This window comes from Nymphaea colorata, chromosome 10 (assembly GCF_008831285.2).
Source record: "Nymphaea colorata isolate Beijing-Zhang1983 chromosome 10, ASM883128v2, whole genome shotgun sequence".
NCBI lineage: Eukaryota > Viridiplantae > Streptophyta > Magnoliopsida > Nymphaeales > Nymphaeaceae > Nymphaea > Nymphaea colorata.
In genome coordinates, this window is record NC_045147.1 from 12,914,308 (window position 1) to 12,986,396 (window position 72,089).

Here is a 72,089-nt window from a genome sequence, read left to right on the forward strand (position 1 = left end):
TTCCGCTGGAACGCATCTACTCTACCCATCATTTTATGAATGAGAAATGATGATAACGAAATTATTGCACCAAATCGACGACGATGGCCGGTTTGCAGAGCGATGGGCTTACCGACAACATGAGGGACCTTCATTTTTTCACCATCATTGCCCAAGCACAGCCCCCAAATTTCCGTCCACCGTCACTTTTACCGGGAGAGTCTGGGCACTTGGTAGACGCCACCGGAACCGCCTGAGTTTTTAACGGGCATCAACATAAAAAAAATGTTCTTAAGCGACTATGATTTACATCAACTTCACAAACGTCAACCTGAAAAATGAAGGGACCGGTCGGTTGGAGATATAACTATTGCTAAATAACCTACGACGACTTGGTGCATAATGGGAAAGGAGTGAGTGTAACTAGTCTCCAACTAGAAGGGAGGATGGCCTGTGGGAACATTTTCATACTGTCTTGTCGTGTGTTTATTGTTGTTGGGCATTTAAAAATTAAAAAACTATGATTAAAAGCATTATGAATTGTTGAAAAAAATAATATAAACTATTGTTATATCATAAATTAATTTTTATTACTTATGTGACAATTATTTTTAACGGAAAAAATTTTAAACGAGCAACATTTGACATACAATAGCATAGAACTTCTTGTTCATCTGACATTCATGTGTGAGAGACCCAAATATACTAGAGAATTTGAGCTTCTCTCTCTCTTTCTCTCTCTCTCTCTCTCTCTCTCTCTCTCTCTCTCTATATATATATATATATATATAAAGAAATTTTTGACGTCTTACATCCTTGGCCATATAAACTATTATTATATGTGTATCTTTTTTCATCTTTCGCTTATCAAATCATAAAAGCAGATAATCTAAAAAACGGAGTTGTTGCAAAGGTGTAAAGTATATATGTTGAAAGTAACATTAAATCTTTAGGAACCGAAACAACTCCGTCTATCTTTCCCGACATTTGTTTGCAATGAAATTAGTAGTATCCCCTCTCCTTATCGAGTTCTTTATCCCTCAAGGCAATCGCCAGCAACTTTAAAGTAGTTTCTTGACTGCAACAAATACAATGATCAACGGTGGTGCAAAATCTTCACTTTGGGATTCTAATCTTGTTGTGTAACCCTAGAGCGTGTGCTCCTGCAAAATTTTCGAACTTTTATGACACAGTAACAAATCGAAGAGAAACTTACATGTTCTCCCGTAATGGTAGTTCTAGTCGGAAAACTTTTCGCCACCGACGCGAAACTAAAATATCTGCAAACTCTGTAACAAAACCGGACCCTCGAACTATATCTTTTCAAGAAGCTCGAAAAGAAAAGTAGTGGAAAAAAAGTAGAGAAGGAAGCATAACAAACAACACGTCTTTTATTCGGCAGTCTGTTTCCGTATTTTTCCTTGTGCTGCTTTTGGAGAGGGAGGGGCCACGTGACGGGAGAAAGAGAAAAGGGAGAATGAACGGAGAAGGTCGTTGTTCCCTGGACGGTGGTAGAATCCACGTCATCAGCCCGTAATTCCCCTGCCATCTGACACGGAGACACCACGTCACCGCAGCCTCGTGAAACCAAAGGCTCTCAAGAGAGGGGAGCCCGCCACGTGGACACAGGGGGCGGGGTGGGAAGGGGGAAGGGAGAGGGTGGCCGTTCTGGAGAACGGAGGAAGTAGGAGGGGTTCCCCTGGCCCCCACCCCTTTTCCGTAGGGCCAAAGCACCAGCTTGGTCTGGTGGGGCCCATCGCTTCCCTCCCACGAAAAAGAAGAAAAAGAAAAGGGAAAGTGAATAAAAAGGGGAATGGGGGTTAGGAAGGCTCGGCGCGAGGCGACCGAGGAGGATGTGGGCCCCGCCGAGGACGAGTATGACCGATGGCGGGGTCCACGCCAGCGCCTGTGGTCCCCGCAGGGGAATATTTATTTTCGTAGAGAGGCAGGCGAGGGTGGGCCCCGCTGGAACGCCCCCCCCCCACCCCACCTTGAAAGGTGGGCCCACACCCACTTTTGGGGTTTCGAGACGCATGAGGGGGCTGCCCTCCTGCCTTTTTTTTATATATATTTATATATCTCTCTGGTAAGGGAGGGTGGGGGGGTGAATGTGAAAGGAACGGGGGGAAAGTGACTTTGGATCTTTCTTTTCTTTTTTCATTTTTTAACCGTGTTAAATGGAGGTAAGAGAAGGAGTGAGAGAGATGAGTCTTTTAATTTTTTACTTTTATTTTTTATGTTTTTACTCTGACGGTCAACGTGATCTGTCTTAATTCCAATTGACACAGGTTTTTCTTTTCGCTTTCCTAACTGTTAATTATATATATATATATATATATATGAACACGAAGTTGTACTTTATATGGTATAAAGGTTGTTGGAACTTGGAGTCTCTTGGTAATATGAACGAGGTCCGACCCATTTACATCCTTATTGAACTTGACTTGGGAGGCGTTTGATAAAAGAGTTTGTCAAGACACGCTGTGCTCATGATATAATAATGCCGAAGACTTCAACTAGGCGTCCATGACATTCGCAGTCATTTGTTCACTTGCATGCCCCTACCATTTTAAGAGGTGTCTAGGATTCTGAGTTGAGGTGTTCAAGAATACTTTGCCTGCAACGCCCTTAATCAGAAAGATGACCATCATATCTCCCTTTTTTCTTTCTACCTCTCCCCGGGAGACGAGACAAGAAAGAGTGGGATACAAGTTAAGAAATTCTATGTCATAGAGGCAATACAAGGTACGTTTATAGCCTTAGACTAAGAAGATGCAGCATCCCAATCGAGGTTTTATTTTCGAACTCAGTGACTCGAGATTCAACTCTGAGTTAATTGAGTCGTGAGTTGCTGGGTCAACTTAGTCATGTGACCTAGTTTTGACGCTTTACATACATATATATATATATATCAAAGAAGTGTCTACCAATCCCTTATGTACAAAACTGATCATAATCATCTAAGCTTTTAATTTTAAAGAGTAATTTGCAAATATACAAATCAAACGGCTTTTTTAAGAATTTGAAATACCCATCATAAGGAAACTCATTTGTTATCTCATTTTCCATCTCTTTATCTTCTCCTACTTTGAGTCTTGGAAAAACAAAATGACATTTATGTTTATAACTTAATATTCACCACACGATATTCTTTAATTTTCTTATATATATATATGTGTGTGTGTGTGTGTGCATATAAGAAAATTAAATGAGAAAGAGAAACTTAAATCTTGTGGATCATCTGTCCGTTCAAATGTATTACACAGATATCCTGATGCCATACGTGGGTCACAATATGGGACATCTGAACGGATAGATGGTTAGAGGAATTCAATATATATATATATATATATAACTGAAAATTCGACATAACGTATGGTTTTGGTATCATTTACATTTATGTGTGTTAATACTATTACACACAAACCATAGATAACTCGTCCGAACATCTACAATTTCTGGTTTTTCCAATCCCGTCTCGAACGTTGGCAATTTCTGGTTTTTCCAATTCTTTTACCAGCCACTGAGTGAGGCGTCAACTCCGCTGACTTGGCTGGGTTTCAAAACTGTTGGTCCCAATAATGTTTTTAGATACTTGGTGATAACCAAATAAACACACTTCAGATTGCAAGGAAATTAGAAGATAGAATGTCCTGATAAGTTTGTCCTAGACAAAGCATCTTATACGAATTGTCTTTGTCACTGGATCCAAAACTGATCCTGACCACACTCTAATATGTATCTACATATAATGGGTGCATTTACATAACCGAGCGATACTTGTTAAATATTTGGACGCTTTCACCTGTTCGCTGCTAAATTAATCGAAACATATCAATAATCTTCTTCTTTTTAAACCAATTTTTGGAATTTCTAATGGTTGTAGTTCGATATTCTATAACTGAAAGAAAAATGCAGTTTGAAATATAAATTTATATCGAATTAGACACGTCATATGATTGATATGAAAAATCACCATGAAAAAGACAACAATCTTGGTAAGAAGTTTGGTTTTATCTTAATTACGTAACACATATATAACGCATAGGGATGTCATTATATATCAGATTTGGATATGGTATCATATGGAGCCATTCTAAAAAAACTATATGGGAAGAAAATTTTAATATTCGATTAAAAAATCAGATCAGATTCTGATTTGGAACAAATTTGTTTTTCAGTGAGTAAACTCTATATCCATTGGTCTTACATTTTGAAAATTTGGTTCAAATTTTATACACAGATTTAGATATGAATATATAAATTAGATTTGGATAAGACACAAATAAAAATCAGATTTTAGATCTGACTTTACTTCGTTGTATTCGAATACAAATTCAAATGCGAATACATGAATATCTGAAAAAGGGTATACAAATAAAGAGTATATGTGCCATTGACATCACTACTAACATGAATTGAAAGACTTTGAAAGCTTGGGAGTGCGTGAACTCAACTAGCTAGATTGAAAATGATCAAGACAAGCACAAGTTACCCACCAAGTTACTGCATTGTTCTCAATAAATGAACAATAAATCTGAAGGTGATACATGAAGCAGGGGCATCTTGCAATGCTGTCACTATCAATATATCATGTTTGTTTGGTTGTTGATTGATGCCGCATTTTAAAGCTCGCGCATCTGCCCGTTTAAGTTGTTTCTCTTTTATTAAAAATCATTAGTATTTGAAGACAATTGGAAAAACAGAAGTTCTTTTTAGGTGAGTATGGTGAATACGAATACAAACAAATAGAAGCATTATTCTCATTAATCCCAATCGTCCAATTGTAGTATGTTTTATGGTTACAAGAACTATGAAGTCGAAAAGCAGTTAACTAAAAATGTTATATTCTGGCTTGTGAGTTGATCTTTCGAAATGTTAGTCATTTGATTATATTGATTGTCCAATTACAAGTGCAGTTAAAGTACATATAGTTAAGCCTTTTATATCAACATCAGCAGAATTGGAAAGAATGTACATGCATACGACTTCTAAAACAATGCAGACTAATTGAATATTGGAAAGCTGCTATTACTTTGTTCGACAGATCAAACAGCTTTTATCTAAAAATAATTTTGTTAAAACGAAGAACCAGAAACTATTATCTTTTCGAAAAATTGATTTTGATGTGACAAGCAATAAATGGCCATCGCCATTCATATTCCTATTGCGGCAAATACAACTCTCTAATTGAATATGTAACGTCAAACTAAGTAAGATTAACGGAAAGAAAATCACGGGGAGCTGTGTCCTTCTCAATATGCATGGAAATCTTTGAAATCAGGCAGCGCAACTAGTTGGGTTGGGTGACTTGTCATGTCTTCAGTTTAAATATTGAAGGGTGCTATCTTGATGGTGTTAGGAAATACTAAACTTGAGATTAAAAATATCATTATGGTGGTTAAGTAAACCAGTTAAGAGAATACATCCACTCCGACCATTTGGTTGGTGGATCCTAATAAGCTTCTTAACAACTTTTGTTGTAGCTCTAAAAAAAGATACAAATCAATGTTATAATTCTCTTTATAAGTTATTTGAAGATATCTGGCAGCTATCTCCATTAAATATCTCCCACAAAATCTTTCTAAACTCTAAAGTAAGGCGTTATATCGACAATAGTTGTCTAAAATCATTTTTTTGCGTCCGCAGTTGGATAAGGTTGTCCCGTGGAAATAAAATTTTTTTAGAATTTCATTTTTGTTGACTCTATTTATATTTGTGTGGCACACGAAAATGCCATTTACAGCTTATTCATTTCATTTTAAAGCGTCATTTATTCGAAACACAATTGTTTAAAAATCAACGTTATGAGTTTGGGCGACACACCGAAACTGACTCTTTCAATGAAAAACTAGAGAAGAGTGATGTTATTCGCTACCACTTAAAGGCACACAAACCAAGTTTTGAGGGACACTGAAACATCATTTTGAAAGTAAAACATCATTTTGTAAACTTCTTCTTTTGCATTCGTTTTTCGTTCGTGGACGGCGTATTTAGAGGACGAACTGGATTGAAAAATCTGGACGACGACATTTTTTGTAACTATTATTAGGGTTTTTTAGAGGGCATTTTCAAATTTCAACATAAACATAATATTATATAAAAAAGGAGTAGGGGAAGTACGAGTCACGGTTGTGGAAAGCAGTTTTCAAGGTTTGATGGAGACTGCCCTTCCCAAGACAGCTGGCCGCCCGCCTGCCCACCGCCAGCTAATGAATACCACCACCAGCCCTACGACCCCACCTCATTTCCCTCCTCCCTCTACAAAAAAAATATTAACTCTACCGCCTTTTACTATTCCGGGCAGTCTCTCTGCTGCTGCCCCCGTTTTCACCACAGTTTTAACCTTTCCCTCTCAATCTCTTGTTTTTATATAACGTTATTGTTATTATTATGGCACTCAAAATTATAAATAGGAAGAGAACAAAGCTCGACGATCCAAATCCGGTTAATTGAATTCTCTAGTTGGGATGCAATGAATCGAGGACTTAAGTAGCTGATGATCAATTATGTGAGTTGAGTTTTGACGTCTGTCTTTGCTGGCCGTACCGGTACCGCCCCCACCCATCCTTTTTCTTCTCGTTTCCCTCCTTTTTACTTTACGTAGCGCGATAAGATATTGGGGAGATTTGGGGTTTGGTGCTTTTTCTTCTGTCGTCTCTCTCGCCCTTACTCTGAGTTGGGACGATTAGTTAGTGCATCACGTCAAGGGAGGCTTGGCCCCAACCCTGGTTGGGCTCGAAGGCCGATGCGAGTAAAGGGGGGAGGGGCCGGATAACGGCGGTGGACGGAAAGCGACGGCCAGTATGGATGGACATGGACAGGTCAAAGCTGCATTAGCGAAGACAGAGGGGCTGATTGTTTTTAGTGATAATGGAGGAGGATTTTAACGCATGAGGTTGTTGATGGGAGGGGAGACATCCGGAAATTATAACGGCTACTTTTGGTTCGAGGGGAGGGAGAAGTGGGTTGTTCTCTCTTTTTTTTTTTTTTTTTGGTTTCTTTATGTATTTTTAATTTGTTCAAGTGAGAGGAGGGGGGGGAGCTCTGCCTGTGCATGCAGAAAAATGATAGATACCGCAATAATGACAGTGGCGGTAGCTTTACTAATTTGTCCCGAGAGCCGAATGTTGGAAGCATGGGAAGCAGGGAAAGGATGCGAGGGATAGATTGGTTGCGCGTCGGAGACCGGGGGCAGTGGTGCAGTGCAGGAACAGCAGGGGGCCGCAGCAGCAGCAGCATCTGTAGCAGCCATGGCCTTGAATGATTCTCTCTAGGTTGAGGAGCGAGCTGGTTTTCCGTTTGGGGTCTGCTGACTTTTGGGGGAAAAAAGAAAGGAGGGTGTGGAGGAAAAAGCGGTGTTTTTATGCGTTTTATTTGTTTTGAGGAAGGAAAAAGAGGTCGTTTTCCTTTTTCTTTTTGTTTAATGGAGATGGGTGGTGGTGTTCGTGAGATGGTTGATAAGGGAAATGCCATCGTTGATGGTGGTGGTGGCGGCGGAGAGGGGAAGAGGGGAGGAGGAGGTGGCGGTGGTGGTGGTGGTGGGGAGGCCGAGAGGGAAGGTATCAGCCCGGCACCTCAAAAGCTGGCCCGGACCGACTCATTCCCCTTTAGGATGCCTCCCTTCTCCCGGTGTGACAACGGTCCCACTTTTTATAACAGCAGCAGCGAGGTCAGGTCGAGCGATTTATACGATGTCCCCGGTGGTGCAGTCGCGGCAGCAGCTGCTGCAACAAGGACTCTGCAGCCTTTTCCTGTTGCCTTCAAATCCCCAGGTATAAACTCAAATCCTTCGTCTCAAAACCATCTGCTCTTTTCTTTTCCGGCATCTCTGAAGAAAGAATCGTGGTCTATTTCCACACCCTCCCTCTTTCTCTCTCATGCTTTCCTGTGTAAGAACGTAGAGAATGAAAGGTTGGTATTTGTGTGTATAGGGATGGCATCTCTGCGGTGCCCTTTTACTGCGGCTCAGTGGCAGGAGTTGGAGCAGCAGGCCTTGATTTTCAAGCATATGGTGGCTGCTGTGCCGGTCCCTCCTGACCTCCTCGTACCCATCAGAAGAAGCCTTGCAGAGGCTTCTTCCATTTCTAACAGTGCTACAGCCGGCCACCGTAATCCTCTCCCTCTCTTTCAAACTTTTTTTTTTTTTTGCTTGTTGTCTTTCATGTTTTTGGTTGTAGAGGTGGATGGAGACTTCGGTGTTGGGGACTGTGATGACAAGGGAATAATGAAAATTTTCTCTTTGCCTTTTTCTTGTGGGGGTTGTGTTCAGTGGGTTGGGGTGGTTTCAACCTGAGGTTTTCTAACACCACCGACCCGGAGCCGGGGAGGTGCCGGAGGACCGACGGCAAGAAATGGCGGTGCTCCAGAGATGTTGCGCCGGACCAGAAGTATTGTGAGCGCCACATGCACAGAGGCCGCCCTCGTTCAAGAAAGCCTGTGGAAGTACAACTACAAAGACACAGCACCAACACCAACAACAGCAGCAACACCACCAGCAACAACAGCAATAGCAGCGGCAACGGCAACAGCAACGCCCCTCTTCCTTCCAATTCTCCTGCTTCCGTCTCTCGCTCGCTGCCTCTTGCACCGCCACTCTCTTCAACTACCTCATCCTGCGCCTCTTCATCTTCTTCCTTCTCCTCTCTCACTTCACCTACTTCCGATCCTTTCGCTAAGCCCTTTCAATCTTCTTGGTTCAAACTCCCCGTCCAAACGATGATGCCTTCTACTTTCTCCGATAAATCGTCAAGGTACGCCACAAGCTCTTTTCCTAAAAACAAAACCCTCATTCTAGTAGAGCTCTGTTAAGTGTTGCTTAATTAATATTCTTTTGTTTGGTTAGGTACATGAATTGGACTAGAGAAGAAATAGATGGTGTGGTCTCTACAGGCAGAGATTCTACGGCCGCTTCTCATCAATGGGAGTTGGTACAATCAAAACTCGGCGAGATTCAAGAGCAGCACCAGCTCAAATTGAGCACCATTGCAAGCACCACCCCCATTCTGGGTTACCATGAAAATATCGGCTTGATTCCAGAAACGGACAACCGATCTTCTCTCTTCATGGGCGACGATCTTACAGGGCTAGAATCTACCACCAACGACCAGCAGATGCAACCGAGATGTTTTATCGATGCATGGTCTAGAGAGGACAGATGGCTCCCCACCACTACGACCGCAGCCACCACCACCACCACCACCACCAAATCCACCGCTTCAAACCTCACTCTTTCTCCTCTCAGCCTGTCTATGTCCGCCTCTGGCGGCAGCGGCGGAGACGATATGCATCCGATTCAGATGGGTCTTGGCGTGAACGACGCGGAGGGAAATGGAGGACTGAAGCAGCAGCAGGCCCCAAATTGGATGTTGCCGGTCACTTGGCAGTCGTCTTCCCCACTAGGCGGGCCACTTGCAGAGGTGCTGCAGTCGAGCGGCAGTACCGCCGCTGCACCAAACTCCCCAAAGGGATGCAGCAGCAAGAGCTCTTCCAGTGGACTCAATCTGTTGACGGACGGGTGGGGGGAGGGGAATAGTCCTCGAGGTGGTAGCCCTAGAATGGCGTCTTCTCCCACAGGCGTTCTGCAGAAAACTCTAGCTTCTCTCTCTGACAGCAGCAGCGGCAGTAGCCCCACGTTTGGAGCCAAATCTGAGATTGCTCTTCAATGGCTAAACCAACAGCCACCGAAGTTGCCATCTTCATCAGGAGTGATATGATATAGTCTTTTTTTTGCATCTTTTGCTTAGATTTGCTTTTGTTTATTGTTTGTTCATTTTGTCTCCTATGTTGGTAGCTTGTTGGGGTTTTGCTAATCTCAAGGTACTAAACTAATCTATGGAAAAAAAGCATCTGTATGGAGCAAAATGTCTTGTCTGCGCGAAAGGTTGCAAAGGAATTTTATAATCGCGGTTGTTTTGGCTGTTGGGGATGGAGGGGGAAGTTCTAAAATTCCTCCCTTTCTGGGATCATCCAAAAGAAAATTCCTTCGTCTGCGGAGTAAAGAGGCACACTTGCTGATTCTGTTGATTAATTAATTCCTTGTAGCAGGAACCAACAGCCTCGAATTCCCATGAAAAGGTCATCGGATGTTTTACTGCCGCTCTTTTTGCATCTTAGTCTATATATGATTGACCATAACAAGAAGAGCTCGTCTCCCTGCTTAATCTCCTGTTCTCATGGTGCTTGGGTACCATGTATGTATACGCTCATATGTTGTACTTGGAGTAAGTATTTCAGTGCTTTGGCCATGCCATGGCCCTTATGTGAGCTCCCAAATTGGTCTTTGTGTCTACTAAGTTTATTATAGGAGACTTACTGGACCCAAACACAAACACATATTTCTCGTGGGGGGAATGATTTCCTTTGCATGAATTATCTACTGTTTTTACACTTTTTTGAGTATGTTCTGGTGTTGAATTGACAATCTTTAATCATTTGGACGGCCATAAAGTACGAGCATTAAGTTGTTGTTTGAAAACCATATATTATGGGGCTTTGATTTTTCATTCTCAAGAAGTTTATGTTTCATAACTATAACTGTGGCGTACTAAAGATGGACTGTTGAGATAATTAAACGGTTTAAGCAAATTTGGTCCAATCCCAGAGTTGGCAGTACACATTTGGGTTTTATATATATATATATATATATATATATATATATATATATATATATATAACATATAACCAAAAAAATAGAAATTTTGTCAAATCACGTTTTTTGAATGGGGATAAAGTTGCCCTAAAAATTTAATGGAGCAACTTTGTGCCTTCCAATTAGCCCATTAAATTCATCTTTTAAGTTGAAAGTTCGGTTCCATCTCGACCTTATCATTTCAAACGAGCGGCTGACATTCTTATTTTCGTGAAGAAGGGTCTCTCGAAAGCTTGTTTTTTATGTTGAAAAGCTTACGCTTTTGTGAGATTTCACAATCTTGATTACTTTAGTTATCTTATTATATCTTATTCTAGGAAAACTACATCCAAATTTTCTTTTATTTATTCGAAAAGTCGCTTATATATATCAGCACTTCTATTGCGTACGCATTCAAAAGATTTCTATATATACATATTATATTCAGCAAAGTTGGAGAAAGGGGAAAAAAAGAAAAGGGTCCTTTGGTAGGGACAGCTAAGAGAGTAGGGCTATGTTGGTATTTTCCCAGCATCGTCAGTGGCTTTGTATCCTTGGGGATCTCTCTCTCTCTCTCATCCTTTGAAATCACATGTTCTGTACCTTCGTCTTTAATTCCAAGGGGCCCACACCGTCCGTAACTCCTATGTGCTGTCACCGATTGGAATTTTGGACCTCCACCTTCCTTTTTCTTTTATTTCCAATCCACCGCTGCCCTCAAATATCATTCTGTTTTTTCTTCTTCTTCCGGCCAACGTCGCCGGATTTCACCATTCATCGTCAGCCTCTGAAATCGGAAAATGGAGCAGTTCGGCCGAAAAATATAGTTTCGATTTTTTTTTCGAAAAATTGACATGTTTTCCGTTCAACGTTTCTGTCCAAGTCCTGAAACTAAGGGTGAGCAAAAGTGCCCGAGTCCCATATTCAGAGCCCAACTCTTTCCACTATATATATATATATATATATATATATATATATATATATATATATATATATATATATATATATATATATATATTAAACATATGACGCTAGCATCTTGTGAACATCTCCTATCGAATTTTAGCAATGGATCTCTACCCAACATGGGTAAGATCCAACTCATAATTGGATCCATCTATCGAATCCATGTGGTGAGTTTGACCTTGACTGGGATTTGGACCGAATTTTTCTCTACTGGATCCCATTAATTTGATCAACCCGTTGAACTCATTATATTTGAGAACGTGCTACCCAAAGAGAGAGAGAGAGAGGTATGAGGAAGTATCAGTGTTCTCTAGTAATGCTGGAAGTGAATAAATAAATTCCAGAGAACCAGTCGTCCATGGAAAACTTAGATGAAGGGATTGATTGTTCTGAATGTATGTCTACCGTTAGGGCCGTAGCTAGACAGGATGGGCACTTCCTTCATGGCAAGCCGTCGTCACACTTCTTTCATGGTGGGCCTCCTTCCTTCTGGTCACATAATTCACAATATGAATTGCTGGCGAGGCGTTTCCGTTCGCTGCAGCCCCAAAGAGGAATTTCTCTTACAGTAACAGCTTCTCCATTGCTCGCTGTCTTCACTGAAGGCTGCAGCTAGCACTTAAAAGACAGGGAACTTCAACACTCGGCATCTAGATTTTCCTGGAAATCATTGTTCATACACATAGGGGCTGCTGTTGCATGTAGTTGCCTGCTGGTGCTCCATTAAAGGAAGAATTGATTGCTGCTCCCAAGGAGAGAGGTCATGAGAACTTCTGCCCTGATGCAGGTCCCTTTCAGTGATTAATTAGCCGTTTGGTGAAACCAGTGAAACAATGGCTCAGGCAGCTGCGGGTCAATCTTGCTAAAGCTGGCATTCTTAAAAAGAGGGCAGTATCATTAATAATAATGCATGCCCAGCTGTCTTATGAACACCACCAACCAAAGTTTTTTTTTTTGTTTTTTGGTTCTCACAAGCACTAGTTCACCTCGTTTATATGTAACAAGCAAACCTAGCTTAGACTGACGCTAGCTCAATCTAAGCCAGCTCGGTTTGGTTTCATTGAACTTGCTTAAGACATGGCGAAGGAGCTCAAATTCATGATCTGGTAGCCATCAAAAGCAGATCAATAGCACCACTAATCGAACGATACCAATTTACAAATCTTATATATTCAATTAGGTTGAACTTTTAATCTGAAATGGGCCTATTGGAGGTCTCCATTGAGCTTAAGGAAGGCCACTTAGTTCTCACCAATTTACAAATCCTAAGCTCAAACTTGTGCTTGAGAGCTACGCTTGTCTAGTGGCGAGTCGAGCTCCCGGCGATCGAGCCTAAGCTGAGCTCAAGTAGCTTGACTCGTTTTACGGCCTATCTGAGCATTACTTGCAGCATAGGTACCAGGTTTGTTAAGGGTTTTCAACAATGGTGGCTCCAACTGCAAACGTGGGTAATATACGCCTCACAACTCAACCAGTTGTGCGACCCATCACTTGGTAGTGAAAGAGACAGAAGATTAGTTGGTTTATTAATAGAGAGAAAGAATGATAAATTGATTAGTTGACTATGATTGATGGAAACAAAAGCATCATTATAATGTATGTCGAGGGATAAGATCATAAGATCGTTGGCAGATAGACATCCAAATCATTGATCTTTTGATAGCGCCAGAGCTTTGCCATGTTCAGGAAAGGAAATCATCGCTTTGATAAAAGTTCATCATATTTAGGGTACGTTTTCATCTTTACCGTAAACTTTATTACGTTATCATCTTTAGATCTCACATGTTCTAATTAAAAACTTTTATGCACGACCTTCCACGTTTTCTTTTAAAAAAAAAACAAAAAACAAAGAGGCATTTCTTATAAAGAAATTATTCAAATCTGGAGGTCTAGGTTTATACTGTTTGTTCTACCAAAGCGCATCAAAATGAACTATGTACAATGTTTTAATTAGCAGGATAATTGGAGATATTGTTTTGCCTCCTACCGGCTTCATTCATTCAGTAAGTAAATATCTGGCGTTTGATTACTCAGACATAAGATTTCAGGGTATTAAACTCGTTTAACGTGAATGTAGAATTCTCATTAATATTCTTTCAAACCATGGATATCTCTAGGTAGGTGGAGGTAGGAAGTCCATAAATTATTTAAAGAAACACAGAACACAAACTGTTGTAGGTTGACCTTGCATCATTGAAACAAAGAGACCTAAGATTTATAAATGTGAGCCAATATATTGTGTAAATAAGTAAGTAAATGTCGGTAAACTAGCTGCTAATAAATTCAAGTTTAACTTACGGACATACCTAACTTTGGTTTTTATTGTTTTCATTGTTATAAACATAGGTTAACTCCTGCAAAGTTTGTGCTTACAAAACTTGAATGCTAAACCCTCAACTTTAGTTAACCTAAATGCCTGGAGTCCGAACCCCCGTTCAGGTAGATGGAGCTCTACGGCTGTAAGATCTGGAGCTTGGTTGCTGCAGAACGCTAAGCAATGAATTATATCATGCAAGAGAAAGTACATTCAGATGCTGAAGTTCACCGACGCTGCACTAAATGGGCGAAAGCACACCAAGTCATTGATTTCTATCCTTTGGTTTTCTGAAAATAGATCGACATCTATTAAATCGATATTGTCTCGACCACCCGACCAGCATGTAATGCAATTTATGGTGGCATTTTCTAGCGTCTGTCAGCCACTGATATGAATGAAAAAAATTAAAAGTTGAAGAAGTATATGTTAAATCTAACCACATTGAAGTAGCCTACAATAGCTTTGAGAGGCATTGCGTAATTGGTCATTGCTCACACATCCTCAGTTCGATTTTTGTGGGTGCTATTCTTATATATTAATACTAAAATGATAACATGCGCAATACTCGAGTTGAAGAGTGTACTGCAAAACTACCCTGACCTCCAAACTATCTTTGAATCCTCAGAGCTGTGGAAGGAGAAGAGCCGTGGCCTCTCACTTAGGTGGTGGGATTTTTTTCTCCTTCACCCCCGAAGGAACTTACAATAAAGAGTTCACCACTCTAGGAGGTCCATATCGTCTTTGTTACTTGGTTAAATTTAAATTCTCATATACTTAACAATCAACTGCTCACAATTTATTTTAAGAACATAGACACAGTTCACAAATGGACAGAAATGTCAATTTGGCATAAACTTTAACAGAGGTAAATGTAAAATACGTCAAATCAAAATCCGAACATTCGAGGGTTGCTTTTGCCTTTTGGAGGTTAGATCGACTAATATAAGTAAAAGATGTCCCACCATGAGTTATGGTGGTATGCGGTACCATAAATTTGTCAAGGACTAATGTGGAAGCCTGCAAAAATAAGCTTACGGACACACGATTCAGGAAACTGGCATTTGGCTGTATTTTGCATATATATATATATATATATATATATATATATATATATATATACAGAAACTGGTAGTTACGATGACCTCATATGCCAAACTTTTTATGGTCTGGGTCCTTGACAAGGAACTCAGAGGAACAAATTAAGTTGAAAAAACTAAAAGTTAAGCTATATTTTAAAGTGTTTCGATTAAGGAAACTCGTTTTTTTCCTTCTTAAGAAGGAGTATTACAGGCTCTTGAAAATTGAACAACTTATGGCTTATGTTTTCAACTTAATCTCTACCATCTGATCTCTTTAGAATTGTGAACCCAAATGATTATCATTTAAATTTGGTATATAAGAGTCTGGTAGTTACTGATTTCCACATATATATATATATATATATATATATATATATATATATATATATATATATATATATATATATATATATATGACTTCAAGACCAAAAAAATTCGTTTAACATGTCACTTTGAGTCAAATGGAATTCAGGAGAATAAGATGAAGCCCCATCAAAGAGATTTGCTCTTTCACATTGTTAATACAATATCTAAAGAGATTTTCTCACTCTTATTTATTCACACTTTTTTTTTTCTTCCTTTCTAAAGTCTTGTTGTTTACCTACTGTGCTGTTAATGGAGGCCCTTTTCTCATTCCCTCATGCAATAGGCTTTATTTGCAATGACTTTGATGAGCATATCAATCCTTGGACACGATCAAATTGGACCCGTGACCCATTCACATGATCAGATTTTCAGATGAGTTGTTATATATATATATATATATATATATATATATAAAGCCGCATGTACTGATGTTTTTAATTTTTGGGATAGGTTTTCGCTTATTCAACATGACAAGGGTGTGACTCTTCTTCGAGCGTTGAAATCGGGTTGTACCCTTTTAACTGGTTCAGCTAGCTTAATTAGAATTTCACCAAGGAACAATAAATCCAATGAACAACTTAATTGAAATTTTCAACCATTACAGCTATTTATCAAGTCGTTGGTGTATTTTACGATCATTGGCAATCCTAATCGTATATGGTCTAAGTTGCTGGGTGACTGACCGGCAATATAGAAAAAAAAAAGGAGAAAAAGTTGTAAATGAATACTTAGGTAACTAAAACAACCTTATTCTTTTGTTATTTTTTTCTCTCTCAACGGTCAAAGTAGAAAAAAGAGAAAAAGAGTATTTAGTTATATATAAATGCTCAGATCCACAGGTTGGCTAAGGCTTAGAGTTGATGCCGACATGGTTTCAATTAGGAGATAGGGAACTCGAGTTCACATTTGATTGAGGAACTTGACGTTCTTTCATGTCAGTGTGGTGCCGTCGTGGAATGGATAAACTTCCGGCACTATTGACAATTAGATATCATCTGCAAAGGGTCAAGAACCATGTATTAAACTTGGTGGTGGAAAAACTATATATGGGGATCATACTTTTGAAAGTAACCATATTTCGAAGAGATGTTTCCTAATTCCAAGTTAGTGTGTCCCTTTTTAACTGTAACAAGTTATAATCTTCTTCAGTTTGTACTCGCCTGTTTCCCGGCTAAGAGAGGAATAGAGGGAGACCGAGAGAGAAAGAGAGAGGAATTAGGTGGCATGTAATAGTAACTAATTGTATATGCAACTTTTGCTGTGAAAGTGGGCATTGAGAATTGTGATTTGAAGGTGCCTTGAATATAATATCAATAATATTAATAACTTATTTCGGGCATTGATTGAACACGGCGATTGAGACAAGCCTTTGGCCAGCTGGTTGAGATCCGGCCAAAAATATTGGAGAACAAGAATTTTAAGTCTCTTCTAGCTGAAAATATTATGAGATAAAAATTAAGAAGCCCTTAAAGAATTCTATTCTTAGCACCGCTTTGGTACGGCTATGTATGCTGGCAACAGTGGTAGCAACCAAGTCTTTTCCTTGCCAACAAAAAGGAAAAAGCTTTAATTAATCCATGCATTAATATCTAATGCTGTTGAAAAGTCCTTGGATGATGGATCTGCAACGTACAAGATTTCCGACTCAACAGGAAAGGAAGGGAAGGGGGCGGCAAGACTTCGGCACAATTTTGATTCCGCGTAAAAGGGAAACAAAAAAAAGGAAAACACTCCATGAACACAGTGATGGCCGAATAGATTCAAAGCTGCTTCAAATGTCACATCATTTTGAAGAAAAAAGAAAAAGGAATAACCAGTAGATCTCAACATTTATTTGACTTTTGCACCCAGTAAACATTGAGGTGACATTTTACTGTCGTGAGATTGAGGTGAAATTTGACAGCACAGGACAACTAATGGCTCGCCAAATATAGGCTGCACAACTCCACTGTGGTCTACGTTCAATTGTTGGAGGAGGTGCGAAACAGTGAACTAAAATGAACTGAGAGTCATGTTTAATCGATCTCCGAACCTTCTTTGGAGGCTACTGTTCCTGTCTTCTCATATCTTACGCAAAGCGCTCAGATGGCGCTGCGTCGACAGTGTGCCATATTTTAATGGCAAGTACCGATGTTACAGTTGAATTCTGTGTGTTTGGCCTTTTTTCTTCCTCCATCGCTGTGATTGCACAGTTTTCTTCTACGAGTATCTCACTTTCTAATCATAGTCCTCGATTTCATTTATATTCATACAATTAAAAGGATTATATTGCTTGATCATGTCATTGTGGCACCGGAAAGCATCCTCCCGACTTACAGGCAATGGACAGATCGTTTATATTTCTATCTGATTGTGGCCGTAAGTATTGTACCTTTTATAAGTCGTTCATCTCTTTGTTGCTTCAACATCCTGGTGAGCAGACCACAGTTAATTAATTGAAGGCATTCATTTTTATCTTATTCCGATTACGTGATTTATTCCTTTGTCTTAACACCAATATAATTTCATTAGAAAAGAACACTTCTTATCAGGATAAGAAAAAGGACTCAAAAGTGAGCGAATTTAGAATGATCAATTAAAAGAGCGATGATGAAGACGGACCAGAAAGTAGGAATTAAAATCAAATATATATATCTGTAACAGTAACCTAATCTCTTTATGTCTATTTTCTATGCAGGCGGTCACCATCTTAACGAAAATACAAATGCTAGTCGTCATAAGGTCTCCTGGTAGAGATCATCATGCACAATTAGATAACTTCTTGCTACCATCTTGTCAACATTCGACATTAATGGGGTACCCCAAGCCACCAGCTACTCAATTTTTTTAATTGTTTTTCCGTTATTGATGGTTGTCTTATTTTTGAATTATTTTTTCCATTTTCCTTTCTAAAAAGATAAATAAAATTATAATTTGTTAAGCAATTTGCAAGGGAAGCTGAACGGGGCACTGGGGTAAGTCGGGGTCATTTTGTCCAACAACTTGGACAGCGATATCAGACAGCCTCATGTGGTGGAGTTGTTTGACATTGATGGAGTGGTCGTGACCAAAGTACTCCTTTCAATTTCAATCAACGTACCGTGTGATAAACTTCCTTTGACAAAAATCTAAAATCTTCCAAGGACTCTGTATTGGGGTGCAAAAGGGGTGGGTCCTATGTACAATATAAATTAAAGTATAGTAGAAATCTACCAACATATAGTACCAACATCACATACGCAACTCTAAACCTTAAGAACAAGGTGGGTGGGTGATACCAACGCAATTCTAAACCATAAGAGCAAGGTGGGTGGGTGAGAAAACTTCGGCTCTGACTTGATAACTTGAGCGGTAAGATTAACCAACGTTTTCGCCCGCAAGACTATACAATCTTATCATTTAGTACCGACACAGCTCTAAACCTTAGAAACAAGGTGGTGAGTGAGAGTGCTTCGGCTCTAACTTGGGTGGTAAGATTAACCAACGTTCTCGCCCGACAAAACTGTGTATGGTTAAAGAGAGTCAAGACAATGGGAGGAAGGGGAGTGGTTGGGTGGTGGGACTTCCCTTTATGGCATAGAGGCCCTAAATGCAGCTGAGCCTTCACCATCATTCGACTACCTACATAGTTGGCTTTATATATATTTCTTCCAGGGAATTTTGTCGACGAACATGTTGGATCGAAGCTGACGTTAATGGAGGCTGTTGGGGTGCAATTGCTTTTCCCTTGAGTGGAGGTGAGTGTGAGACAGCCCATCTATGGCCCCTCACAGTCTTCCAAATTAAAGTGATATCTGCACCAATCCTTTCAAGGCCAGTTTGGTTGTGGTCTCCATTATTGGCAGCAGTTCCTTTCCCAGAATTTGAAAAAGGAAAAGCAAAGCTTTCGGCTCACGAACTCCACAACCTCAATTGGTATATCTGGCTTTGGCATCCACAAGGAGTAATGTCCACTGAAGCAGTGACAGAGTCGGAAACTTTTTGGTCGAAAACTGCTTGAATCACAAACCCATGTTCATTACAGTGTGATCATGAACCCTTACATTGAAACTTTTCATAGGCTGGTGTCGGCAGTAGCCCAGGCCAGCCCCGGTATCCCCACCATTGCTTGGAATCTGCTCTGCACCGGACATCCAAAATACAAGGGGGGCGAGAGACTGAGAGAGCAAAATTGTGATCGTCAGAAAACACCTAATGATGGTTGAATGGAAAAAATTAACGTAGGAAACACAGAGCTCTGTGCTAAATAATGCAAGGCAAGAGACAGATTGCAGGGCAACGATCATTATTAAGGATAATGAAGCATGATAACCCAGCTTTTGTGGCAAATTAAAGTTATTAAACATCCATTGCCTCATGGTTGATGGTGGGCCCTACTTTATCTTGAGAACGAATTATATGTACGAACTCGGCTTAGATTGTGCCGACGTCTCACACAAGTTGTCCAGCATGTCAACCAATACTTTGCTTGTTTGTAAAATTGACTTAGATGGATTTTATATGTAAAAATAATTAGGGTGTCATAAGTGGAGACAGCTTTATATATATATATAAGGAGAGAGACAGAGAGAGATTGTAGATACTATACACTCCTATTGTATGCGAGATAAATAGGGAATAATTTTGTTCATGATTTTTTTTTCAAGTCGGTGATTGAGAAAAAAACAAAGAGGATAATGGGGTATTTTTGTTACTAATATTCTCCTTGTTTTTCTCTCGACCATCAATGTAGAAAAGATTGAGCGTTGAAATTGTTCTTTATCTGTCCAACATCTAAGAGTTACCAAATTTTTTTTCTCTCTCTTTAACTCTCATGGTCAGTTGGGGGTGTCTTTGATCTCAGTAATTTTGTAAACGAAGTTGTATGAATGAATTCTGGGCAATTTCCATGTTCTCTGTGTCATGTAGAATCCAATTTTGAATTCAATCACCGTGGAAGACCTTTGAGGAACATATCCAAGACCTACTTGGAGCTCACCATCTTTGAAGCTTGTCCAATTGCGTATTGGAACCAACAGTAAGCTTCAGCTACATGTCCAAGTTTGCAGGGATTACATTGGCTGGATCATTGTCAACAGCTGCTAGTTACTTTTTTGTAAGAGAAATGGAACCGGAAGCTCCAAACACATTTCAACTCCATGAGTCTTATGGGTCAATAGAGTAGGAAATCGAGGCAGACAAGGCAAATTCGAAATAGACAGGGAGCTATACGTAGAGAGAACGCTTATCAGTGACTCTTCATCACAGACTTTACATTTTTTTGCCATTCCTGTCAATTGGCGTAATAGTTTGATCATCAGAGGTGGTTGGCATGGCAGAAGGATTGTTGCTGTCATATGAATAGTCAGAATCTTGGTCCTGTTGGCCGATCATTCTTTATGTGCAGGCTGCTGCATAGCATCAGCCAAGCTTGAAACCAGCATACAAGCATGTGAACCGTGGAAGTGGCCGTATGAATCTCATCTGTATATAACAAGCGCTCAAATTACATGTCATTAAGTTTATGTAGCCACAAATACATGTTTAAAAGGGCATGTGAAGTTCCAAGCATTAGGCGCCGTGGTTATGAATGACAGGAAATTATGATTGCCAATTTATTTAAGTTCAGAGAAGGAAATCTAATGTCGGCAAAAATAGTTAACAAAATAGAAATTTCATGTTCAGGTAATGGAGATTAAATTAATGCCACCGAAAAGAGTAGTGAAGGTCGAAAGGCTATTATGGAACGAGAAAAGAAGCTACATGTCTCCACAATAATGGTTACAGAAATATGTAAAAAGGTCTCCCTCGTAATATATAGGTTAAGTTGTATACAGAAGCAATAATTTTTTTAATAGTATGTGCCATTTAAAAGCTAGAAAAACATGTATGTGTGTGGAGAATGTCATAGATCCCTCTTCCAGAAAGTTTCTGTTGTCTTGTGAATCAACTTTTTGGGTCTTCCAAGATTATACTTGTCCAGACAGCTTGGTTTTGTAGAACAGAAGGCATAACTGGGGTTTGGCATCTTTTGTATTCTACTGTGCTGAAATAAAAACAGCAGTTGAAAATTGAAATCATGCCAAAGCTTTTCTCACTTTACTTAAATAATCTAAAGTTAATAAAGCACAATCTCTTCCTCGGGAAGAGATTGAATTTGAACCTGGATGACCTGCAGTTTGGTGGCAACTCTGTGGGTGTTTCACTTGTCAGACGCGTTCTGCGCCAAGTTTGGCTTATATGGGCAACTTCAGATATTGTTCAGATCTCACACGATATTAAGATATAGAGGGGAATATGCACCACACCTTGGTGGAATACTGTATTATGCACTCACCAACAGAACAGAGTACTTAACTGTGCCTACTCAGACCTTACTGTTCACAGTACCTACATGAATCAAAATGTAGATACTCTTGTCCGCTGCAAGACGATCCATCGTGACATTCATTGAAAAACAACAGAACAAGAAAGTGCCTCCGATATTTTATTTAGAAGATATTGATTAACTGGTGATGCTTGTTTTTTGTGTCTGCCGCTTATAATACCTACTGGGGTAGCATTTTGTTCTTTTAGCGGAAGGGAAAACAAAAAAACTGATGAAGAGAATTTTCTTTCTCAAAGTTTAAAGCTACAGTTTGATCATTGATGCTGCCATAGTGCCACTTTTTCCACTAGGCTTTTGTTTGCAGATGCCAATGCAAGTAGGGTCGATAATGAGGAGCAACAAATTACGAAGTTAAGAAGATTAATCCAAACGACATAAAATTTACAAACTTATAAAGTGCAGTCCAGACTTGATATGCAGAACGCCTACAAGCTAGATCACCGGAACGATGATTCATGAAATTTAACCCAATGGTTTCCACTAAATTGCTTCTTTGAAAAACATAAAGCAGGGTTCTGTTGCTTTCTTTATTTTCTAGGCCTCTGAAAGGCGAATTTCCTGGTGTCTTTGCAAATACCTACCTTTTTGATAGGAAGAAAGAATCAGAAAGCAACCAGAGAAATTTCTACTAGCTACAAATGCTCCATTTTTCAAGGTTAACTGAACTGCTGCAATTGTAAAAGCTGTGGAACTACTCAACTTGTTTCTTTCCAAGTCTCTATTCAATATTCTAATTCGCGTAAAGGTTCTATTATTCTTTGCAGGTGATTTAAATTTGCAGTTTGAAACCTCCCAGGTTTTCATAGCCAACAAGATGTCTTCCGTTTCTTTCTCTTTCGCATTCTCCCAAAGCCGTCCTCATCATCTCTTTAAAAATAGCAATCTCTCAGACATATCCTTGAACAAGTTAAGCAAAGAACATATCTCAATCTATTTGATTAACTTCAAATTAGGGATCATTGACAGAACCGAATCAGCTGGATGGATGGGCACGTAAGTCATATACAAGCCTGGAGTTTGACTTCGATGGAGGTTATCCACCAATTTTGTTGGAGAAGATGCATACAGTCTGCAGCGGAAAATCTCTATAGGAGATAGTCCGAATGGAACACTAGAGAAGGGACACTACCCACTGCAATCAATGCAGAGATTTCTGAAATATATTTACAAAATGCTGCCGCGTCTCCGACTTGCATGATAGAAATCTTATATCCTGAATCCATCTCTTTGGCGCATTCCATATGACCATTTCGTTTTTTGGCTTATTGAACTGTACAACAATGACCAGAAACTTTCTTTTTCTTAAATTTTACAGAGTATATATTCCTAAAAATTTTGATGCAGAGATCCAGATACTGCGCATTGTTGGAATATCTATATTTTCAACGAGATTGTCATGTACCTTTGCTACGGAAAGAATTTTCCTTGGGAGATATAATGATCTTTCCAATCACGTGATTGAGATAATTCTCATGAATTCTTGGACACATAGTTGGCTTTGCCTCCATGTGATTGAGATAACTCCCTGTAAATTTGACGTACTTCCCCACGCAATGTCATTTTCAATCGTTTCCGCTTTTGGGAGGATGCATTTTTGGCTTTCGTTTTGTCTGGTGATAACGAAGAAACCAGGAAAGAGGTTCTGCAAATAAACCTTCACATCGATCAGGTGACAAGCAGAAGTCGAGGAAAGAGGATCACCTGATCGCTGTTTGTATTAAGAACAGAATCGTTTTTTGCTTTTCATGTGTAATAATTCCATTCCTTAATTTAGTGAAGGGCCCCTTGTAGGAATTTCTGACATAGACAATTGGTAATTTTACCTAAAACTTTGCCGTATTATACCCATTTTTTTCCTCGCCGTTTAATACCCGTCCCCGTTTTTTGTGAGAATGATTTCAACCAAACAAAAATGGATACCCATGAGCACTTTTTTCAAATCCACAAAATAGTGAAGAAAAAAAAGAACAATCTTGCTTATCTGAAGATATTAAAGTTTTAAAACATGGTTTTATGATATTGGTTTTCTATTCTGTGCTGAATTTACTTAGGCTATTCTCACACGAAATGTTTATTTCGTTTCCAGAGACCCCTAAAAAATGCTTGCAGTAAATTGGTTCTTGAATAGCAGATGGTTTTGCCCAGTATAAGGAGATGCACAACACTTGGCTTCATACTTGTTACGTCTCTTTCGCCGTGCAAAGTTCATAAATTGCTCCTACCGAATAAGCAGGTCCGTTATGGCCATCACCATGAAACCTTTACTGCTGTACTTTCCAGGAAACCCGTGTCTGCGTCAGGAGTTTCAGAACGGTGAACCTCATTTTGGAAGATTTGGACAAAAAATTTAACATCTTTGTGAAATTTTGGCTTTACAAACTCAAGATATGCTAATTAGAAGCAGATTAGTGCAGGGAGTGGGGAAAATGGGAACTCCTAATTTAAAGCCGACTGCAATACTTTCTGATCTTTGGCAAGATCAACAGCTCAATAATACAATTTCGAAAACTGTGTCGAGGTCAGGACAAGGCACTCTGCTCCAGCCATGTGTAGATTATACGGTCATGGGATGCTCGGTGGATCAACAAGATTGTTAGGTATCTTTTGGGAAGGCACGCTACAGTTGCCCAAGTAGCAACAAAATCTGCAGCAGTTTTTTTTTTTTCTTTCTTTCTTGTTTTTCCTAATTCCCTGAACCTGGCTTGTCACAGGGGCTCTTACAGAGGAATGATGGCCCAATAAATACCATTTAAAAGACGAGTACAGTCCTAAACTGGCCATACAGGAAGTAGGAAGACTTGTTGATTCTCCACTAGAACTTGTGGCTCAGGATTGACAATAATTAAAGGACAGTGAGTGGGGAAAAAGTTCGATTATTTGTTAACTTGCCCTTCACTTGCAAATATCCAGGAGAAATGGGAACTCCCCAGTTTAAACCAACCGAATCTCTGCAAGATTAGTCTGCATGTCTCCGCAATGCTTAAAGTACGCTTTGCTTAAGCTTAAGTACGCTTTGCCTTGTAGCTTTGCAGGTTTTTGGGCCCCCTGTTGGTGGATATAATATCATGAGAGCCATGGGAGATCCTTTTTCGCCTCTTTCTTCTGAAAAGAACTTGACAAGATTGAACTTCTTTTGAGGCATTACCCCAAACGCTACAAAGTTTTTTCTCTTTCCTTATGGCGTGGCTATAAGCACAGATGATTCTCTCAAATTGTCTGTACTTTCAAGTTTAGCCATGGAGATTAAAGATGCAGGCCGTGGTGGCACACAGTGACTGGATTTTCACGTGAGAAGAAATGCCAAGAGAAGAAAAAGAACGCTCGGCAACCGCGTCCTATGGCTATCTGAATCTTGGTCGTCGCTCGAAAACACATATCGATGAGTGGGAAAACCAGACAGTTTCTTTAAATATATTTGGACTTGACCGATCCAGTAGGCTCTCAATTGACCAGCTTGTTGTCTCGGTCTGAAGGCCATCGTGTTCATTAAAGAAAAAAAAAGAGGTACTTAGAGCATTCTTTCTCCTGAGATCAAGGGTAGTTCGTAAACCCAAGCTAGGTCATAGTGAGCTGTTCATCTGCCCAAACTTCCGGCTAACAATACGAAAGGCTTATTTTCTTGAACAAGTTTTCATCACGTAGAAAAGAAGTGAAATAAACTAAGACACAAGATAGTTGTTACTTTTGGCATATGATAACGCTGCTTTTGTGCCAACGCTTCTAAATGGAATTGTTCACCCCATATATCATATATGTACTCAACCGGTTGCTGCATCGGCCGATTCTGACAACACTGCGTCACTGCGCCCAACTGGAAGGCCCCATTTCACCACATCATGTAAATGCTATATAATATGTAGCTCAAACTGCGGGATAAGAGAAACTTTGACCCGCTTTTGGCTTTGCATGGGTGTCTATTGGCGAAATGCAGAGAGTACTGCACAATTATTAAATGTCCCTAATGGCAAATATCCTGAACTAGCCGCTAGTCTGAGCTTCTATACTCTTTTGTGCTTGCGTAAAGATGGGTCTTCTTTTTTAAGGAATAAAAATGAACTCTACGCAATCAAGGCAAGGAAATAATCATAGGTTTCTCTCTTTTGAAGGCATGCATACTCAATAAAATATGCTCAATGCTCATCCCCACATTGGTATCCTCACACCACTTGGTGCTCGTTCTCTCTCTCTCTCCATGTGCACTTTGCACGACAAATAATTTAGGTCTGTTGATATGGACACCAAGGTTTCAAATAATGTTCCCCGAGATATTCCCCTCTTCCTCCTCCACGTCCTCTTCCTCGGAAACCAGATCCCGGTTTTTTTAGATTCAAAAGGTAAACCAGATACTACAGACTACCGAAGAGATGGAGTTGAATGGGGAGAAAGGGGGAAAGTTGCATCTGGCATGCATAATGCGTGCTTCCAATTTTCGACTATTCTTGGTATTCAAATACATTTTCTATTGCGCATGACCAAGCTCTATATCACCAAGCTTTCCAAAAGCACTTAAAAGAGGAAGACAAACTGAAAAAGAAAAACTTCTTTAGCCATTGATTCGTGACGATTGCTATTGGCGTTTTGTTCGTACACTTCGAATGGATGGATATACTCAAGAGCCATCTTCATCATCGTCACCATCATGAGAATGTGTCATCATTGACAAAGGATCCACCATGGAAGGACAAAGGAACAGCTCTTTCTGAGTTTTGATCACAAAGGGATAGAAGAAGGACAAACAAAGAAGAGAAGAACTGTACTAGCTAGCAGAAAACTTCGGCTTATCTTAGCCACCTCCTGGCGTCGCCGGCGGAGGAAGGGGATCGCTCCCCACCGGCGATGCTATCGGTGCACCAGGAATAGTTGGAGCCCGAGTAGTGCGTCATCGCCGACCTTGGTGGTGGGAAGGCCCCTTTGAAACTCGGGCTGCGTAGGCTCTGCACGTCGGGGGCCGGATACGAGAGCCGCTTCTTCACCGAGCTCCCCCTCTCCCGCTCTCTTTCTCTTTCCCTCTCCCTCTCCGGTGTCCCCGGCCTCTGTCTAGGCGCGCTCTGCGACCTCAGCCTCGCTTTCGCCGACTCCGTCGCCGCCATGTAGTTGGGCACGCCGCCGTGCCGGCAGTGGAGCCCCGGGGTGTACGTAACCGAGTGTCGGACTTCGTCCTCTCGCGCTCTCGAGCACCGTGGGCTGGCTGACCTCACCTGCAGAATTCGCGCCTTCGCAGGGGACGGCGTCGACGGGGAGATGTGGAGAGAGGAGGGAATGTTCCGGTGGTTGAGAGGGGAGGAGTGGCCGACGCCACCGGTTGCATGTCGACGGCTCCTCTGCCACGAGTCATTGATGGAAGAGGAGTAAGGCCTTGTGGTGTCGACCTCGACGGTTTTGATGAAGTCTCTGCTATCAACGGATGCTCTGCTTCGGCTCTCCCATGGCCGTGTCGCCATCCAACGGTCCAGCCAGTTGGTAGATGAGATACCTGAGGCCCGCTCGTCGTCGGTTTCTTCTATAGTTGAAGGGTTCGAACTCCTTCCCGATGACCTCCATAACTAAACACGACAGCATAGTTATGCACGTCAGATAAGAGAGAGAGAGAGCGAGAGAGAGAGAGAGAGCGAGAGAGAGATTCTGGTTATGTCATCGAAAGAAGAATTGAAAGAACAAACTCATAGTTCCGGACAAAGGCTGGGTTTGGGGTAGACCTCATAGTTATACGACCCATTCTGATTGAGATGGATGATATAGATACGACGCGTGAGAGAGAGAGAGAGAGATGTTCATTGATTATACCTGGTGAGAGAAAGCATAAGCAAGAGCCTTCTCTCGTTTGAGTGCAGCCTCTTTTCTGGTCTGAAGCTTGGCTTGTATCTCTTCAATCGTATGAGGTCGGTCGTCCCAATCATCCGTCAGGCAGCTACCATCTCTCGACTACCAACAAACGGAAACCACATCAGAAAAGAAATTTAAATCTACACTTCCATAAACGAACCGGCCACGACTCCCATGTCCGAGCAGGAAGTAGCCAGGGACACTGCTCAACTACCACCAACAAAGGGTAGTAACGTCTTTTATTCTAGACAAGCTTTGTCTTCTCTGGCCTGTTCGCCTCTAGGGTCTAGAGCAAATGAAGAAAAGAATAGGAAGAGGAAGGAAGATGGTGATGGATCGATGGTGGTGGTGGTGTGGGGGATGGGAGGGACTGAAACAACAACACATACAACGGATTTTCTCTCTGTCGACGATTCTTGGAGGACGAAGCGTGAGTCCCATAAACCATCTTTGAGAAGGGACGCTGACTCCGTGGAGTCGTGTGAGAGCCTTAGCCGCTGGTCACGCGCCCTTGTCTGCACCCGGACGAGAGCCTGCATGCACCTCAGCGTCATGTTGGCCTGCTTCCTCACGTTGTGGCCCCTCACCAGCGCCTGCAGCTTCACCAGCCCTCTCAGAGCCCTCAGTGCTCTCCTGGCCTGCATATCGCATTCCCCCCAAAACCACACGACAAGAAAGAGGAAGAAGAAGAAAGGCAACGAAGAATCAGAAAAGAGACTTAAGAGGAAGAAGCAATGAAAGAGACAGAGAGACTTGGTGGTTTGTTTTCTGTTCTCTGGGAGTGACATATGTGTATATATGGAGAATGATAAGCACCAAGAATCCTCTAAAGGCCGTCTGGATCTTGACGGCAGCATGGTGCTCCCTCAGCAAGTTCGTGGGCCTTGTTAGGCGGACCACCTCTACAGCTGCCTGCGCCGAAGCCACTGCCGCCTCCGCCGCCGCGGCCGTAGCTACGGCAACGGCGATGGCGTGCCGCTGGTCCGTGATGACGGAAACCGCCGGCTTGACGTCCTGGCTCGAAGGGGCGGGCTTCCGAAACAGCCATCGTCGTTTTTCTCTCTTCTGCGTTACAATGTAAGAGAAACAACTCAAGAAACTTTCGTGCAGCCGAAACGGCAAAAGAAGCAAAATAAAAGAAGTATGGTTGAGCTCTGATGTTACTCAATACCTTCTCTTCTTCCTCCTGCTCGTTGTCATCCCTTCTCCTACAACTTTTCTTCTCGCTGTCCTTGGACGGCGATCTGAACGCCCTCTTCACTGCAGTCAGCCATGAGCTTCCGACCTTCACCATTTCCTTTCACTACAGAGCAGAAAGTCTACTACATCTGTATTTGATAGCTAGCTAACTCCCCTCTTCTTTCTTTCGATACTTGAAGGTCGCTTCCTCAAAGAAAACAAGGTTGGTGGACGTGGCTTAGCAAGAAAACTATACGAAGAAATATATCTTTTCTCAGACAGAGAGAAAGAGAGAGAGAGAAAGAGAACATCTCGAGAATCTCGAAAGGACTCTCTCTCTCTCTTCTCTCTCTGCTGTCCGTCTTCCCCCGGGCCTTTTTTGTTTCCGTTGCAACGGGAAGATCAATGCAGAGCCATCGAGTCGGATGCACGTTGTGTGTCGACAGAAGACCAACAATTTTTTTTTTTTTCTTGTTCTTTACTATGATTGTTGCTTATTATTTTTCTCTTTCCTCTCTTCCTTTAAATAAACGAATTAAAGGGGAAGGGGTGTGGGGGAAGTCAGGCTTTCAGTACCTGACATTCATCAACGCGGGGGCAGTGGCCATGGGGGATTGGTTGTCGTCACTAACGACTAATAATGTGCAGTGATTCACACTCCCCTCCACCATTAATGAGTCCAAGAGGACGCAGCTAGCTAGCGTCTCAAAGGGCATCTTGTTTTGGGAAGGAGCGGCCCTCAGATACACATACCCTCCCATTGGGCCCTCCCGGTCAAGCCTGAACCCCTCCGTACTCTCTTGCCATTTTAGAGATTCTAGGATAAAGGGCAAACTTTACTCTTTTCTTCCCCCTCATTGCGTGTTGGAAAATGCATCAAAACAATATATTATATGATCTACATACTATTTTTTTGAGTGTACCTAGTTTGTATATAATGAGCTTTAGTTATGACACATGATTAGGGCTCGGTGAACTGTAGGAGCATAAACACACCTCTTGTTTTCAGGAAAATCATAATTTTCTGGATAGAACTTCATAACATATTGAAGTTTCTTGCTTGTTTTTTTTTTCCTTTTCTGGGGATGATCTTGGGGAACACATCAACATGTCCATTGTTTTTAGCATATAAAAACTACAAAAAACAGATTTTGTTGTTATTCATGTTAATATCAAGGTAAAAAAAAATGTGACATAGTAACAGTGCCGGTTTTTAAAAGAAAGAATCTCTACTTTATCAAGATCACATTGGCTACAAAGCTTTTGTGTTTGACTTGGTAGCTCGTGGGTTTATTAGGGAAGGGCTCCCTCGGTGATTGCTTGCAGTGTAATATCGGCAAGCTAAATAAAGACCCCCGCAAAAGAAGACAGGACATTCATGTTAAACTTCTTTCCACGCGACCTCTTAACTCCTGGTTGATCTCCCGCTTACGTATCAAAGAAAAGAAGCTTAGTTCACCTCATAAGGATCTTGGAAATGACAGATTATTCACTCTCAAGCCAACGAACGATCTTATTTAAGATTCTCTTCCGTTCATGTTGCACTCGATGACATTTTAGATAGTGGTGTGCCGTATCATTACTTGCTAACCTTAATGAATGTTGAGATACACATGTATCTTTCTGCAATTTCCAATTCTCGTGTAGAAAGAAGCACATGAACCCTGTCACGTGATGGCGCAGGAGACTACTAAGAAGATCTTTTCAGTACAACTTTTATCAATTCAGGGCACGGGCTACGCCACTCCTCTCTTTTAGACGCAGTTTGGAATCTAGGACGGCTGCCCCGCCACCTGGCTGAATTTGAAGCAGGCCCTGGTCGACTTGGCCCTTTCCTAGTAGTCATCAGCTACAGTTAGGCCCTAAGAAAACTACAACCAAGCTCGAACCATTTTAACCTGAAACACGGTAGAAAATAGGCCCAAGTTGTAGGTGTAGGTTCAGGGGCCCGGTGGTGTAGGGGTTCACTATCGAGGTTCGAGCTTGGCTGGGTTACGGCGAGCCCGATTCGGCAGCAGGGTTCCAGCAATATCAGGGCTCGGTTTTGAAAGGGGGTGGCACTCGATCCGAAAAAGACACAGCCTCAGTGACGTGACCTAAGATGCGGGGCCCAGTGGGCTCTCCTTATATTCCTCTTTAAGAAAAGTGAACAAACACTGTAAAAAGGGAGTAAAGGGAAAAGGCTACAACTGGCGTTTAACTGGTTTTGTATCTAATCACGTCTCGCTCTTTTTTAAAGCTTGTTTAACTCGTTAGGACGGTTAGTTGGTGCTTGTTTAACTATCTTTTTCATTATAATTCAACATTTATTATGCAGCAGAGTTAAGCGACTCATTTCACATTTTGAGCATACATTTGAACTCAAATTAGACTCGTTTGTAAATAAGTGAGTTTGAGTCAAGCTTGAGCTGGCTCGACTCATTGTACATCTTGAGCTTTTCCTTTCTTCCATGATACATGACTGTTTTTGGTGTCTCCAATTGCATGTTCACTATGTTTCAACTTATTTATGGGCGTAAATCTTTACAGTCAAGGAATTTGGGCTGCTAAACCTCACAAGGCCGTCAGCTTCCTTGCTTCTGTTGTGCCATACCACTTATGGCACAACCACTTGAAGATGATTGAGATGTGAAACCAAACAGTTAAATTATAATTATGTTACCCTCAAGAAAGCACATAAGAGACATTAATTTTAGAAGTACACCCAAACGGGTGTTTGATTAAAGGAGATTCAAACAAAGTAAGTCGTCATATAAGGATAAAATGGGAGAACTCAAAAATGGCAAGGACGAACGGTGAAGTGAAACAAAATTTGAATGCCCCGTCATACCGACTTCAATACTTTGCATGTTGTATCAACTTTGTACCAAGTTTTTGTCAGCTTCTCAACTAAGACTTGAGGCTGATATGAGATCCACCCTTCAACATTGGGACCCGGATGCATTGTTTTCATCTCTCTTTTCCTTGGAAAAAATCATCGTTTAAGATCCGACGATTGCAGGATTAGGGGTAAAGATCTTAAATCTATGGTTCTTGAATGAGCACCGACCTCAAGTTAGATCTTTCTTGCATAACTTTATAAAATTAATGAATGCATAGTTAAGGAAGCTAACGTAAATAAATGAAGGTATTTTTTTTTTGTTATTATATATAGTTAACGCAGTTAACTTTCAGTGAATTATTACATGTACATTCTTAAACTGTATTTTTAAATCTTCATATACATTGGAAACTGGATTGACTTCTTTCAATTATCTTGACGACTTATGTATATAGCTCTATTTATTGAATCCTGAAACGAGCATGCAATACGGATATAAAGGAGTGAAGGCTGTCAACATTGGATAAGTTATGATTCACTTCCATTAAAAGTTGATCGAAAATAGGGCTAGCTCAATCATTTTTTGCTCTCCTTTCCTATGGGTCATGTCGATCGATCACTTTGCCTAGTTCTTGTTTCCAGCATTAGATTATGAGAGAGAGGGTCGGAGACGTGAGCGGAAGAGAGAGAAAAAAAAAAAACAGAAAAAGAAAGAGGAGAGAACGGCGGTTTGGAGTGGCTAAATCAATGCATTCTTCTCTGAGTTCTATCAGTAAGGATATAAAGATACGAATATATTCTTACTTTTATGATCTAAAAAACACCATTAAAGTGAGAGTTGTCTTAGAAATTTATGAAAATATAATCTATACATATACATGATGCAAAATCCTGCAGCTCATTCTTAGTCTCTTATGAATAGCTTTCTCTCCCCCTTCTTCCTCTTGCTTTTGTTCCTGCTCAGGTTTTTGAACTTCATGTTATTTGTTTTTTTGTTAATTTTTCTCCTGTGTCACTTTTATTTTCTTCTTTTAGCGTTGTTGATTGGTGACGCCTTGTCACCACATTTTGTTTTGAATGAGGTTCCATTCTCTCTCTCTCTCTCTCTCTTCTCATTACATACGATCTAGTGGAGCAATACAAGCTATTGACTCCCACCATCTTGACGATCTGACTTTGCTAGATTAGTTTCTTCTTAAATGTGATTCAATGTGTGGGTAGGTCTTGATTACAACTCTTCTCTTCCTCTTCTTGTTTAATACGATATAACGAGAGAGGGATAAAAAAGAAGTTGTCAAAATGGAAACCATATTGTCAAAATAGGTAAAAAGATGTCGCCGATTACAAACAAGCGAAAGAGGTAAGAACAAAGATAGGCTAAGAAGTCATGGTGTTATAATTGAGAGAAGTGAGGATCTGATCATATTCCACATTTAAAATAATCCTAACAGCTATTTTGGCGGGATGATTTAATGAATGATGACAAGTGATTCACCATTGGAGACAGAAGAAATAAAAATCAATAGTTAGGTTGTCACAATTGTTAGTCATGATTTAACCATGTATATTGATGTGCCATGCAATACAGTGGCTGATCCTGTTTGTATCTTACAGTACATACATGGATTTGTTCGTGGCAAAATCAAATGCCTCGAGCGGCCGTTTTATGAAATCCGATTTAAACTTCTGATCTTGGTGATGCCATCCAATACGTGAGACTCTACCGGATATAGGTGCCCCAGCCGGTGGACAGTGCCGTCTATTTTGGTTAGATCTCGATCAATCATATGGTAAAGACTAGCCAGTTATAGATAAGTTCAAGGAGAACCTGAACTTACGACTCATTGAACATACACTGGCTTTTAATCTGCGTTACGATCTGACGACAATGCTTGTTAATTACCGTGGCGCTTGAAAGTGGAATTCCTTTTTTGTTGGTATATTATATTATCATGCCGCCAGTTGCAACTGCCGGTCCTCTGCGCCAACAAGTAGGGCATTTTCAAATTTCAAATAAGCGACGCCGTCAAGGGAGAGGCAGATGGAGAGACAGAGGCAGAGAGAGGATAGGAGTAGAGATACATTATTGTGAAGAAACTATTGACATTAGTGCTTGTTTTACACATAAATTTTGATTTAACAGCAGATTGGGCAGAGAACGAGGCCATTCTCATTACATTCAGGGCATCTCAACGCCATCTTGCACTTGTCCGTGACCAGCTTCCGGCTGCCGTTGCACTCGAAGCAGGGCACGAACCTCACCCCTCCGCACCCCTCGCACACCTCGCCGGCTCGAGCCCTGGGCAGCCCGTCCACCATCGCCGTTAGCCTCCCCTCCTCGTGCATACTCACCACCTCCTCCGCCCCTCCTACGTGCTTCCCTTTGATGAACACCCTCGGCACCCCCGCCCCCTGTGGCTGCGCTCCTCCTCCGGCCAACGCCATCAACAGACCCCTGAGCTCCTCCCTGTACGCAGAGTGCATCGACACGTCCCTCTCGCTCACTGCCACCCCCAGCCCCTCCAGCACCGCCCTCACCCTGTTGCAGTCCTCGAACGTCTTCCTGATCCCTCCCAGCGTCGTCGAGTAGAAGACCACCGCCTTCTCTCCGACGGGCGGACATGGGGAGGGGGCCTTCACCGCCGCGTCGCCGTCGAGACCGTCCATGAGCTCCCACGCGTTGATGACCTCCGGCGCCTGGGGCTCCGTGGCTGCAGCGGCGGCGGAGGCGCTGGGGGTGGTTCGGTGGAAGACGATCCTCGCGGCGGGCGGGGAGGGCGCGAGGGAGAGGGCGAAGCGTCTGGAGCCCTTGTCGGTGGGCTTGGAGCAGGGGGAGTCGAGGGTGAGGAGGCCGTAGGTAGTGGAAGTGAGGGAGACAATGTGGCTGATGCTGTGCCCGCCGTGGCCGTTGGTCGGGTCGGCCTCCTTGTTCAGCTCGTCGTTGATCAGCCCGGAAGCGACGCAGCCCATGATCTCTCTCTGCTCCTCTCACTCGCTGACTGACACCAGAGAAAGAGTACTGGCAGAGGGGAGGAAGCGGGAAGGTGGGGCTTCTGTTTTTTCTCGAGCTCTCTCTCCAAACGGGTTGGTCTCTTATTTTTTTTAGTTTTGGATTTTGAATTCAAGGGCGCGGTATTTGAGGAGGCGAGGGGAGGGGCATGGTTCCGGAGCGGGCGAGGAGCGTTTATAACTTTATCAACAGTCGTGGATCCATTTATTTAAGAGTTTATTTAACAAATGAGAGAGGGGGGTTCAGACACATTCGTCGTATTTTAATTTGCATTTATATACCAAGTTCAATTGGTTATATATATATCATCGAAGAAGCTAAGGCCACGTGTCCACTGTCTTTAACGGGGGTTGAGAATTTGATTTTAGAATATGTAAACAGTGTTTTGGCTGTTGGCATGATGTTTTTGTCTTTGTTCTTGACATCACAAACACAAACTTGTTTTGAGATGGTAGATAGCCACCCCAACCAGGGGTGAAGCCCTTCCCTTTCTACTTGCATTCAATTATTGAGCTTTGATTAACCCTGTGCCACCATCCCTGCTTGACGAGCAAATCTTCTTCCAGGACATGAGGAGTTTGCACTTACTTGTAAATGAGTCCCGTAATAAAAAAAATTGCCATAAGAAAGTTTTGTATCTTAAAAGTGCCTCCCGATGGTCTAAAAGAAACCGACCAAAATCCTACTGTTTGGTAGATGATATGAATAAACGGGCACAATCTGCCGGCGTAGGAGAGCATAAGAATCTTCCGTCCAACGATCTTCCTTTCCACCTTAGTGATCGGTTCCTCGCATTAGTCCTCTCATGAGTTGGTAGAGAAAAGTGGAAAATCGAGAAAGTTCATTGGTACGGTATTAATTCTCCAATTAATGGTGGTTGGGATACAGCCTGTAATGTAAGAAACTAAAGTTTAATGTGATAATGATGGATTAGTCATTACTAACCCCTAGTCCAGACTTGTAATGAAAGTCTACTAGTGTTGCATTTATGGCATTGATGGATCATTTCCGCCTGAAAATGAGATAGTCATCCGTGAAAGAGAGTAGGGCCAAACATTTACATCTTTTGATCGTGCTAGGGACCTTGATGGCTCTGTCTCGAAAACTCCTGTTAAACCGTCTTGCCAGGACCTCTCCTCATATGATTGATGCCAACGAATGAACTTATTTAAACTTCTCTTCCATTCATGTTGCACTCGATGACATTTTAGATAGTGGTGTGCCGTATCATTACATGCTAACCTTAATGAATGTTGAAATATATATGTATCTTTCTGCAATTTCCAATTCTCGTGTAGAAAGAAGCACATGAACGTGGTCGCCTGTCACGTGATGGCGCAGGGGACTACTAAGAAGATATTTTCAGTACAACTTTTATCAAAACTTTTTGGTGAAGACCTCTCCTCATATAAAAAAAAAAAGCTCTCCAAGACTACCATTGACCATGATCGAACTAGAGCATCTGGTCGGCCATCAACTTCGTGATAACCTTATCAACGGATTTGCGGAGCATTATGTGGCGGAATTGTTGAATGCTCTCTGCTTTGGAGTTTTTGGGAATTAAGACTAATAGATCTTTTCAGCTTTCTTACAAGTCCGCACAATGAAAAGGAATTAGCGACCGTTAGGAAAACTTCTTTCCACCATGTACTAAAACGTATGAAAAATGCCCATGAAAATCATGTCAAGGTAAGGAAAATTCTTCCCTACGAGACTAAAGACAACCCTTCTGATATCTTTTCCTAAAGGCCTTAAGAGGAAGACATTTTCTTTTGGGGTTCTCCAATATGACACCTGGGCGATGCATGGTAAGTCTCTAATATGGCACACCTTATAAGATTATTGTTAAATTGCTTTCCTTGCGGCTTGCACATGTTATGCCTTCTATCATTAACCCCTTCCAAGTTGCATTCATCAAGGGTCGACGTTTGCAGGACGCGGTTGTCGTGGTCAATGAGGTTGTTCACTCTCTATACTGTCTATATCTTCCTTGCTTCATCCTTAAGTTGGACATCTCTAATGTCTTTGATTCAGTTAGTTGGGAGTTCCATTCTAACCTGCTCACCCGCCTTGCTTTTGGTCCATCGTTTCGGTAGTGGATCCTTTCGCTTGTCACTGGGGCCCAGCTTGCGGTCTCATTCAATGGGATGTGTGGCGATTTCTTCTTTCTTAGTCGCGGCCTTCGTCAGGGTTGTCCGTTATCGCCTTTGCTTTTGAACTTAGTTGCCGAGTGCTTTTCTGCGTTATTTCATCATGCTGCGGTCGTTGGCTTCCTCATGTCACATTCACTCCCCCACTTATAGGCCTTCAATATGCTGACGACTTTCTCCTATTTGACACTGCTTCCCGCCAACAGATTGTGAGAACTTGTCTCATCCTTCAGGTTTTTGAGTTCATCTCGGGCCTTTCTATTAATTCTTCTAAATGCCACATTTCTCTCATTCACATGGATCCAACCACGGTGCTTTTTGCAGAATCCTGCTTTGGGTGTAAGGCTACTGGCCTGCCCATGCACTACTTAAGTCTTCAGATTACACTTGCGCCTCCTGCTCCCTCTTTTTGGAATGGAGTGGAGCAGAAGCTTGTGAATCACCTTCAGTGTTGGCAGGAAAAGCTGCTTTCTCTCCCTAGTCGTATTATTCTTACTAAACATTGTCTTTCGTCGGTCTCCCTCCATGCTATGGATGTCTTTCGACCTCCTGTGGCTGTTTTGAGAAGATTTGATATGATTATTCGTAAATTTATCTGGGATGGTGATCGACCTTCGGATTGCCTTGCGTGTTGAGATATGGTTGCCCTTCCGCGTCTTCTGGGGGGTGCTGCGGTTACCAACCTTAGTCGGGCATGTGAGTCATTCATGTGTTTTTGGTGGTGACGGCTGACAACTGAGCATTCTCCTATCCCCATATTCATTTGTTCCAAATTTGACCTGTATTCTCCTAGTGTTTCGAATAGTTTCATTTCTCACACCTCTCCCTCTTACTTGCTGACCTCCATTCTTTTGTACCCACATCTTGGCTTCTTTCACCTTTTCAAGGATTCACTTTTTCTTCTTGCTACCCGGCCTCATTTGGTTATTCTGTTGCGTCGCTCCAACCCATGTCCCTTTGGTCCTTAGGTTCTTCTCCTCGTGTCATTGCTTTTGTCTAGCTTCTTCTTGTTGGCCACATCAACACTTTTGACCACTTACAACGCTTTGGCATCAGTTTACCTAATTAGTGTCCCCTCTGTCTCGCCGCGGTTGAGTCTCGGGTCCATCTTTTACTACTTGCCATTTCTTCGTTAGTGTTCTTGCCTCTGCATGGTCTTTTCTTGTTAGCAGCCTTTCGGACCCACCTTCCATTCGCCTTCTTTTCCTCTTTTCTCATTCCCCCACTTGTCTGCTTCCTGAGGGTGAGTCTGGAGTTTGTGGCTCATTTCCTCTTGGTGGCGCATTTGGGAGGAATGCAACAACAGGGTCTTCCGGGGTACCTTCTCATCGCCGAATGCTGTGGCTCATCTGGTGCAGGGGGGTGTCCATTTTGCTGTTCGGCTACGATGCCGTCCTCCGTCTGCAGCTGGGTGACTGTGTTGCGCCATCTATCATATCTCTGTCCACATATTTTTATTTTCGTTTTACTATGCCATTGTCTTGTATATTCGTCTTTTATTTCTGATTTTGCGGTTTATTCTTGTACTTAAGGGACTTCTTGTTCCAAATTTTGCTATGAATTTCCATTTTATTGGCTCGACAAAAATTATCACAAATGGTTTTTATATCAAGTCGTACCGTCGTTCTCTAGGCAGTGAATGAGGTTTATAGCTCTCTTGCTCCACACTAATGTTGCTAGTGACCAGTCTTTCTATCACTTTCGCTTATCCAATTAGCCCTTGCCTTAGTGCCTTCTGCAACCCCTTAGCCGCCCTGCTTGAGTTTGATATGAAGCTTATTTAGCTCCTATATGATGTTGCGGGTCCTAATGGAAACATCCTTAAGTGAGGTTCTGTTCTACCATGCCAAAATCCTCATAATAGCTTCCAATTTGTTGATGAACCTAATCATCAACATCCTTGGTCTGGCTCGGACCTGATTTCCCCTCCACCAACCTTCTATATCCATTCCTATGTTTCTGGCAGAGAGATGTGATAACAACTCTCACTAAGAAGACCATGATACAATGGTTTGAAACAGATTTAGGAGAACCATGAGACAACGGCTAGTTCTATACAAGCATTAAAAAGCTTGGTTCACCAAGCACCCATCGTGTCTGTATAAGATTAGGTTGTCTCTTGCCTTCTTGTTTTGATAAGATAAAAGACTTTCATTAATAATCCATCACTTTAAGCCCACTGTCCTCAATGAATATGCAAAGAAAGGTGACACAAAATTCAGTTTGGGGCACAAGCCGTTTTATCCTTTTGTTTCACAAGGGCATTGAAATCCCCAATAGGGGGTCGATGTAAGTCTACACAAGGGTATATACCATAGGCTTCGAAAATGGAAGCGGATGGAGAGTTTTCTTCAACATAAAATAACATCTAATAAAAATCTAGTTCTAATTTGATTCTAAGCTTGGATACCAGGGTAAATCTGTTGTTTCTCCTGCACCATGAGCTAAAACCATCATGCGAAAACATTGACTCTAAAATGACAAAGCAATTGGGATTCTACTCACTTAGAAGAAATTGGATCTCCATGAAAGTAGCCATTCTAATGAAGACACATATGTTCCTTGCGAGCCACTTCATCAAGGACGGTCGCAGTGGTGGATTGAGGCAGTGTTGTACGTATCGTATGATACGACCTCGTATCGTATGATCCCATATCGTACGATACGACCCCGTATCGTTTTAAAAAAACGGTACGATACAACCCCCGTATCGTAAATAGGGGGTGTATCGTTCCATTATCGCACGTATCATGCGATACAGGGCCCATATCATACGATATGGGGTGATACACCCCGTATCGTACGATACAGGCTGATTTCGCGGAAACCCGCTCGAGACCTACTTATTCGGCTTCTTTTTTAAAAAAAACCTTCGTTCTTCATTTCTCAAGCTTGGATACTGCCGTCAGGGAGGGCGATCATCCATTTTTACCATCAAAAAGTTGATTTTCATCATGAAATCGAAGATTAAGGGGTCGATTTGGCGTAACGGGACGGAAGAGAAGAGGCACAATAGATAGGGCCAGGCGTGGTATGCGACCATCTAGTGGTAGAGTTCCTACTGGTAAGTCTAGTGTTGGCTCTATTAAGAGCTTTTTCCCTTCATATACTAGCCCAGGTGGTCAGCCGCAGATTCGTGCTGCTATGACATCTAAAGATATGTTATATCAAACACAAAAGGTGGTAGGGAAATGATTTTGTGATGCATGTTTAATGCAGCTAATTCTTTTCAATTCCAAGCAATTGAAGATGCAATTACTTCTATAAGTCCTTGATTCAAAATGCCACCATATCATTAGTTGAGGGTTAAAATTCTTCAAGATACGGCGAAAGAAGTGTCTAAACATTGCGATCAATTGAAATTATCTTGGAAAGAAACAGGTTGCTCCATTATGTCAGATGGATGGACTGATACAAGGTCAAGAACTAATGTAAATTTTCTTGTTTATTGCTCAAAATGTACAATGTTCTTGAAATCTCTTGACTTGTTTGATGTTCCTAAGACTACTGAGATTTTGTTCAATGTTTTTGACAATGTCGTATAATAAGTTAAACCTACAAACATTTTACAGTTTATTACAGATAATACTGCAAATTATAGAGCTGTAGGAGATTTGTTATTTCAAAAGTATTGAACATTCTTTTGGAGTCCATGTGCCACTCATTGTGTTAATCTTATGCTTCAAGATCTTAATGAGATGCATGATATGAAATCAGCCATTGACCAATGTCAAGAGGTAACAAAGTTTATCTATAATCATGCATATGTATTGAGTTTGATGAGAAAGTTTATAAAAGGAGTTGAATTGATACGACTTGCACAAACTAGATTTGCCACAAATGTATTGACTGTACAGAGTGTGGTGAAACAAAGAACTCCTTTGAGAGAGATGTTCGCTAGTGAAGAATGAACTGCATATCCACATGCTCATAAAAGAAATGCTTCTTTAGTTGTGGATATCATATTTAATAACGAATTTTAAGAATAATGTGTGAAGCTATTGAAAGTTTGTGTTCCATTAGTGAAAGTCCTCAGGTTAGTTGACAACGAGGATAGGCCTTCCATAGGGTACTTATATGAGGCCGTGGATAAAGCAAAAGAGGCAATTCGAGACAACTTAAAAGGAAAGAAAAAGTTATATATGCCCATATGAAAGATGATAGATAAAAGGTAGACTGTACATCTTCATCAACCTCTTCATGCAGCAGCTTATTATCTAAATCCTGCAAATAGATTTTCTCCTATATTTAAGAAGGACAGAGAAGTCTTAAGTGGTTTGTTGAATTGTATGAAATTGTTAGTGGCAGATTCTAGAGAACAAGATGCCGTCAGCAATGAGTTGAATCTATATGATACTTGTTATCGGGCCATGGGACAACCTGTCGCCGTTCGAGCCAAGACAACCATGCGTCTAGGTAAATACATAGACATGTTTAATTTACTTTGCATTTTTTACATTTGGTTCTTTTAGAACTTTCACATTGATTTGTTATAACGTTATATTTTTGTTTAGATTTGTGGTGGAATAGGTATGAGTTTGATTGTCCAAACCTAGCACGTTTTGCAATCAAAGTCTTCAGCCAGACATGCAGTGCTAGTGGATGCGAAAGGAACTGGAGTGTGTTCCAACATATCCATAGCAAAAAAAGGAATAGGCTCCAACATAAAAGGTTGAATGACCTTGCTTTTGTTCGATATAATATGAGGTTGAAACAAAGGTAATATGAATTAATGTTTACATTTTTTGTACAATATATCTATATGAAATTATATATTAAGTTTTCTCTTATGTAACGTAGAGAATTACAAAAAACATCAGCAAGGAAGCACACATCTCAGTTCGATCCTATCAGCTTGGAAAACTTTGACGATCTGGAGCCATGGATTGAAGAAGAACCGACTACAATGTTTGATGATGAAGAACTTGAATGCTTCAACCTTGAAGCTGAAGCAACAGAAGGCTTTGTTGATGAATGAGAGTTTGCTAGCGCTACTGCTGGTGCTGAATATGTTGGTGAGGATCTTCCAATTATTGATGATGAAGATGAAGAAGAAGATGAAGATGATGAAGATTATGAATGATGAATCATTATATCATTAACGACTTAAGAGTTATGAATCTATGGTTGTTGAACACTTGAATGTTTTATCACTTTATGGCTTATGCTTTGTTGATTGAAATTGAATGATATTGTTATGAATTTTGATGTCTATGAAGTATGAATGATGAATCGTGAACACGTAAGTTTATAGCATTTAGCAATAATAAGTCTATCATTATCCAAAACATGTTTTTTATGAAGAATTTATTATTATTTTTTTCTGATTTTTTTATGAATTTTCTGAATTTTTTTTATTTTTTCTGATTTATTATTATTTTTTTTAATGTACGATACAGTTACGATACGTTACGATACGGCGTATCTTAAAACCCGACCGATACGCCTTATGATACGCGTTTTAAAACATTGGACTGAGGGTTGTCCCCTCCTGGGTCAATTAGAACATTGAATAGTTTCTCATTGAGTTGTCATTTTTTGCTGCCTAGACTCCGCTGCTGTTTAAGGTAGGAGATGCATTGCAGTGATGTCTTTCCTTTCTTTTGGGGAGAAAGCTTGTTCTAGAGCATTGATGAGCACACGTGATAGGTAAGTTTAAGTTGGCATCCTATTGCTCTAGACATCTGCTAGACAGCAATTACTACTAGCTTTAAAGTGGAACCTTGGAGGGGCTCCTCCTCCTCATTCACTTCATTGCCATCTCCAAAAGGGTTCAGGTTGCTCAACCCACTCACTGATGCCGACTGCGGCCCTCTATTGTGCGTCGTGGTCTTCCTACCCTTGCCAGGGGGAGGGTCATTCTTTGAGTGTTTGTCTAGGATGAATGTTTCCATAAAATCATCTGCTGCTCCATTCACATAAATTCCCTTGAAACAGTTCGGGCGGAAAACAAAACTCTTTATTTTGCTATGTCCATATTCTCAATAGAAGTCTGTGACTCTCTTTGTTGCTTAGTAGAGTGCTCCCAAGCATCCCTATTCAATCGTTCCTGTTGGAGAATTTATGTTGCAGAAACAGTAGAAACGAAGTCTTCTTTCATAAAAAATGTGTTGAGAGGGTTCTACCCCTACCCACTTCCAGCTCAATCTCAGGGCCAGAGCATTCTTCTGAATGCAAACCTTGGGGCTGTCGACTTCCAAGAGGTCCCCCTGCAGGATGCCTGCTATCCGTCCCCAGAACACTTTGGAGCTCCAGATGATAGGATCCAAGCCAAGGAGCCGCTCATTTCCATGAGAGGGTTCAAGTGAACATTATTGGACTGACTATAAATACATGTAAGAGATAGTTAAGAAAGTTTTTTGCACCTGAAGTTCATATATAAATATATGCTTTAGAGAGACCTGTGCACCTTTTTTTATATTGACCTTTATTTGATTCTCTGACCGGACTATTTTCTTTTTTGTTCATGTATCTTTTTCTTTCTTCCACATTCTATTTCTGGTAATTAACAGTTTGTCACCATCATATGAGGCGTTTCCATTTTATCGGCAAAACAACCCAAAACAAGGATTCAGCTAGTATTTGCCGTCATCCCTTATTGCAACTTTGCATGTCAAGTTGGTAAGTTTCTATTTTTCCCCTTGTGGCGTGTTCCCTCGATGCCTCCGTGCTTTCATTTATCTCGCCCAATTTCAAATGAAAACAAGGGTTCTATAGGCTATATAAATAATTACTCCCATTCCTTTTATTCACTTTCATGCACGCATAACTAGGAAAACATTAAAAGAGCCACGGAGGCTTTCATTGCGGTCGCAGTTTTGGAGGGAAAATATTGGTGCCACCTGCTGTGCTTTTCAATTTAAAAAAAAAAAAGTGAAACCAGAAAGAACAAAGATTCAATATCAACTAATTACTGTTGTTTATTTTAAAGGTTGCAAAGAGCAAACATATGTTGTTGGGGCCAGCAGCTTTTTGCACAAAGCGTTGCGGTTTTCAATTTGCTTCACAAACAGTCGCAAAATGTTTAGATATGTTGTCTGGATATTCCTGTTTGGCGGGACGCCATGAACAGAACAGTCGGGTCCTTGCGTCTGAAGGAACAGAAAACATGAACATGGCTTTGCCTTAACTGGGTTTAGATGAGGGTGTCATCCAAACACCCTCCTTGAATTATACCATAAATGAATTTATACATAAAGTTGGACATGCACATTGATGATTCCCAAGTTTAACATCATAAAATTTCAGTTTTCTTTCTTCCTTGATGTCTCTTCCTTCTTTTTCAAGCGTTAGACATGATTGCTATTTGCAGCAAGTGTTAGACATGATTGCTACAAGTTGGCACATGCTGCTTCTCTCTCTCTCTCTCCCACCCCACTTCTTTAAATAAGGAAGCTGAGGTGAGAAAGTCTTTACTCTTTACTAGTTTACGCCACCAAGGAGCGTGCTCGGTAACTTTGAAAATGTTTAGCACCGAGGCTCTTTTTATCGTAAAAGAGACGCCCTTCTCTTCACAGTTGTATATAAAAAAAAGATTATGGTATCTGTTACACGATCTCGTTAAAATCAATAGATTCCCCTCGTTGAAAAGATTCACTTAATGGAGCTTCATGTGATTTATACTCAAGATGGCCTAGTTTCCTGTTTTCTACAATTTTTTTTTTTGTTTTTTACTACAGAAGGAACTCAAATCTAACTCCTCCATGTATAGATAGAGGTTAAGGAAGGAAAAATGAGCTAGGCGTCTGTGTGTGCGTTATATATTTATTACGATTTCATTAGAAAAAGGGAACCGTTTCACACATAAGCCACTTAATCTGTTAAATTTTTAGGACAAGTTTTGGATGAGTCTCAACTACCAGATTGGGTTACATGTTCAGGTTCTTAACACTGGGATGTTAAGATCTGACATAAAGCTTAGAACCTAATGCTCCTAGCTATCTTTTTTTCACCATTTGCAAACCATGAATGGTGACAGTACTCCATTTGAGGGAAGGGTGGGGGCTTCTGCTCTTAATCTGAATCTGGTGGTAGGTTGAAATACGCCAACAATTTGATGGTAGGATGAAATACTTCATTCTCTCTTCTTTCATACTCATCAGAAATCTAGCTTTGAATATCGTCATTGCAGATGGCAACATTCCATTCCAGATTGTGGACAAGATACTCATTCCGAGTTGTACATTAGCCATCTCACTTGGGGGCTTGAAAATTGTTGTGTTTTGAACTGTAAATGGTTTCTTTTTACACTCATATCGTCTGCATGGTGATTTGTGTGGTCATCTGCCCACACCAGCTTCACAAAGCTTATTTGTTTTTACATTACTAATTTGATATATTTTAGTGTTCATATATATAGTGCCCTTAAAATTATAAAATTTGTTGAATTAGTACCCACACCAGTCAAAATTTTTAGCTCCGCTAGTGACACCAGGAGCATCAGTAGATTTTGTACAAGGTCATTTTTTTTGTCTAACAAAAGGCTTCGGGAGGTCTATCTCTCCGTAGATTGGCATCAGAAACAATGATGAACTACGTCAAGGATAAAGTATAATGGAACGACATCATTTTACTTTTATTCAAATTTGAAATCAAATAATGAACCAAGGTACGCCAGCAAAAGTATGCCATATAAATTCGTGAATCTAAACTTTGCATGCTTCCTTTGAAGGCAAACTCTTCTCCATGGCCACCCTCTTTTCAAATAGTCTCAAAGGATGAGGACCTCTCGAGTCTATATGTGTTTTAAAGTTCTATGCTTTGAGCCACAGTTTCCCTTCACAATTGCCTGTGCCTTGTGCGGTTTGAAGTTCTGTCGTCTCGGAGAAAGTGATTTTTTTGAAGTTGCTGTTATTGTGCTTGGAAGTAAAGAAACATTTATTAAATTGTGTGCACTGACATTTTAATTGATCTTGGTCCTTGGCTTACGTGCAACTTGCTTGAAGCAGTCATACTCTAGACAGGTTGGGCTAATATAATTCTATTTAAATCTTTTGACTACGCCTGATTCGTGGCAAGTTGGAACAAAGTTGACGGAAGAATGACCTAAGGGCATCGATTTCAGATGACTTTGGTATTGTTCGTGTTAGTGAACCTTTATAAACCAGATTATTTTCTCTATTCCATAATTTCGGAAAAAACTGCTTTATATTTAAGTCCTAAATTTTTCTTCGCGTCCTCAAGGCCGTGTTTGTTTAATTTCCGTGAGGGATTTTGAAGTCAAAACCCCTTCACCTCCTCTTTGACCCCAAATCCTCTGTTTTGAGAAGCTGGGTGGATATATATATATATATATATATATATATATATATATATATATATATATATATATATATATATATGAACGTTCCAAAAAAAATGTTCTAAATAATTTAACAACATCCACTATAACTAACAAGTTTTGCAATTAAGAGCAAATAGTATTCGGCCTTCAAATGAGAGTGTTTCTCAGGAAATTTGTCTTTTGTTAACAGGATAGTTAAGAGTAAGGGTGGGCATCGGGCCGGCCCAATCCGACCCATCGGGCCAGTGAGCCCGGCCCAGGCCCTGCCCGATAGCCTGGGTCCTGGCCCGGGACAAGTCCATTTAAAATTAAAAAATAATTTTTTTATTATAAAATAATTTTTTAAATATAAAATATATTGATGAATAATAAATATATATTATTAAAAAAAATTATTTTTTTTAACCTAAACGGGCCGGGCTGGGCTGACCCGGGCCGGCCTATCGGACCCAGGCCAGGTTTTTTCCGGCCCAAGCCCGGGCCGGGTAGGCTCAGCGGCGGCTCAACCCGATGCCCACCCTTAGTTAAGAGGGAAGTTTCTTTTGATGTGGAGAAGCTCAATCTTTTCAAAGATGTGGGTTGTGGATACCTCCAAGGTGTATATTAATAAAAACATTTGTTTTTTAATCAATCAACAGCATATATTCTAAAAACACTATGTTTTTTTTTTTAACTCAAGAAACACGGTGTGGTTATGAATATTGTTTCTACACTTAGATCCTCTTCAGATTTTATAAACTTTTAAAATTTACATGTAAATCTAAAAAAATTTAGTTTAATGTATACAAAAAAATTGAATTTTTTATTTCGGCCCTGTTAAAATTTTGAAACTATAGTTTAGCCCTTGCGACAAAAAATTTCCTAACTCCACCCGTCACTGCTTTGTCTTTCTTGAAACAGAACATGGTAAGCATGGGCGCCACATCCACAATATTCTTCTTGTCAAACTCCCTTTTACATAAATTTGTTGCTTGTTTTGTGAGACACTGGTTTCTTTTTTCACAATGTGTAATCATAAACTGTTTTTTATTTAATCTGGTATCCTTTTGAGTTGATGTTCCTTGATTCTTTTTCTTTATTTTTTACATTGTTTTTTTTTTTCCTTTTTGGGAACGTATAAGTTGCTTTTAGTAATTTCTTTTACATTTCCGTGTAATTAGTCTTTATTTTTCTTTTCAAATTTATAATGTTACAGTTGCATTAACTTTGCTCACTAAACGAATCAAGAAACCTGCTCTCCTTCTTGCTGTTAGCTCCATACAATCGTTGGTTTTGATTGTATTCTTTCGTTGGTGGCATAGTAATAAAGGAGGCCAACCCTCCAGCTGGGTGCAGCACACCACATCGAGAGCATTGGAGAGGTTAAACGCAACATCCTATAATGAAAGCATTGGCCCCAGCAAAGAGGAAATTAAGATAGAAATTAAACTTAGGTTTGAGAAAATATGTATAAACATGCTTGTGTTAGAGGAACGTTTCAATATGAAACACTATTTAATTTCCTTATATTGGCAAAAGTGCCGAACCATGCAACATTGCCTTCGTTTTTTTCTTGTTACTTTTTAACTATGAGGGATCATCAATATTCGTAAGCTTTTGGGTTAGCTGGAGGGAAATCCTACTGCCCAGGAAGCTTTCCCTCTTCCCCTCTTAACTTCATGATGTATGACTGTTTTTGGTCCCTTGAAGTGATGCCCTGCTATACTTTAGCTTGCATACAAGTGCACTCCTTTTGCAGTACAGAGAGTTGATGCGTCGAAAATTTAAAACAGAGACAAGCCGCTTGCCAGTCTACACTTAGTTCATTGCAACAACCCCAAAACAGAGACAAGCCGCCTACAAGTCTCCACTCCGTTCATTGCAACAACCCCATCTGAGATGCAATGTTCACAAGCGTTAATGATGCCAACCTTCAGATATGTGTCCAATATTCACAGGCTTTAACGGTGTCAACTTTCAAATGGGTGGCAATGAACCATTAGGCCCATCATGTATTTCTTTGTTTGTACAAGTAGCTTGTCATTTCTTTTAGTGGTAACAAGAGCATGTTCAGGTCAAGGAACAAACTAATGGAACCTTGTAACGAGTAGGGCTCTGAACAAGCTAATCCCAGCTTTTGAAGCAAGTAGTGTTTGGGAAATACATGATGGGCCAATGAAGCATAGGCCCACCATGTATTTCTTTGTTTGTCATTTCTTTTAGTGGTAACAAGAGCATGTTCAGGTCAAGGAACAGAACTAATGGAACCTTGTAACGATGCTTCAATTAAGTAGGGATCTGAACAGGCTAATCCCAGCTTTTGAATCAACTAGTGTTTGGGAAATGTATGTTGTCCCACTTGGAAGTTTGTCAGAGAACTTGATCTCCATATATAGTTGGTTTTGCATCATTGAGAATATTGAAGTTATTAGAACCTTTGCTCTAAACATTTCAAGCATGGGGCAAAAAATAATGCAAGGTCCCACGCACACCATCTTGGATCTAACAATCTTTTCAAGAGCATTTGGAGGTTGGAATGTTAATAAATTTGATTTGGATTTGATATTCGACGGGATTGCTTAACAAAAATCCGATATAAGAAAAAACTTAATGTCCGAATAAAATTGGATTGGATATCGATTTGACATCTGATCAGATTCTGAGCTAAATAAATATATGATCAGTTTGGATTTGGGCTCTGATCGGGTACAGTTTCAAATATATATCCTATATCCCAGGAAAGGCTGCCTAAGTGTGTGGGCCTACACAATGGTGCCACGTGTGAGCTAGGGGCATTGTCGGTGCTACTTGCTGGCTTGGTAGCTGAAAAGGCTCATAACGTTGAGGTCACGGGTTCAAGTCCTGTCCGCATAAAACTGATGGAGTTTTACTTATATGTTACATTTTAACGATGCTCAATTCCACCAAGAGTGCCATGGCGGGCAAGATTTCCATTCAGTGTCATCTTGAGACATTTCCCAATCTATAACATCAACACTATGGGATCCCCAGAGAGAAAAACTTGAACTCTAGACCTAATCAATTCACAGAAATCGGATCTAACGCTTGCCAAAGCGGCTTTGAGACCTGCAATTGATAGGGGATGGTTTTTCTGAAATTTATATATTTCATTCATGACTTACCATCTGTTACAGTAGAGATGAACAGCTAAATGACAATGAATGTTTTTCCTCCTTTTCGGAGCCGATAACTTTTGTCTGGCATTAGGACAGCACCAGGTCCACCGAGTAATAGCCAAACAGGACCAAGATCTACCCTCCATGAAAGCATTTGCAGATGAGGATCCAAGTAAAATTCAATAGCATACAGTGGCGCAGGTCTAAATCAGTCGTCTGCAACTGTTGAAAAAATTGACAAGACCTGAAAGCATGTGAACTTTCAGGATGTGCTCTGCTGCCTGATCGGGCAACACATGGCTCTACTGCTCAGACGAAAGAGTTGGCGCTTCTGGAATTCAATGAGTTGCAGTGGTGGCAGTAAATATACCATGTCGGCAGTCTGCAAGGATGTCTGTAAATGGATAGATGAATAGTGAGCGGAATGGCTCTGAGCATTGTTCGCATGAGGTCACGGTTTGGGGCTCATGGGCAGGGCAGACCAAAAAGAGAAAGAGCCCCGTTTGTATTTTGTCCATTACTTGTGAAACAAAATAGAGAAGAAAAGCAGATAAGGTCTAAACAGAAGAAAAGAACAAAAACAAACAAAAATCAATAGTAGCACATGAGCAAATGGACGATTACGGTTAAAGACAGTGGATGAAAGTCATTTTCTTTTCTCAGCAAATATTTCACGTTGGGTTGTCATCAGCGATTCGTGATTGAATGATGGACATAGCTACATGGGCAACAGAGCAGCAGATATGCAGTCTTCAATCGGAATTGGTACTAGAATTGGAACTTGACAAATACTTGAAACAAGAACAGTAAGTTTCCTGAAGTTGAGATTTTGAACATCCAACAGAACATAAGCAAAAGGAGCCTGTATTTGGGTATGATCCAAGACAGCCAGCCTCGTAAATTAAGTTCTTTGACTATGAAAGCTCACCTGCATTTTGTCCTTGAAGAAACAGAAGGCCAGCAAGACTATTATGAATCTGGATCTGTTAATGTTGACAAGTCCTGTCTTTCTTGGATGAAATTGATTAGACGATGATTAACAATCGTATGCAGGCTGTCACCTCAAGTGGCAGTGAGCAGGTGGTTGTAAGAAGGAAACTTTGAAGTGTGTCGAGACGAAGGCGCAGTTTCAACTCAGCCATTTATGTTGTCTAAACCTTTCGGTGACGTTGTTTCCGTAACAAAAGGCGAAAAGCAAGTTTCACAGAATCAGAGGGAAAGTATGGGTTCATTTTTGCAAGGAAAAAGAGTAAAAAAAGTCTAAGTTTAGGTGTGGTGCTTTAAATGATAGTGAATTTGCCCTGCTTGCTAACGAAGCTCTGCAAATGATAACATCATCGAAGTAACAAGATGATGGGATTGCAAGTATTGATTAAGGATGAGTTTGGCAATGAAAATCAGATCGTCATGGACGACAATTGAGAGAAAAAGAAAGCCAAGCAAAAAAAGCAAGCGGATGGGTACCTAAGGAATCTGGTGTAGACATCTAATATGAAGCTAATCTCACAACAAGTCGGGCATTTTATCAGATAGCGACGATCGACGTGACGTGAGGTTCCTTTGCTATATATGAGATGCAGACAATGGTAGATCAAGTAGCTGCACTATTTGGCCATACATGTCAAGTGGCCAACGATTCATATGAACCCTAGGCTTACTCCCTACACGATGAATTAGAGACTTTCTCCTGATCTGATCACCTTCTCCATCTAGCGAAAAAATTGAAATCGACTGGCTCGTAGATGGCCAAATAATACCATGAATTGTTGCTAAACACACCATAAATTTTTAATAATGTTCCTTTTTAACAAACTTTTTTTAAATATTTAACCATCCGACAAATTATTGCTCAAAAATCCTAGCTCAGCTTGTCTAATATTCTAGGCTCTGCCCTTCTAATGAAAAACATTAGAAAAAGTCCTGGCTCTGCCCATTATTTGCATCCACAAAATTGCACACTCAACTCAATTGGGCCTATCCCAACATATATCATTTATAGTGTTTGTACACTAAATATCATCAGCTTCGGGCTCTCGGATTCCCACAATTATCAAGACTGAAGCAAAAGTACAACAAAAGAAAAGGGGGGAAAAAAAAGACGTGGGAGCTTTATTTAGCAATTTCGATAAGCAATCCGACGCCTAAAAGTGAAACAAGAAGAAAAACGGAACGCATTTTTTGAAAACTTGCTCCTTCGTTTCTTTGGAAGATGAGAAAGAACAAAGAAGGGGCACGACGGGAACCACATGATGAGCAGATTGCACTCGACGCCCCGTTTCAATGGGCACGCGGCAAAAGCCCCTCTCTAATTTGTTTTGTTTTTTTTTTTTAAATTAATATATGAAAAAACAAAAATAATTGCTTTTATTCCAACAAAAAATAAAAAAAAAAAGTAAATTTTCACGTTCCTTTGTCGGCACATGTACTGGACTCGACCCCTTGCACTGCAGTCGTACCCCTATAGATTCGATATCGCTTTCGAATCCAAACTGTTAAATCAGATTCGGTGTGGTTCAGATCCAAAACAAAAATCCAACCTTCCAACGCAACTTAACTTTTCCCAGTGAAAGGCCCCAACCATCGTTCGTCTTTTCCCAGTCCAACCCACCTGCGATCTTCATCCGCTTCTATGAGTTCTGGACCCAGTTCCGACCTCCTCATTTGAGGATCCAGACCCGCATTTCCAATCTCCAGATTGGATCGCACTCACCCTGAGAGGATACTGAGGGTACGGACGCTACCACACCCTTGTCACTTTCTAGAACCCGGCAGTCTTCCCCCTCACCCTTTCCGAGGTCTATGTAACCATTTTCTCCTTCAACTTGTTTAACTCGGTTTAGATGTTTCGACAATAACGTTTTATTATTGTTTATATTATGTATTACAATATATGAAAACAATATTTAGTAATATTTGAATTGTATACATGTAACAACATGTTACTATATCCATTAAGTTTTCGAGGTAATTTGGCTTAAATGTACACAAATGGGGAACAAAAACCGGTGAACTCATAAATGTTTTGGACGTTAAAGAAATAAATTTAAAGTTTAAAATGTCCTTTATAATTAATATATCGGCCCCCTTTTGGAAGGGCCCACACGCGAATCGGGCCCTATCACCTGCAGATCTTCTGTTCCGGACAACCGTCATGGATTCACAAGGACCTTCCAACTTGCCATATTGGACGAAAGTGCGGGCGCTCTCGTCATTTTACATTGCATGCTATTATGCCCCATCATCAATCATCATTACTATTTATCTCAGCGGCTCTACTCTACTGACTCTACCACTGACCTCTCTCTCTCTCTCATGTTGGAAGGATTCTGCAGAAGGAAGACGGTGGTGGTTCTTCCTGTTCTTACTCCGGAATACGGTCGATTGACCTGAAATTTCTCCGACCTCTCGCAGAAGGCTATGGGGAATTGCGTGTGGAGGGCGTTGCCAGGGACGGCTGGAGGGCAGGGCCAGGGCCAGGGCCAGGCCGTAAGGGTGGTGACGTCCACTGGAGGCATCATGGAGTTCCACTCCTCCGTCACCGCCGAGCGCATCACCAACGAGTTTCCCGGCCAGGGGATCTTCCAAGGCTACCCGTCCCCCGGCCCCCTCCTCCACAACGAGACCCTCGTCGGCGGCCACCTCTACTACCTCCTCCCTCTCGACCACCGAACGAAGGACGAAGCCGCAGCCTCCGCCGACACCGCTCCTCCGACCGTCTACGGCGCGGCGCCGTACAGAATGTCGTTCGACAGCAACGTCCTCTTCGGGAGGTGGAGGAGGGCGGGGGCGGAGGCGTTCCCGCTGTGCCAGAAGGCGTCGTCGGGGGTGTGGAAGGTGAAGCTGGTGATCAGCCCGGATCAGCTGGCGGGGATCCTGGCGGAGCAGTCCCACACCGAGGCCCTCATCGACAGCGTCCGGACGGTGGCCAAGTGCAGCGGCGGGTACCCTCCTCCGCCGTCCAGCTCCGACGAGTGGAGCCTCTCCAGCGGCCGCCGGACCTCGGAGCGCGAACGCTAACGGGCGACGTCCCCCGGCCGTCTTCTTCCTCTTCTCTCGTCACGTCGGCGGCACCGATGGTGACAGAAGTGGCCGTTGAAGCGGAGGAATACTTAATCCGTTGTTGTTAACACCTCACTGTGGTACTCCAATACAAGGCCGTGTCGTGTCCTTCCTATAACAATGTTTCAACCGTGGAAAACTGTATCGAAATCGCAACTTGCGTGTCCTTTGTTCGTGTCCATGTGAAGTGACTACATGTTCTTACTGTTCATACACTCCAAAGTCCAAAAAGGTTCCCATGGGGAGCAGGGCCGCGCCATTTCTCATTCCTCTGCCGTGTTCTCGAGGATACGGTTGTATAATTGACGCCCTAGTTTTAAAATATCATATCGTGAATTAAACGTCGGGCGTTTAATATTTATAATCCCAAAATCAACAAGGTACATATATATATTACCTTATTAATTTGATATCTAGATATAAAAATGTATAAAATATAGATTTGAATCCCGTACAGGGTTGTCTGGTCTGAAGTGGGTACGGTAGTAAGGACCAGGTAGGCCCGTGATGGATTAGGTGATCTTGGGCAGCAGCTGGCGTGGGGACGCACGTGAACTTGGGTGGGCTTGGATTGGGCTGATCACTTCCTTCCTAATCAGGATCAATTATCTTGCAGAAAACAATTTTGAAGAAAGTATCTAATAGCCCCGAGTGAAGTTGGCACACCGGCGGATCAGCCGCCGGTAGGCGGCCGGCCGGCAGTAGGTTACCGGACGTCGTCCCTAATGTTGTAAATCAGGATGCAGTGATGTAATAGTTGATGTGCAGCATAGCCGCATTTTCAAAGCATAAATTCAAGTTAGGGTAACCCACCAACTTAATTAAACAGTTTACAGGGCAGGGCAGTTTGGGCGATTCGATTCAAAATCTTTCATCTCTATTCGCCCATCTTTCTTTAGCCTAAGAAGCCAAAAGATCTCATCTTAAAAGCCTAGATTCATATTTGTAGACACAAGTAATGTACATTAATGTAATCAGGTCAATACTTTACTTGCTGCAGTGTCACCAAGCAATTAGTGCAATGAAAAACACAAGCCTTTGGATGACTTGATAAGATTTTAATTTTGCTTGTTTGTCGCTTTGCCTTAATCAAATTTGATCACATTTTCTTTTGAGTGACTTTATAAGGTAAAACAGGTTCTTGGGGACATGGTTTTTAACTTGTTTGCAACTTTGTCCTACTTTAATCAAGTTTGTAAAAAACTTTTCTTTTTCAACAAGAATCAAAACTTGGATCACTAAAATCAAATGTACATGGAAAAATGATAAGTTTCATCATTTAATTACAAATTTACTTGTTTCATGTTTCCGAAGGGAAAAAGGGAGAGGTTATGAAGGTTGATACAGTCAACTGCATGGGACAATACATGGTCAGATGTGAACATCATAAATGATCAAAATTCCAAAACGGGTTCTAATTTGTACAATATTAACTTGTCTCACAGTCCAACTCACGAAACAACGCGACATCTTTGCTACATGGAAATAGCACAGATGTATCTGGTGATTGCTTAGGTGCTCTGACCAATAAAAAGGTGCCACTTCGTGAGCTGGCACCAGCTTCCATGATCTTGAATTTTTTTTTTTAATTTTAGGTTATTCAATTTTTTTTATTCAGTATTCTCTAAATAAACAAGTTGCCGGCATAGTTGCGCTCTGCCTCTTTCTCTCTTTATTTGAGGTAAAACTTGGAATTTATTATTTAGCGACCATGGCAATGAGAATAAGAGTTTTATAGGGGAAGCGAAATAAATTGGGTCATTAAATGTTTTAGGCACGAAAGAAAATTGTTATAAAAATTTGAACATGCTTTTATATAACTGAAAAAATGTACATGATTGCACATACGGCAAAGAGATATTAGAGACCCATATGCTCAACTGGTACATCCAATTAAATGGGGCACCAACCCCTTCTTTAATGCGGAACATTCACACTATTTTATGCAGTTTTACTACTTCCTGTCATAGCCATAGCCATGTATTTTTTTCATACAATAGGCTGTGCATCAAATGTAAAGTTTTCATTTTGCTTCATAATTGTGTGGACATGGTTTTACAAGTTGTTGGGGACCAACAAAATTAAAAATAATTAATTAGCCGGAGAACAAGGTATTGCAAACATGAAAAAAATTGGCAATATATGTTTAAAGTTATTTTCTCATTTTCTTTTAAATTTCAAGATGTGGACATTCGATTGAAGTAAAGTGGCAGGTCTTTTATTCGATTCTCGTAGATGCATAAGTTAGGAAGATGTTTTTTTTATGTTAGGACCTTAATATAAGAAATATATGTTTCCACATTTTAATGGATGGAACAAATGGTCCCTGATAGAAGCCAAAACATACAACAGTCACCGCTGCTAAATATGCCAAACCTTTCTGCCTTCCCAGAAAACCAGCAAATCAGCATCAGGAATTTCTCAAACTAATAAAATTCATGAAATAGGAAAATGTGATTCCAGATCTTGAAATGAGTAGAATATCTCAGAAAAAGGAAAAAACAGATGGGATCTGGTAGATTTTTATGTCAATCTCATGAAGAAATTCATCACCTTAAGTTTGGTACTGCATCGAAAGGTACTCAAAGATATTTTGAGAATGACAACATTCAGCACGTCTAGCTTCTCATGGTTGAGATTTGAAGTCGGAAACTCAGTTCAATGATGTCCTGTTCCGGAACTTGCCAATTCTTGAATTTGGATGGCCAACTGCATAAATGTCATAAATGTGATAAGGTTCGCAGCTGCCAATTTGGAAAATAAGATCATGACTAAACAGTGAAGCCTCAACTGTTTCGCATTCTTGTTTGAAAATTTGATCGATCTAGCATCTACCAATCTTTATGATTTTGATATCTGAGTCTATCTCTCTTTATTAAATGCCTGCTGTTTGACATTGAATGAGAAAATTTGATACCATTGCCATGACCTTTGATAACAATTCCGACAACGCGAATAATTAATCTCTCCCTTTTTTGAGATTAATTTTTCTCCTCTCTTTTTTTGTTCGCTTACTTTCTTATCTAATCTCTTTCGCGCTCTCTGCCATCTTTTTTCTCCTTTAATTGTCTTTCTTCACAACTTGCTCTCCTCACATGAATATAAGTGGGGCCTTGGCTAGATATATCAGTCAATGTGCCCAAGATTAAACTGAAGGAAATTATTTCTTGTGTGGGAGTTGGAGAGGCCTGTTTTAGCACTACCAGCATCTCCCCGTGATACCACAAAAAGCAAAGAAAGAAATGTGCAGTGAGCTATTGGAGAAAAACTCGGTGGTTTGAAGCTGCCCCTTCAAACCTCAACCATTCACTTAGAGTTTCACTTAGAGTTTAGAAAATGGAGCACTTTTTACATGAATATAGTTCAATTTTTAGGCAGATTCATTGACACCTAGTTCTCGTGTTTCACCAATATGCTTCAAACTTTGAAGTAGATTAATAAAACACTTTAACGAGCATTTTGGTGAATGCTTACACCCCTGTGTACAGAAAATCATTGTTCGTGCACATAACCAGGTTCGGTCTGGAAGTCTATGCTTTCTCTTTGTAATATGGAGTATAGAAAAACAATAGGTACATTGAGTTGCAGCCTTTGTGGCAGATTCTTGGAATACTAACGCAGTATTCGTGTTGCCAAAAGCACAATCAGATGACTTCTGGTGTCCTCATCTCACACCATATATTTAAATTAAGCAGGTTTCTAATCAAACCGGCGCGTATCATCTTGGTTTCCCGGATCCTGATGAAAGTGAGATCGAGGAGAGGCCTTTCTTGTGAATTAGGAAAATGCATGTGGTGAAATGCATTGGAAACTACCACTGTGTCAGCTTTGAACTGCAACTTTGTTCTCTCTCTGATGCAAAACTCCGCAGTCTTCGCCTTTGACAGTCCACAGCCGTAGCGCTATATGTGCTTCTAATAACTCAAGCTTTCACCCCGCAGAGAATAAGTAATGTCCACAACAGTGAAAATATTGTTCGAGGCCATAATTGAATGGAGGCGCTTGTGGTTTAATGCGGCTGATCAGACGCATTAATTTAGTGTATAGATTCCTAACAGTGCGCATTGATTTTCATTAATGAAAGGAAGGCCCAGAAGAGCTGGTGCAATTTTAGTGAAGGGAGCAGTGGGCTTCTGTGATGAAGAAGTCGTCAAGAAATTTGGTCGGAAGAAGATACCTGCCAGTTTGAGTGCATGTATAACCAAACTCTGCAGACGAACCATTCGACCATATCCTCCATTTTTGGACTTCAAAACTTACATAATTAAAGCAATATATGATCATTTCAGATGACAGAGAAACCACACTTGAGGTAAGGGATTAAAGCACTAGATAATTTTATCAAACCAAAAAAGCCATTGCTGATTTATAAACAAAACTTACATTAGGCGTTCAAATTGAAGAAGGATATATAAGGCTCCGATCTGTAGGATTCTTCTTCCTTCGCCCGCCACCGGCGGAGCCACATATAGGAATGAACAGTTGTCCCATCAGCCTCACAAAAGCTTTTCATTTAAATATTGATGCTGCAAAAGATAAGAGCTCATTTATATGTCGTGGTATCTCTAAAGGTGTAAAGGTTTTCTAAATTAATGCCCCTCACCAAAAAATTCCCAACTTTGCAACTGCCCTTCCCGAACTGGTAGATATCAAAGTAATCCCAATTTGGTCAGAAATTTTGTTTTTTTCGAAAAAAATGCATACATTAAAGAATATATTCCATAGAATTTTTGCTTTTTCATGAGGTTCAATAATCAGCAAAGAGCTTTCATTCTTTTGCAGACACCCAAAAAAATGGAAAAAACTTCATGCAAGAAAAGCCTTTTACCAAAGCTTTTTAATGGAAATATTTTCTTGCAAAGAGAGTTTGGAGGGAAGGTCTTGAAGAAATGGAGCAGGTTATATATGTTATGGACATTAGGTCTGTAAATTACCAAAATGCACCTGTTAGTTAAATGGAAGACCCCTCCATTATAAGGGCAAAAGTGATATAAAAAAAAATATCCTTATAAAATGATGAAAATAAACCTCCAGTTATAACGTGGGAACACGGGCTTCTGCTTCTCTGTTGTGAGCACCGCACAGCATGGAAATCAACCTGAGCCGAAAACCTCCAACCTTTTGAAGGAAAACTTTTCTTGCAAAGGAAGTCTTAGGGAAAATCTTCAGAAACTTAAACTCCCAAACACCTTTGTACATTGCATGTTTACAAGGTCGATCCTTCAAATTAAAGGTCATATTTTTTTTTTGGCTTTAAAAAATTTATTGGGACAAAAAATGTGATATTTACATTAATTCTTAAGTCTTTGGGCGTGAGGAACACACACATATATATGGTTATTTTCAAGAAAAGTCACTTACAATTAATAAGATCGGCTTGGGGTAAGCAGCCTTTTTTTTTTTTTTTTAACTCATCTAAATTAACTTCTAATGTTGAGTTATTTTGATGATGAGTAGACGAGAGAGCAATTTGTTTGTTATGACATTCCATAATGCCACCTGTTGTCAATTGACTATAGTATTTTAGTGTTCTGGGTGGAATTTCAGAATACCCAAATCGCCGCCCTCATAGATGGAAGAATGTTGTTTGGGAATAAATTTATAATCCTTTAACAAAAGGGTCAGCTAGCTAGAGAAAGAGCTAATATATATGGTGGGAATATTTATTAACAAAAAATTGTCAAAAATAAAGTTGAAGGACATGGAGATCGAGAAAACAAGCCGTTTGGTTCTGCCGCGGAAAAGAAAATCTCTATCCATTTCTTTCTTATTATGAGTCAAATTAAAGGGAAGATACAGATAATCTCTTCCCATTTCTTTCTTATTATGAGTCAAATTAAAGTGAAAATACTGATGTTCAAGATCTCGACATGAAGAAATAAATTTAAAGAAGCTTGTTACTTATAACCTTAAGTAAGTATGCAGATCGTATTCAACCGGAAGATTTTTAATCATCAACGTTGTTTCCAATTTCCCCATTTGTTTCAAAGTTGCTCTAAACTTTTTCTGAATCCATGAGTTGCTCTGGACGCATGAAGAGTTGAACGAGTTTCGGCCTCAAGACCTTTTTGACGAATTTGTTTGATAGAGCCAACTTCACATTGTTTTGCATCTCCCAGAAGCTCTAATTTTTGAACTTCCCTTCATTTGTGGGGTGTGGTTGATCAATAGATATATATCTATATGAAATTGGCTTTCTTCCATGAAATATTTTAAGGAATAGAGTTTCACAATGTTCAAAACATGGCAAAGGAACTTACTCAGCTCATCAAAGCTGATACAATATAATATCAATATGGCCAACTAGCTCACAGTAGCGACGTTGTTGCCTAATTGGGAATGCCCTGACTAAAAGTGGCTCTTCATAACCTGCAGTTTCGTGCAAGTGTAGCGTTCCCACTCAATGCGTTGTTCCAAGTTCACCAGTTCTGCAAAAGACGAGTAGGGCAAGAATTTAGGGGTGAACACAAGCCGAGTAGAGCCTGCATTCAATCAGCTTGAGCTCGGCTTCACTAATGAAACCTTGAGCTCGGCTTCACTAATGAAACCTTGAGCTCGACTCAGTTCAAGCTCGACAGAAGGCAGCTCGAGTTTGACTCGGCAGTTACGTGTTGAGCTTGAGCTCGACTTGATTAAAGCTCAACAAACTCATTTGAATAGAATTGATATTCAACGTTACGTGTTGAACTCGATTCGATTAAGGCTCGACAAACTCGTAAACTCGTTTGAATATATCGGTTTGATTAATGCCCAACAAACTCGTTAAGATTCGAGTTCGATTCGACAGTTACGTGTTAAGCTCGAACTCAACTCGATTATTTGAACGAGTTGACTCATGAACTCAAGCTCGACTCGTTAAGCAAATGACTCGGCTTGAATTCACGAACAGAGCTTTAACGAGTTTAGTTAATTTCACCCCCAAGCAAGATCCAATAAGATTGAACAGAAATCCAGATCTGGTGCGACCCGAACCATATCCAGTTCATTTCGCACCAGGTGCCTTCGCAACGTGGCTGGCCAAGCCCTTCTCTCCTGCCTCGGTCGTGGCCGTTTCCCTCTCTACGTGGACTCTCCTCCTCCTACTGGAAAGCCACGCGTTCTCTGAAAGACTGAAACCCGAACCATCTAGAGAGCCTTACTGTGGCTCTTCTTTTGTGTAGGAAGGCTCTGTTTTTCTTTGGGTTCATATTTCTTCTTCTTGCTCGAGCAATTTGAGAAGCGACCATGTCATCTTGGTTCACAGGGAAGGCCTTTCTTGAGCCCGACAAGGCCATGTTCCGTAGTGTCGCCGAAGAGATCAACAAGTCTGCAGAGGTTCGGCAAGTTGGCCGAGGCAGCGGGAGAGCAAAGAGGCCGGCCGAGATGGCTCGGTCGACGTTCACGTGGGCGGGAGGAAGGGGACCGAGATGGAACGCCGGCCTGCTTTGGAACTCTCTCCATGTTCTTTGATTTCCTTTGAGTTGGAAATTAGGTGTGTGAAATGGCTCGAACCAATTCTAGACCCGCTGGGTTTGGTTCGGCGAGGCTCAGTCTCAGAGTTCTTTCCTGTATGATGAATTTCATGAGCAGGAACAAGGCAGTGTGCATGGCAGCAACAAGGTTTTCGTGTAACAGAAGAAGTGAAGCACTCGTTGATGTAATTTTGGTTGGGCTTTCTTAAGATGTTTCTCCTGATTGATTTTGTTGATCGAGTGAGGAAGAGGATATAAGAACAGAGAGAAAGGAGAGGAGAATATTTGTATATTTGATGAGAGGCTAAGTAACAGGAAGTTGAAAGGCTGTCAAGATTGAAAGACAAAAGGAGAGAAGAAAAAAGAGGATTGCCTTATGGAAACATCTTTTCAACATTAATTTTTTTTGTTTTACAGAATCTCCTGGTCGCAACATCAAACAGTCGTCTCCAACACCTGTGCTCTTTAGCCGGCTGATCTAGCAACATAATTAAATAGAACTTGTTCCAATCCACCAATCAATTGTCAGTTCAAAAGGGGGCGTCCCACCGACACTTTGCTTTGTTCATGATCACCTTTTAAACAGCGTAAAGTGGCTTTGGCTTTCTGAGGGCTTATAATTTAACGTGAGCGCATGGTTAAACGAGGGCATCTTCCTTCCAATCTGCAATAAATGCAAAAGATTCTCACATCCTGTAGTTTTTTCACAGTTTTATCCCTAACTACGAATTCCATAGCTACCAATCTTATTATGTTCCATCGAATCAATTGTTCCAGGGTAAACTGGCTTTCTCATTTTAGCACCCGAACACTGAATTTGAACTTGAATTGCTAGCAAAACCGATTCAACTTGATAGCCAATTAAGGGGTACTGTGCCATGAGCTAGCTTTCTGCTCCTCTTTAAAAAATATTAGGATTTTTCGTAATTTAAATAATTTTTATAAATTTTTACTTTTCAAAAAATAACTTTTTGTATATATTGGCGAATTTACAACGGGTTTTCGTTTTTTTTTCTTCAAATTGACGAACCGGCCAATTCACCGAATCGATGGCCATCCGATTCCGTTCAATTTTTAGAACAGTGGTTGCATCACCATATTTGTCGACTCGGCTGTCCACGGTTGAATCTAGGCAGTGGATGGGAGGAACAATTCTGCAATCAACCCATCAGATCGGAAGATGAATGCACGAAATGCATAAGGTAGACGAATGCACGAATTGGGGAACAAATATTCTGCAATCTAGCAACCAGAATTGTGGAACTTTTATTCTGCAATCTAGCAACCAGAACAGGAATGCATGATCACTTTTATTCTGCAGTCTAGCAACCAGAACAGGAATGCATGATTGGGGACTCTCTCCCTCTTTCTCTACGCACGTTAATGTTGGTATTGTTAATAGACATTGTTTTTTTTTTTTTTTAAACACATAGCTAGATGCATTGCATCGAAATAGTGTATGACAGGATTACTCTACGGAGAAATTCAAGAATTTTGTGTACATATATATACCGAAATTCTTTGGAGATCCATCCATCCTAATGCATCGGTGGATGAATGGATGATGGGGAGAGAAAAAAAATTTATATATACAAAAACATATTTTTGGTAGATATGCTGAAGATGTTTATATTTTATTAAAATAATTCTTTAACAAAAAACTGAACGGCCGTCCTTCGTGCGAGTGTTAGAGGACGTGTGGAGAGGCCATCAACTCTCTATTGGAATTTGTAGCAATTTGTATTAGCAGCAGCGGAACGGTGCCTGCGCAGCAGGTTCACAGAGGCATCTCCAGTTTAAACAGTTTGCACGGGAAGAAGCAGCGGCAATAGCGTCTACAGAAAGGAGAGGACGAAGAGAAAGAGAGAATAAGAGAAAGAGAAGCAGCAGCAATAGCGTCTACAGAAAGGAGCAGAGGACGAAGAGAAAGAGAGAAGAGAAGCAGTGACATTGTTCACCGGTTTCCTTTCGTGAGGCTCGCTTTAGGGTAATCACCAAAAAATTAACCCTAAATTGTTTTATTGTTGGGCTTAAATAGGTAGGTAGTCTCACAGGACTTCCCGATGCCCAGCTTGCGGTTGGACGAGTGGGAGATTAACAATGAGATAAACAAGGTAACTTTTCTTTAATTTTATCAAATAAGATGTTTATAGAAAACAGTTTTCAAGTTGATCTCTTAACTTCAAGTGAGTTACGAGATGCTAAGATAAAACTCAGGGTCACTATCCATCATTTTTCACTTGACAATGCGACCACTAGATTGCTTCCACTAAATATGAGCTTCTTTAATCTTTTTAGTTACGTGGCAGTATTGGTTTGTCATTATAACTTAAATTTTGTTTAAGATTTATGGAAAGGTTTTTCGTTCAGTGGCTTTCAAACAAGTTTTGAGATATTCCTTTAGTTATGAAATCAACTATTATATTTTGATAACATATAATCAATTTTTGTCAATCATTTCATAAACATAGTATTTCACCATTATATGCTTACTCATTGAGCTAATAGCTCCATTTTTTATAAAGGATAACGTTGCTTGATTATCAAAATATAGTTGAATTGGTTAATGATTAAGATCTAATTTCAAGTCTTTCAAAGAACGATTTATCTACATAACAAAGGTAGTTGCAACACTACATGCTACATATTCTACTTTTTATGTGTGCTGAGCAACACATTCATGTTTCTTATAAAACTAGGCTATCGCACACCCTTCAAAGAAAAAAATATATCTAGATGTGGACTTACTGTCATCTTTACATCCTACAAAATCTGTATTGAAATAGCCAAGTAGAATTAATTTATCGGCTTGATAGGATAATTTCAATTCTTTTGTTTCTTTAATATATCAGAAAATTCTTTTAACTACTTATCGGTAAATAAGGCTAACCATGATTACTTTGATAACGACTCACTAAACCAATAGGAAAACTTATCTTGTGCAAAGTATTAAATACAAGAAATTGCGAACAACCTTTGCAAAGTATTAGATTTTACAAAAGATACAGGAAACTGCCAATAACCTGTGCATACAAAACATTTAATTTCTGTTGTTTTTCATCAAGACAATCTCTTCTGCTGAGATTTGTTCTTTTTACTGTTAATCTCTCACACGCTCAACCGTAAGTTAGGCATCGAGAAATCCTATGAGGTTGTCTATTTAAGCCCAGCAATACACCAATTTAGAGTTAATTTTTTGGTGATTACCCTAAAACTAGCCTCACATAAGGAAACATGTGAACAACATTGTTACCGCTTCTGTTCTCTCTTCCTCTATTTCTAAGCCTGGGTGTCGGGTTGGGCCGTCGCCGGGCCCGATAGGCTGGCCCGGCAGCGGCCCCACTCCCGCCCTCCGCTCTCCCTCTCCCTTCTGGCCTTCTCGTCACCCTCTCTGCTCCAGCTCTCCCTCTATGCTCCTGCTCCCCCCTCTCCCTCGCCACTCCCCCTTCCTCCTCCGTCTCCCTTGCCGCTCCCCCTCCTTTTGACGGGCGACGGGAGGGCGGGGAAAGTGGGTAGGGAGGCCGTCAGGGCGGGGGGAAAGGCGGTCGAGGAAGAAAAAGGCAGTCGAAAGGGTGGGCAGGGCTGGGCCGGGTCTGGGTCGGGCTGAGCGACCCGACGGGCGAGCCGGCCCGGCCCAGGCGGCCTATAGACTATTTCTCTCCTTTTGCTCCTTTCAACAGGACGTTGTTGTCGCTGCTTGATCACGTGCAAACTTAAGACAATGGTGAGCCTCGGCACACCGCTGGTGAGCTGCACGGCCGAAGAGTTGGTACAGGCCACCGTTTCGCTGCTGCTGCACGGCTCCGGCACCGTTGTCAAGGAAGCGACGTCCTTCCCGCTGCCGTCCAAATAACTTTTTATGTCTTTTGGCAGCAGGGGAAGCCAACAAAGGAAACTGACGCTGAAAAGACGGTCATCTACCTCCGGCTCGTTGTAGAGACTAGGTTACAGATGGGAACGTATTCACTGCATCCCCTCACGAAAGGTTATGGTCTCCCTAACCTATTCATCTCAAATGTCAGATACTTCTGCAACTTTCACACGTTGTAGAGATTGACATATAAATTGACATTGCCAGAAGCAACCTAAGAATGACTCCGTGGTCCATCGCTCGGGGAGTTTCCTCTCGCGGAGATTCACGGTGAAAAACAAGAAGCAAACCACAGAAGAAACTAACATAATCATGGCATGTATATTTGTATATTTGTGCAGAATTTTCACTTCAAAACGTTTTTGAATAAGAAATATAATCTTTCTGCAGTTACAATATTTATTATAATTGTCGATAGCAACAAAAGCATCTATATGTACATGCACAGTATATAACTTATGATATTTGTGTTTTACATGTAAGCTGAAATCCTCAATCTCCTTTCAATCACAACTAACCGATATAATGCATTAAGCAATCTTTGATTAAACACCCCACCTGTGAGAAGCCAGATTTCTCAATCCAAAAGTGGATGGAGAATCCAAGAACCATTATATATATATATATATTTCAAACTTCTGATTACCGAGTCAATCGGGTGCATATTGATTATTTGTCATCAACTTGGTTGATACTTGATAAGATGACAATTATTATTGTGACTTTAGATTATGTTGATCAGATAACCGATCATCACTATATATAATCTTCATATTTATTTAGCATCCTCAATATTAACAATCAGCATGTAGGTGGAAAAGTCCATCTTCAAGAACATCTAATCTTGGACATTATTCGGCATCGTTAGATTAGGGAAATTAGTTGTTCCACATCCACACTCGTAGCCTATTCGGCTTCCATTCTCTGCATTTGCTTCTTGCACCTTTCATCTATGTATCATCATCTCATGCCCTTCCTTCCGTTCCCTCCGCATTCGCATGATCAATAGAGGCCTTTCATGAAACGGGATTCATCTATGGTCGAAGTTAATTTGGTGACAAGATTGGTTATTTAACTTTCTCTATCTATCGAGTAACAAGCTTCACTGGTTCAACTCGTAAGGGATATAAATTCATGTTGGTTTGATTGTGGCATCGCACAATGCATCCCCCTCAAAATTAATTAAGTGGATCATCAAATAATATAAAGCCGAGAACGAAGAAGGAATCTCGCGCAGCTCATTACATTGGACCTATTTCGCTATGTTATCTTCATACCCTTTTTATAGTGAACCTTGCCACAGGAAAAGTTAATTAACTTACGGTGATACTCCATTTTGACTACATTTCTTGTCCCTTCATATACAAATAATAACGATAATATAAGCAGTTTAGTGAAGATGAATCTCTGCAGCCTGATTTCTTCTTTGGTATCAGTTTAACACGGTAAGGGAATCTGACCAACATAACTGCTTGAACATGTAGACATAATGACCTAGTACAATGTTTTCCTTGCATTTTGTATTATTAATAACGTTAGGCGACACAATCCTATCCTAATATTCATGCAATAAGTATGCTATTTCTTTTGCAAGTGATTGGATATATTTAACTGTTCGCAGCTTGCTTTTCATATATGTTATATATCCATCATTGATTATTGTATGCATGGGACAGGCAGCATATCTATCAAAGCTTCATGTCAGTAAAATTGGACACCATATAGGATTCTATGTGTCTATATGTGCCAAATACTGTACCTTTTGCATGGAGAAGAGTGCTTTATGTTTGATCAGTGATTTTATTTTCGTGGGAATTAGGTTCTTTTAGTGAGTTTAATAACGATAAGCTTTTCTTGGCAACTTACCTACTTAAGAAAAAAAAATTATTTCTGGTACTACTCAACAAGGAAAAGGGTACTTGAAACTTCTTACCATTTCAAAATACAAATTGTACATTTTTTAAAATTCGAGTTCTATTTTGTTGAAAGAGAATTTGGTTCAGGCTCAACAAACACCACCTTGGAGACTTCTAGAAGGCATGTGCTAACAAATAGCTATATTTTAACTTACAGCAGCTGTTGGGAGCCGATATATCCATTTTCTCTCATTAATTACTGCCCTCCGATGGGATGGTTTTGGATAGCCAAAATGGTCCATAAGTCAATCCTTCCTTTATTTTTAGTATATTTTAAACGCCGTTTAGCAATAGTAACATATTGTTGCTGTTCTTGTTTTTAGGGTTTAGCAACAGTAACATAATGCCACTATTCTTTTTTTAAATATTCTTTAAAGGTCGTTTAGCAACAGTAACATATTGTTTTCTTTTTTTAAGATACTTTAACAACGGTAACATATAGCTACTGCCTTATGAATCTGTCTTTAAAAATATGGCAGATTCATAATACTTCATAATGCACTTTTTCATGAATTTGTCTTGTTTTTTTAGGGCAGATTCGTAACACTTTATAACGCACTGTTCCAAGAATTTGTCTTATTTTTTAGGCAGATTTATTGGACAATAACAATGTTACTATTGTCAAACAACATTTTAAGATTCTAAGCCTGTTTTTAATGCTTCAGGAGGATGATGATGTGATGATGCCGAGCACTCCTGTTTTATTTCAACTTCTATATGTGCGTCTTCTTTCAACAATATAGGAAGTTGATGATTCAGGAATAAAGATTGAACATCTACTAGCTTGCCCCTTCCCGAAGTTGTGTCATCTTTTAACGATGTAGGAAATTCCCTACACCTAGTTGTGTCCTCTGTTAACAATATAGGAAATTGATACTTTTGTTATTGAGTAAGAATGTCTAGACCACTCTAATCAAAAGTAGTGTCACACCCAGTACTGTTGTCATGGTCTAAACGAATCAGCCGATTCGAATTGAATTGCTTGCAAACCGATTCAACTTGGCTGTACCATGTTCTGGCTTTTAACTATTGATCTTAAAAGAATACAATTTTTTTTGTAATTTCAATAATCTCCACAAAAAATAATTTTTACATTTTTGGTGAATTAACAACCGATTTTGGAGCTTTTCCAAATTAAGGAATCGGCCATTTCACCGAATCGGTAGCCATGGCGATTCTGATCAATTTTTAAAACAATGGATACATCACCCATATTTGTCGTCTCGCCTGTCTACGGTTGCACCTAAGCAGTGCGGTGGGAGGAACAGTTCTGCAATCTACCCTTCAGATCAGGAGATGAATGCACGACTTGGGGAACCTCTATTCTGCAATCTAGCAATCAGGTCAGTAGACGAATGCACGAATTGGGGAACTTCTATTCTGCAATCCAGCAATCAGGTCAGTAGACGAAGGCACCAATTAGGGAATTTCTATTCTGCAATCCTGCAACCAGATCAGGAATGCATGACTGGGGACTCTCTCTCTCTCTTTATATATATATATATATATATATATATATATATATATATATATATATATATATATATATATATATATATATATATATATAATGCCCGTGTGATTAAGCACAGCCCGATACAAAGTATCCGAATAGTGTGCTTCAAAAATTTTTGTGACTATGATACATATAAATAAATAAATAAATAAATATATATATATATATATATATATATAAGTCAATAAATAAATAAATAAATAAATAAATATATATATATATATATATATATATATATATATATATATATATATATATATATATATAAGTCAATCAGGTAAACCTGCAATCAGTGTGTATAGTCTTCATTTAGCATCCTCAATGTTAAATATCAGCTTGTATAGGTGGAAAAAGTCCATCTTGGACAACATCTAATCTCCAACATTATTAGATGAGGGAAATTAGTTGTTCCTCATCAACAATCGTGGCCTATTCGGCTTCCTTTCTCTGCATTTGCGTCTTGCACCTTTCATCTATTTATGAATGTTTTCATCTCTTGCCCTTCCTTCCATATTCACATGATCAATGGAGGCCTTTCATGAAACGGGCGTCATCTAATGATCGAAGTTAAGTTGGTGATCGGATTGGTTATTCAACTCGAGTAACGAGCTTCACTGGATGAACTACTAGTGGATATGAATTCATGTTGGTTTGCTTGTATTATATCGCAAAATCCATCCCTTTCAAAATTAATTAGGGGATGATCAAATAATCTCATGCCCCAACTACTTTCTTTTCTACGACTCCCTTGCTGTTGGGAAGAATCCCTGAAACATTTTGTCAATCCAGAAGAGAATAAAAGAATGGAAATACGGAAGGGAACTCAGCCTCAAGAACAGTCTAAAAGCAGAGAACAAAGAATGAATCTCGCTCAGCTCATCACATTGGGCCTATTTCACCTTGTGTGTATACATAAGTTAATAAATGGTTAATTAGACCCTTTTTTGTTGTGAACCTAGCCACAGGGATAATCCATTTAACATGAATCTCTGCAGCCTGATTACTTCTGCGGTATCTGTTCAAGATGTACAGTTAGGGAATCTGACCAATATAACTGCTTGAACATTTAGGAACATAAGATGTACTGTTCTGTCCTAATATTCATTAAACAAGCATGCTATATCTTTTCCAAGTGATTGGATAAATGCAACTGTTTAGCAGCTTGCCTTTTATTTGTCATATATATCGGGCATCGATCATTGTATATGTGGGACAATCAGCATATCTATCAAAAGCTTCATGTCAGTCAAATTGGATATCATATCGGATTCTGTGTGTCTAAATATGCCAAATACTGCCCCTTTTGTATGATCTGTGACTTAGTTTTTGCGGCAATTAAGTTCTTCTAGTGTGTTTGATAACGACAAACTTTTCTTCACGACGTGTCTAGTTAAAAAAAGAAAAATTACTTGCATGAAAGTTCTTTACCATTTCAACGTACAAATTATACAGTTTTTTTTTTCAAAATTCCAGTTTTCAATTTTGGGTCCAACTTACTTTGTTGATAAGAGATTTTTGGGAAAGCCCACCTGAAAACTTTTTTCAGGGTCAACAAACGCCACCTTGGAGACTCCTAGATGCAATGTGCGAGCAAAAAGCTATGTTTAATTTACATGCGTTGCTGGGAGCTGATACATTATCACTTGATCATTTTCTATCATTACTTAATACCCTGCAATGGATTGGTTTTCGATAGCGAAAATGGTCCATAACTCAATGAACAGAAGATATATTAGTCTAAAGATCAATTGGTTTTTACTGCTTCTGTGCGTACTAAGCTGGGCATAAGGTTCGGGCCGGCCCTACACTTGAAATCCAGGTTCGGGTCTGGCCCGACCATTAAAATTCGAGTCTGAGCTCAACCCGATTAAATTTAAAAAATATATTTTTAATATAATATATATATATATATATAATTAATCATAATAAAATATTATATATATATAAATTACTAAAATAAATAATAAAAAATTATTGGGCCCAATCGGGCTTACGAGAGCCCAATCAGGCTTACGAGAGCCCAACCGGGCCGGGCCGATAAATTATCGGGGCAGCTTAGTGCTTTTTTTCCGGGTCTAGGCCGGGTTCGAGTAGGCCGAGTACCAGGTACTCGGCGATGGCCCCGTCCGGTGCCCAACCTTAATGGGTACCATTGTTGTAGTTACCAATGGATTCGAAGCTTTTAAACATATGTCCTTTTAACCGCCTTTTCATTAATTGCATGTGTTGTTAATTTTATGGCAATTGTCCAAGATAATTATTGAAGGAAGAGACTGAGAAGACGAAAGGATACAAATTTCTATAAACTGTAAAGAGAAAAATGACATGTGTAGGAAAGAAGCTCTCTCACGCTCTTTTAACAAAAAATTACCTAACCTTAAAAAAAGTTTCGCCATCTTAAGTATGGATCGGGCTCCACACTCCAACAATCTTCTCAGGCACACGAAGATCCCAGTGCTTAGCACCGATTCACCTTCGAACCTAGGGGTTAGGAGAAGGAGGGGGGCTTGGAGTCTCACTCGAGCGGTGGAATTAATCATCCTGCACAAAAAACGACGAGCCAAACTGGCTAGATTCCTATGCACATTCCTTTTAATTTTTTTTTATTTTTTCTATTAATGTGTGCAATCTTAGTGTTGAATCTGTTACTTCTATTGCAGTTGGTCACCCCAAGAACTCTGGTTATTTGTATTTCAGGGGAAATTGATTTGACAAGGATAATCTCTTGTGACGTGCGCATTCATTTGCAGAAACATCTCCTGGATACCATCTTCATTTGTTCACTTCTCCACAGTAAAAGGGATGACCTGTGTGTACGTATGACACAATACAATATAGATTCAAGTAGTGGTTTTAATCCAACCTATAACAATCTTATTTCACTTGTTAATTAATTACCAAAGTGTTTCCAACAGTATTATTATTTCACCAGTTTGCAAACTTTGGTGAAAGTTACATTCATGTCAAAACTTGGAGACGTGAAATTTTTCAAAAAAAATTTCTAGTCATGCAATTAATCATTTTTTACTTTTACAAGTTTGAAATGAGCATCAATCATGCACCGTTCGGCAACACAAGTACTACCTCAAAGCTGCACATGTTTCATGTATGCTCAATTACATATTTTAGCATACGCATCTTCATGTCGCTGCCGACGACCTTCCCCGACTGGTGCAAGTTTTCCGGCAAGGGCAATGCCTTCATCGACGCTGGCATTTGATGCGATGAGTGAGGCTCGATTTGCATGCACCAACAATGCCTCCCAGTAACTAGCTAGGTTTCGGCGCATAGTTCACTCAGTTCACATATTTCATGAATATGAACCAAGTAAAATACACAAACTGATTACACGAGTCAGTCCGATCAATTTCAAGAATAGTTAATCAATTGTCACACATAATGTTATTACAAGTGCTAATGCACTTTTTTTTATAAAAAAAAACTTCATAATTGGATTGCCAATCAAGTTTGTTGGATGACTCAATTATATACACTTGACTTGTATAATCGAAAACCCCATACGTCAATTATATATAAAGAGAGTGACTGTTTATAGGATGTACGAAGATACAAACAGAAGCACTCTTTGGGTACATGCCCTTTATGAGAAGGGGACCATGTGCTGGTGGGGCTGCACGGAGTGTCATTTGTCCTAGGACCAAATAATGGATGTTGTCTCTTCTTAGACATAAGGTGGCCTGCATCCTCGCTCGCTTGTGGTGGAAAACTTTTGACATCAGCAAAGCTCGTCCGCTTGTGCGCGCTCGGACACAAGCGTCCAACATTGGCGCCGTTCAAGTGGCCCGCCTTCTGCACATAGACTTGGAAAATGAGCGGGCTGCTCTTGGCTTGTGAAAGTGTTCGTTCATGGACGTTAGCATCTAGGCCTGCCCGAGCTTGATGCTTTAGATCCCTACACGCACACACACACATGTGCGTGATCATGGGAATCCTGAGTTTCTCCCCTTTTCTCTTTTGATTTTCTTCGGGTGAGTGGAAGGCTAACGGCCCTCCATCAAAAGAAGACAGAAGGACCTCCATTCCTCCTCCCTCTCCTCTCCTTAATAGTTGTGATTTAATAGAAGAGAAGAAAAGAGACAAATAGAACAGTGGAAGTTGTTAGAAATGATAATTTTGAGAATAAGAGAAGGGAGAGATGATATGGTGCTTCTATAGGTTAAGATTGGCCATAAGGAGTGAAGAAACACACA

The 72,089-nt window shown here is 40.4% G+C and overlaps 4 protein-coding genes across 4 annotated transcripts; 2 read left to right on the top strand and 2 right to left on the bottom strand.

Moving 5' to 3' along the window:
- Positions 1-6,949: 6,949 nt before the first annotated feature.
- Positions 6,950-9,898, top strand: LOC116263422 (growth-regulating factor 4-like). The gene is made up of 4 exons (XM_031643181.2): positions 6,950-7,754; positions 7,914-8,090; positions 8,252-8,732; positions 8,825-9,898. Exons 1-4 carry the CDS (start codon positions 7,346-7,348, stop codon positions 9,693-9,695), a joined length of 1,938 nt encoding a protein of 645 aa, XP_031499041.1. The 5' UTR covers positions 6,950-7,345; the 3' UTR covers positions 9,696-9,898.
- A 16,310-nt stretch (positions 9,899-26,208) lies between these two features.
- Positions 26,209-29,149, bottom strand: LOC116261971 (protein IQ-DOMAIN 18-like). Its single transcript, XM_031640939.2, has 5 exons — positions 28,678-29,149; positions 28,323-28,571; positions 27,896-28,144; positions 27,468-27,605; positions 26,209-27,226 (listed from the first exon to the last, which is right to left on the bottom strand). The coding sequence occupies exons 1-5, from the start codon at positions 28,798-28,800 to the stop codon at positions 26,462-26,464; spliced, it is 1,524 nt and encodes a 507-aa protein (XP_031496799.1). The 5' UTR covers positions 28,801-29,149; the 3' UTR covers positions 26,209-26,461.
- Positions 29,150-33,573: 4,424 nt separating this feature from the next.
- On the bottom strand, positions 33,574-34,649 carry LOC116263082 (uncharacterized protein At5g39865-like). The gene has a single exon (XM_031642673.2). The coding sequence runs from the start codon at positions 34,474-34,476 to the stop codon at positions 33,643-33,645; it is 834 nt and encodes a 277-aa protein (XP_031498533.1). The 5' UTR covers positions 34,477-34,649; the 3' UTR covers positions 33,574-33,642.
- A 17,833-nt stretch (positions 34,650-52,482) lies between these two features.
- On the top strand, positions 52,483-53,082 carry LOC116262625 (uncharacterized). The gene has a single exon (XM_031642112.1). It carries the CDS (start codon positions 52,483-52,485, stop codon positions 53,080-53,082), a length of 600 nt encoding a protein of 199 aa, XP_031497972.1.
- The last annotated feature ends 19,007 nt before the right edge of the window (positions 53,083-72,089 follow it).

Bases quoted from the DNA above. Each gene is read 5' to 3' on its own strand.
- LOC116263422 (XM_031643181.2), top strand. From the start codon at position 7,346: ATGCGTTTTATTTGTTTTGAGGAAGGAAAAAGAGGTCGTTTTCCTTTT. The intron at 8,091-8,251 runs GTAATCCTCTCC...GGTTGTGTTCAG, and splicing joins CAGTGCTACAGCCGGCCACC to TGGGTTGGGGTGGTTTCAAC. The intron at 8,733-8,824 runs GTACGCCACAAG...TTGTTTGGTTAG, and splicing joins TTCTCCGATAAATCGTCAAG to GTACATGAATTGGACTAGAG.
- LOC116261971 (XM_031640939.2), bottom strand. From the start codon at position 28,800: ATGGTGAAGGTCGGAAGCTCATGGCTGACTGCAGTGAAGAGGGCGTTC. The intron at 28,572-28,677 runs GTATTGAGTAAC...ATTGTAACGCAG, and splicing joins AGCAGGAGGAAGAAGAGAAG to AAGAGAGAAAAACGACGATG. The intron at 27,606-27,895 runs GTATGTGTTGTT...GTTTGTTGGTAG, and splicing joins CGACAGAGAGAAAATCCGTT to TCGAGAGATGGTAGCTGCCT.
- LOC116263082 (XM_031642673.2), bottom strand. From the start codon at position 34,476: ATGGGCTGCGTCGCTTCCGGGCTGATCAACGACGAGCTGAACAAGGAG.
- LOC116262625 (XM_031642112.1), top strand. From the start codon at position 52,483: ATGGGGAATTGCGTGTGGAGGGCGTTGCCAGGGACGGCTGGAGGGCAG.